At 43.7% G+C, this 71,199-nt stretch overlaps 4 protein-coding genes across 7 annotated transcripts; 2 read left to right on the forward strand and 2 right to left on the reverse strand.

Annotated features, from left to right (window-relative positions):
- Window positions 1–304: 304 nt before the first annotated feature.
- Window positions 305–7,417, forward strand: LOC113578529 (tubulin beta-4 chain-like). 2 transcript variants are annotated; one of them, XM_027011834.2, is made up of 6 exons: window positions 305–361; window positions 640–748; window positions 838–948; window positions 1,205–2,227; window positions 5,988–5,994; window positions 7,171–7,417. In XM_027011834.2, the coding sequence occupies exons 1-6, from the start codon at window positions 305–307 to the stop codon at window positions 7,205–7,207; spliced, it is 1,344 nt and encodes a 447-aa protein (XP_026867635.2). In that variant the 3' UTR covers window positions 7,208–7,417. The 2 variants fall into 2 exon arrangements, with proteins under 2 accessions (XP_026867635.2, XP_026867634.2); XM_027011833.2 differs by lacking the exons at window positions 5,988–5,994; window positions 7,171–7,417 and having other exon boundaries at window positions 1,205–2,262.
- prkag3b (protein kinase, AMP-activated, gamma 3b non-catalytic subunit) lies at window positions 3,604–9,290 on the reverse strand. Of its 3 annotated transcripts, none has more exons than XM_027011835.2 (13): window positions 9,156–9,290; window positions 8,472–8,514; window positions 8,110–8,222; window positions 7,745–7,826; window positions 6,466–6,524; window positions 6,274–6,319; window positions 6,127–6,181; window positions 5,911–6,037; window positions 5,640–5,805; window positions 5,500–5,537; window positions 5,211–5,357; window positions 4,819–4,912; window positions 3,604–4,740 (listed from the first exon to the last, which is right to left on the reverse strand). In XM_027011835.2, exons 1-13 carry the CDS (start codon window positions 9,171–9,173, stop codon window positions 4,691–4,693), a joined length of 1,038 nt encoding a protein of 345 aa, XP_026867636.1. In that variant the 5' UTR covers window positions 9,174–9,290; the 3' UTR covers window positions 3,604–4,690. The 3 variants fall into 3 exon arrangements, with proteins under 3 accessions (XP_026867636.1, XP_026867640.1, XP_026867638.1); XM_027011839.2 differs by having other exon boundaries at window positions 8,110–8,251; XM_027011837.2 differs by having other exon boundaries at window positions 8,110–8,254.
- A 284-nt stretch (window positions 9,291–9,574) lies between these two features.
- Window positions 9,575–20,760, reverse strand: ttll4 (tubulin tyrosine ligase-like family, member 4). The gene is made up of 19 exons (XM_027011872.2): window positions 20,573–20,760; window positions 18,028–19,540; window positions 17,638–17,720; window positions 17,452–17,503; window positions 16,209–16,327; window positions 15,820–15,930; window positions 15,563–15,639; window positions 15,138–15,332; window positions 14,949–15,031; window positions 14,607–14,735; window positions 14,351–14,473; window positions 14,060–14,158; window positions 13,169–13,303; window positions 12,400–12,537; window positions 12,072–12,174; window positions 11,699–11,909; window positions 11,465–11,535; window positions 11,292–11,371; window positions 9,575–11,133 (listed from the first exon to the last, which is right to left on the reverse strand). The coding sequence occupies exons 2-19, from the start codon at window positions 19,470–19,472 to the stop codon at window positions 10,947–10,949; spliced, it is 3,441 nt and encodes a 1,146-aa protein (XP_026867673.2). The 5' UTR covers window positions 19,473–19,540; window positions 20,573–20,760; the 3' UTR covers window positions 9,575–10,946.
- Window positions 20,761–23,485: 2,725 nt separating this feature from the next.
- si:ch211-67e16.11 lies at window positions 23,486–31,341 on the forward strand. Its single transcript, XM_027011898.2, has 7 exons — window positions 23,486–24,261; window positions 26,128–26,349; window positions 26,647–26,817; window positions 27,095–27,226; window positions 27,447–27,616; window positions 29,119–29,355; window positions 29,498–31,341. Exons 1-7 carry the CDS (start codon window positions 23,778–23,780, stop codon window positions 29,669–29,671), a joined length of 1,590 nt encoding a protein of 529 aa, XP_026867699.2. The 5' UTR covers window positions 23,486–23,777; the 3' UTR covers window positions 29,672–31,341.
- The last annotated feature ends 39,858 nt before the right edge of the window (window positions 31,342–71,199 follow it).

The following is a 71,199-nucleotide window of genomic DNA, read 5'->3' on the forward strand; positions in this document are numbered from 1 at the left end:
GACACTTGTGAAAGTGAAAAAAACTGCACAATGTGCTAGACCTTAATGACCTTAATTAAAGTTCTAACTCAGTGTTTTTGTTTATATATGTTTTCTATATGCCTGTCATATTCGAACAAATGTGGGTTTGGATATCCAATCAAAATACTTCAATTTGAATTTGGCGAACTTGGAGAGACGGTTAAATGCAAACTATCGGTTTCTCGTACAAGGCAGCAGTTGTAACTTCCTGAGAAGTTGAATTTAGACGTTAGGATCTTAAGGTCACTTGTCTAAGCTAATTTCGTCCTTTTCTGAGGTAAAAATGAGGGAGATAGTCCATCTGCAAGCAGGTCAATGTGGAAATCAGATCGGCGCAAAGGTTAGTTCTCGTTATCCATACGTAACTAGCTAACTTGGGTAGTAGCTACGCTAACGCTGTCTAGGTAAAATTAGATATCTGACGCTAAATAATTGGACTAAACCGTATAGGTTAACGAACTAACCCAAATTATTTCACATGTGGATTCAGATCATTTAAGAGCGTTGAAGTGTCATTTCTCAGTTTAAAGTAGACGTTTTGCCCTGTGTTAGCTTTTATGTTACCGTTAGCGAGCTAGGCTAGGCCCGCTGTATGCGTTACTCCGTGTGATTGTGCAGTTCTGGGAGGTGATAAGTGACGAGCACGCCATAGACCCAACTGGAGCATACCACGGAGACAGCGACCTTCAGCTTGAGAGAATAAGTGTGTATTACAACCAGGCAACGGGTAAGAAACGTTGTAGTCAAAATGTTTAAATTCATTAACGTTACCACCTAGGATGTCTGGCTACCTGCCTTTTTTTTTTATTAAATCAGGAGGAAAATATGTCCCTCGAGCCATTTTAGTGGATCTGGAGCCAGGAACAATGGATTCAGTGCGCTCTGGGCCATTTGGGCAGATCTTTCGGCCAGACAATTTTGTCTTTGGTAGGAAATGTTTATATAATATTATTATGACATTTGTAGTAATATGTTTTCTTTATAAGCATGTATTAGGTGTTTTGTTAGCACACAGAGGAAGGCCTAGCGAACTACACTAACCTCTGTGTGTGCAGATCACACTCCTCACTAAATTACCATTATAAATACTCATTAATAGTGTTGATATTTATTTTGTGAACTCTTTCCTAAAAATTAATTCTGTCAAATTAATGATTTGTGTTTGTTTGTTTTTTCTACACAGGACAGAGTGGTGCAGGAAACAACTGGGCAAAAGGTCACTACACTGAAGGTGCAGATCTGGTAGACTCTGTGTTAGATGTGGTGAGGAAAGAATCAGAAAGCTGTGACTGTTTACAGGGGTTTCAGGTCACTCACTCTCTGGGCGGGGGCACTGGATCTGGTATGGGAACCCTGCTGATCAGCAAAATCCGTGAAGAATATCCTGACAGAATTATGAACACCTTTAGTGTCGTTCCCTCCCCTAAAGTGTCAGACACTGTAGTAGAGCCATACAATGCCACTCTGTCTGTGCACCAGCTTGTCGAGAACACAGACGAGACCTACTGTATAGACAACGAGGCTCTGTATGATATTTGCTTCCGTACACTGAAGCTCACAATCCCTACTTATGATGATCTGAATCACTTGGTGTCTGTTACTATGAGTGGAGTTACAACCTGTTTACGGTTCCCAGGGCAACTTAACGCAGACTTGCGTAAGCTGGCTGTCAACATGGTTCCTTTCCCCAGGCTGCATTTTTTCATGCCAGGATTTGCCCCCCTCACAAGCCGTGGCAGCCAGCAATACCGCGCCCTCACGGTGACTGAGCTCACACAGCAGATGTTTGACGCAAAGAACATGATGGCTGCCTGTGACCCTCGACATGGACGCTACCTGACAGTAGCAGCCGTGTTTCGCGGGCGCATGTCCATGAAGGAGGTGGACGAGCAGATGCTGAACGTGCAGAACAAGAACAGTAGCTACTTCGTGGAATGGATTCCCAACAACGTCAAGACGGCTGTCTGCGACATTCCACCTCGTGGGCTGAAGATGGCAGCCACGTTTATTGGAAACAGTACAGCCATCCAGGAGCTGTTCAAGCGAATCTCTGAGCAGTTCACAGCCATGTTCAGGCGCAAGGCTTTCCTTCACTGGTATACGGGAGAGGGCATGGATGAGATGGAGTTCACTGAGGCAGAGAGCAACATGAATGACCTGGTATTTGAGTACCAGCAGTACCAGGATGCTACAGCAGAGGAGGATGGTGAGATGGAGGAGGGAGAGGAGGATATGGGCTGAAAGAGGTTATATTAAAGTCTGGTACAGTTTAAAGTTTCAGTTCACTGCCTTTTCTGTTGGCATAAAAGTTGAAAATATTTTGACATTTGTTTAAAGTAGTACACCAGAGGAGTTCAAATCTGTAAGTTGTAATACAACATTTTTCATTAAAGTGTTGTGATTTTTTTTTTTCCATAGCCAAGTACTGTTATGATTTTTACACTTACACTCATTGTCATTCAGATTTCTCATCTTTGGTTCACAGATGTTGTACGTTAATAGTATTAGCAATGTCATTGATTTTTGCATATATACATAATTATTTCTGCCAATATTCAAAACTGCAATTATAGTTTACCTTTAGGATCATATTCATTGGCCGATTGTTAACACACTCAAGGAATTTGGTTCCAGCCTTTGCTGATGCTTGCGCAGTATAGACTATACAGACAATAAACAACATAGAAGCAATATAGAGATTATATAAAAGAAACCACACAGTGCCAGTGTATGGTAGTCTTAATAATGCTTCACACAAATGAAATTGTACAAGTATTTTTACAAAACTATTTAGATGTGAAGTAGTAGCTATGGCATAGCAGTGAATACTGGTTGACTATGAGGGTGATGGCATGAAAGACAATTTAAAGTTTAACAATATATTAAATAGGTTGAAGATAGCTGAAATTGGACAACTTGGTAATTAAAATTAATTTTACTGGGTATTTAAAATAGCTTTGATAAGTTCTGTAGTTAAGGTACTTGACTTGTAATCAGAAGGTTGCCACTGTTGGGCCCCCGAGCAAGACCCTTTAATGTAAATGAATACAACTTGAGCAATTGAGGGTTAAGGCTCAGGGGCCCGGCCGTGGTACTTTAACCAATAGGCTTCCGTTGTCCCTTTAGTACTGAGAAATGTATTAATTCTCTGTCTAGTGAGGAAAATTTTTAAGCCTTCAAAGACCCTGATACATTTGAATATGTGAGGCTCAAGCATGGGATGGGTTTGTGATCTGAATGTCATTGAGCTCAACTTCCTAGTTTTATCATGGATAGCTATCAGAGAGGTGCTCTGTGCAGCTCTAAATGATACATTTCATCATTTACAAGAAAGTAATTTTAATAAGGTAGGTTAAAAACTGATCTGCCCTTTCTGTGCACAGTGATGTATCTACTATGAGAAACAGTACAGTGATGAATGAGGCTATATTGATGTGTCATAAAAATGAACTCTAATAGCATTTATAATCACTGAACTGCTAAGGTAGTGCAACAATTTAATAATGTGACACTAATATTGCTAATATCATCTAAACATGTTTTGGTAAAAACCCCTTTGCAGAAAGACAGGTCAGAAAAATCTTCAGAATGAAATTAAATGGCTTAATTTATTTCAAATACCAAGTATAAAGTAAATAAATAAATGTTAATAAAGCCAATAATCCAACTGTAATTCAGACTAATTTTAAAACGACTTGATTGTTGTCGCTAATGAAGTAACAAAACTATTGTCACTTGCATACCTCTATAAAAAAAGTATAAATGAAAAGTAACTGATTATATTTTGTAAATTACATTTCCTCTCCGAGTCAGTTTTTATACTGTCAGTCTTTGGATCTAATTAGTGGTTGGATGCACATTATTGTATAAGATTCTGAGTATGTACAAGTACACTACATTTTCTCAACTAATAATTCTGATTAATTGAAACAATACAAATATGAACAAAAATGAATACACAAAACTTCTATGCTGCATTATTTATAATATATACAGTTTAAGTCTTCATCCATGATCCATTGCATAGTTTCCTCAGTGTTCACAGTCTGCTTTGCAAGAAATTTCTGGAAAATTCATTAGAAACAACAAATTATATTGATTAGTGTAATATTAGTATAATACTCAATAAAATCCATTTCATTGATATGCTGTTACCTCTTTAATCCCCAATACATTTTAAATTGGGTGTCTTAAGAGACATTGAATCTTGAATCTCATTCAAGAGACATTCAAAGTTCAGCATATGTAAAGCCATCCCAAAGCCACTGTATTAGCAGAGCACCTCGGGATAGAGTACTCACACAAGAAATTATTCCCAACACTAACCTTGGCACTACTTCCTTGATATGCTATTATTAATAGCAGAAGAGAGCAAATCTACCAAACAAAGTGGTCTGACATGCAATGAGAAGTATAGGCATAAAGAAATCACTATTAAAAAAGAAACAATTGTCAGCAGGTCAGTTAACAAACAAGAACCCCATCTTAGATTCTTGGTCTGATCATTCCAAAGGCCATCGGTTGATCAGGTCAGACTGAGATCCTGAAATTAGCTCCCCAGAGTGGTCCAACAGTAGCCTAGCACTGCCCAGATAGGTGCTGCCCACTGACCTGAGCCAAAGAGGAGGGATGCGAATATACAGATGAGAAGAGCAGAAGCAGCAGAGTGCTAATGCAGCGTCTCGACTGGTTGGCCAGAAGAAACTACAGGCTGCCTACCTGGGACAGGGAAGGGTAGTGGCAAGATGGTGGGGAGATCTCTCTTCCACAGGGGCTAAGAGAAAAGAGCATCAATACCTGCAGGAGTAAGAACCAAGGCCTGCAGCAAGTCAGACAGCGAGATGATTCCCCTGACTACATCCTCTTTGTCCACTAGAACTAGACGATGAACCTAGAAAGGAGTTGACATTTCATAATGGGATCAGATGGTACACAAGTGAAACACTGATGTCTTCTGTGAAGAAGACCAAGGTTAGCTTTCAATTAAACATGTAGTCTATACTCATTATATTTAGATACAAAAGCATTGTTATAGCATGTTTATGTAGCTAATAATAGGTTTTTATTTATGTATTATGTAGCTAATAATAGGTTTTTATAATAGGTATTTTGTGTTCAGAAAACTGTTCCTTAGATTCCTAAAAAAATGTTTAAAAATCATTAGTTCCTAAAATTAGAATCTGGCTTACCTCTGCTTCAGCTATGCGATTAATTATGATCTCCAGGGTTTCATGTGGGTAACACTTTAGCACACCTTCAATGCAGCATGAGCGGCCCTCGATCGCTTCTTGCATTGTCATGTTCAGGTTATTGTAATTTTTCTGAGCAGCCAGGTTCTGCAGCCAACAAAATCATTCCTTTGGTCAGACATGGCGGTTTTATTAAAGGAATATATTCTACAGAAAGTCTAGGCTGCTGAATTATTTGTGGGTATTTTTCTATATTTTATATCTGCTGCACAAGTGTTGGTCCCCTTACAATGACATCAAACCGGGAGTAGAGCGCCACAACTTTTCCTGAAGACAAAACGGACACATTTCAAAACTCTATGCTTCAAAGTGGTTTTAACATACAAAGGTCTGTTGTCTCCTTTCTTGTGACATCTAAGCAGAAAATACCTTGTGCATTCACAACGGGCAAGGCTGATACTCGCCGCTCAACAAATATTGATAAAGCGTCATAAACCGTTGCCGTCTCCTGGACTGTGGCGATACTCTTAAAGGTCCCAATTTCCGCCTCCTCAATTCGCTTTTGTAAGAATCTTGGCTTTGGGATCATGGAACCCTGAGGAATGGCCAAAAAGCATTATTCATGTAATTCATATTATAATACCTTTGATGCTGATTTATGCAAATGAATTACTGTAGAAAGATTTTATAAGGCTCTTACAAAGATGTGAAGAAACTTCAGGATGCGTTTGTGGGTCAGTATGTGCAGAACATTCCCCGATTCTGGATCTATAACAGGCAGCCTGTGAATCTTATTCTTCAGTAAGGAGTAAATGGCATTGAAGAGGCTGACGGTGGGAAACACAACTCTCTGTCACTCTGGGACACTGGAAAGAAAGAAAAAAGAAACAAAAGACAGTTGCAGAAATAGCTTTACCTGGATTCAGGGGTGATGCTGATCAGAGAGGTTAGGGAGTACTGAAGATAGACCGCTGGAACAGGAGAGAAGACAGAGGAACTTAAAATAAAATAAGTCTAGTTTGATATAGGAGAATAAATATAAATATGAAGTATACACAATCACCCCTCCAGGTTTCAATCTTGTGCTCTTCCAACTCATAGATCTGAACCTAAAACGGCAAGGCAAAACAAGACCAAATAAAGCCATTCTTGTTTCCTCGATCCACTGGTAATGTGAGTACTAAAAGATTTCTTTTCAGCAAATAATAACTGAGAAACAGCCTCATTTTGGAACCATTAAACTAGAAATACTTACCATAGGTGATTTGTAATATCGGTGGAGAATGTTAATAAAATCTGTTATAGTAAGCATTCCTGTGAAGATACAAGTACAACATAGATAATAATTAATTACATGCACCAGTTAAACAGGGGCAAAGCAAATGCAAAGCTCACTCTGCTTCTGTTGGCATAGCGATAGCTTCTCATTCTCAAAATCTTTGTGGAGAGATGTCTCATGTAGTGACTATTAATATCCCTGGGAAAGGTTCTGGGTATTAGAGCACTGTCCCGCCATGTCCCATCAGCCATTGGACTCCAGAGGTCCCCAACTAAAGTTAGAACTTTGGGACCAGAGTGGCAGAGGGGATGAGTCTGCTAGATGAAAATAAACAGTCCAACAAGTGCTGAACTGTCGCCCTTGGCTTGCTCACTGGGGGCGTTGACTTGGACGTTTGTAAAGCTGCTTTGTGACAACATGTATTGTAAAAAGCGCTATCTAAATACATTTTGAACTGGCATTTTCAAGAGGCTTGGTCATCCAGTGATAGGTTGGAATTTTACAGGTGTTTCTTAACAGAGATACCCTGAGTATTTAGGTATAAGTGTAATAAAGTACATTAATACCTCTGGCAAATTGCTAAGCAAAGCCTATAATTAAGGACATATGTAGGATGGAGAAGCTTATAAGCTTATTGTGGTACTTTAAATATTTAATTAAAATACTTGCTTTCAAAAGAAGCAGGAAAATGAACAAAATGCATAAACAACAGTTATGATTCAGATCGACTCTTTATGAATTGCTATTATGAGTAACCTTGAATTCCAAAGAATACAAAATTGCTTGGATTGACAGAAGCACTGCTGTGAAAATTAGCCATCCATTTTGAATAAAGTTAACAATTTGTTTGACTTCTTTCCTCACAAGGGGGTATGATGCAGAAACGAAGTGGCTTCATAGAGGCTTGAGGGCTCCCCAGTGCACAAGTAGCTAGTAAGTAATGACACAACCACATTATGGGCTATGTTTAATCAAGCTTTGCCATTCCTTGCCTGTTGGAAGGTATATTAAGTATGTCTTGTTTGATCATTAATAGCTTTAAACAAAGGCACAAAAATCACTTTTATCTTGCCAACTTGATGAATTTAATATATACACATCTTCACTTTGTTGCTTTGAGAGCTTATCTGAGAGAAGGATTATCTGAGCAGTAGCAAAGTTTAGGCAAAACATCTGGCTTATAAGAAAGTGACAGAAGCCATATGGGATCTGACCAAATCACCACTGTATTCAATTCCAAACTTGACCCATGTACCTACGAAACACTGCTGTTTGTTGTCCCATAAAGGTGCAGCTCTGACTCCATTAGCAACTAATGCGAAGAACGCCTTCTTTACCTGCATTGACCAAAGAGAAATGTGCACAAAACTGAGAGCTAATATGTGTCTTAATATCAGTGTGATTAAATATGCACATATGTAAAGCTAATATGAAAAATAAAATGTAGTGTAAAACTAACAAACATAACTGTTGTGTTGCAAGTTTAGTTGACTTTTCCCTCCTCAAACTACAGTTAATATAGATGTCTTGAATATTTATTCTACATGTTCTGAATAGTAACGAATAGCAGCCAAGTCACTAGATTGCCTGTGGTATTGCCTGTGGTATAAATTAGTTCACCTGCAGTGTTGTATCAAAAATGACCAGTTTGGAGCTGGTTGGAATGGCATCGTAGCAGCAGTGGCTCATGAAGAACTTGGTGTAGGCGTCTGCATTGGGATCTCCAGCAGGTTCTGCAGGGAAGGGCAGTGGAAGAAAAACCCTGCTGCAAACTGGTCAGTCTGACTCTGCACAAACTACAGTATAGGCTAATACAAATGACAATCAACAAGCTCTGCTCAGCAGCACCTACACACAGCTCTTGGTTTAAGAGAATAATCATTTTCATAAGAAAACAATATAGAAACAAATGGACTATGAATGTGTGGAGTGCTTGTGAAATCTAGAAAAGATGCATGTGAAATTCAGCTCAGAGTAGATACCTGTCATCTTTACTGTAAGGCCCTCAGCATCCATAAAACTGACCTAAGAAGAAGGTAAAGAAATAAGCCACTGTACTACAAGTGGGAAAAACAGTCCACACAAGATGAAGACCAAAGTATTCTTTACTGCAGCCAGTGGGCCAACAATGTAATGCTCACATGACTGCTATAATGTATTGTATCTCTTTAAGTAGATAAACTGTCTATTCCAAAATAACCAATTTGAGTCATGTCAACATTTACTGTGACTGGTTGAACAAAACATATTTCATTCATGAGATACATCCATATACTTTTACCCAACACTCTGGCCCTGAAACAGGGGCCAAATGTCTCAACAGCATTCACCATGTCCAAGCAAAACTATTGTACATACAATACACCAAAAAGACTTTAACAGACTGGGGCAGTGAATTGTAACCCCACCTCAAAGCCTCTGTGATCTGTAGTCAGGGGATGTTGGTCAACAAACATTCATTGAACATAAAAGTAATTACAAAACGTCACACAGCACACTTACATTGCACCCATTTCTTGTTCTAGTACAATGTAACCCAGATATTCATGAAAGCTATGCACTAAAAACCAGTCTACTACCCATTTAAAGGAACCAGACTATAGCCAAAATATTGCACCTGTTGCTGGAACATGCCTCTTACACACACACACACACATTTATCTTACCTCAGGGATGTGGTCCATGTCTGAGGCCAGGGGCTTAAAGACTGGGTGAGGGGAATGGTGAAGGAGAGGTCTTTACTGCCTGCGCTACCACATACTAACCATGTTCCAACTGGTCCCCAGAGCAGCGCAGCAGGGTCTAAATCAGGAGACGACCCAGGCACTGAAGGGGCCCACTCTGCCCAGAGGGGGAGGGGAGCCACAGATGCTGAAGTTACTGACTGTGTGTACACAGCAAAGAGGGTGGGCCACAGGGCTCAAATTCCCAGTCAGGAACTGGTGCAGTAACTCTGGATATGAAAATGACGGTTATGGCCCACTTCTATGGTGCTTATGCAGGCAAATTTCACTACGTAGTTTACAGTGCCAAAAGAACTTAACTCACACAACAATCCCCAAAAATAAATGATATGGCATCCAGATTAAGATTTGAGCCATCTTGAAAGCTCATTCAAGCTTGACCTTTATTAACATGACACTGGTATTTAAGATATTTATGACAACTAAATTCATTTACAGTGCATGGAAATTAAGTAGGCAGTTAAAAAGTATGTTGTTAATATCAAAGGAAGCCTTAGAGAGACACTTAAAACAGCTGTTCAGGCTAAAAAAAAAACAACAAAAACAAAAAACAACAGCCTTGTTTAGTGCATTCTTTGCTTGAAAGGTTTCATACTCAGTTACTGGTAGCAGGAAAGCGTTTTAGAATTTCACTATGCCATTATAGAAGTGGCTATTTTTACCCCATGTGTCATGATGAGTTACATGGCTTTTTGCTTCTGGCATTCGCCTCACTAGCCATCTTTCAGCCTGGCCCAGCACTACAGACTCTGAGCACATTTACTAGACTAAACCAAGCATGAAATCTCAGTGCATTTTCAAGTGCCTGCTGTATACCATTATAGCAAATAAAAAACACACACAAAGTGGACAGCTAGATACTGATGAGTACAATGTAAAGCCATGTGTAGTGATCCTTTATGTCTAGCCACCCCCAAGGAACCAACTATTGTCAGCGCCACAGTACCAAAATACTGACCAGTTGTAAGAGTAGCGACATACTTAAAATAATCAGACCTAGGTATGTCAAAAATAATTACAGGAATTTTTTTTTTATTTCAAATCATTATTTAATTAGTATTATTTGTTGAATTTTTTTTGCTCTCACTAACAAAAAAAACACAAAAAATCCCCCCCACAACCACTAGTTACATTCATTCAAATACTTTTAATATGAAAATCCTAAACCAGAAGTTACTTTCCTTTAATTGAAATGCAAATCATTCATGACTCAATTCATTTCTATCATCATCATCATCATTATTATTATTATTATTATTATTATTATTATTATTATTATTAATAATAATAATAATAATAATAATAATAATAATACAACTTTTTTCCTCCAAAAATTCACCTGCCAGTTAGCAGAACTAGGTCCCCAAAAGTTAGGTGGACATAAAATGTAAACAACAGGAAAAGGTATCTGATTGGCTCATGCACACAGGCATGACTCTAGATTCACTCCCCTCAAGCGAATAAAAGCTTACATATATAAACTTATCAGAATGTGAACTCCAAAGACATCTACTAGTCTCCCCTTGAAACACACACCTGTGGTCTTGGAAAAGGCAACATCCATGAACAAACAAACTTGGGTCGGCCAGCAATTTCTAGTAGATTTTTCACATCCAGCCCCTCTCCTCCATCTTCCACCTTTGGACCTCAGATCCCCTCCATAAGCTGTGCTAGTGTGAGAGTTTTTGTGTTTTGTGGTGTTGGCTGAAAGCCCTACATGTCTGCTCTCCTGAATTTAGATGGCTGGCTGTCAGTGACTGAACTCAGGCTTGAGTTCATTGAACCCAGGAGACTCATGTCTGGAAGACTGGAGGTCAGTGACTGAACCTCAGGGTCAGACCAATCCTCCTCCTCCTCCTCCTCTTCCTCCTCGGGTCTTACATTCTGACTCACTGTAACACTGAGACACAGACAGAGAAAATGAAAGCAGAAGCAGATTTTGATGCACTTCAGCAAAACAAATGCAAAACAAATAAAAAGAAAAACAAATGTGAAAAGAAAGGATCTCAATAGGGATGTGTGTATGAATGTGTGTGTGTGTTTGTTTTTTATTCATACCTTGATTTGGTTAGTTCTGTTTTAGCAGATGTGACACTGTGAATGTCAGATCTGTATCCTTTATATGATTTTGAAGACCACTGTGAATCAAAAACACAATCATCAGTTTTGGCAGTTCAGATAAAACTTACTAAGTCCGACTGCAGTACAATAATCCATACTCGAATACTCACACGATGCTCATTGTCATCAAGGTTTCCCAAGTGCACTTGTTTCTGACACAGACTCCTCAACATTTCAATACCTAGACACCAATAAGCATGTGTCATTGATGGTTGACCATATATTCTCTCAGAAGGCATCAAAGCGCATTATGGTAAAAGCTACATGAAATGCTCAAACTTCATAAGACCCTATCCACACCCACAGATCAGCAGCAGATAGGACAGTAAAGGTCACTCCCACACCTTTGCTCCTGTCTTGGCAGTATTTCTGTTCCCACTGGTTGAGAAGGATGTTGAGGTAGCGTGTGTGCTCGAAGAATCTGAGGTAGCGGGACGAGGCGGGGGAGGGGAAGACGCGCTCAAACTCCCCCTGACGACTCAACTCATCTTCACTTTCAGCCAGCACACGCACGTCATTGGGGGTCAGCACATCCAGAACTGTGGAGCAGAAATCCTGCAAGCCCAGTGAAGAGAAACAGTGTCCACCATACACTTCACACAGCGAGCGCCACAGACGGAAGGGCTCCACACACCAACGACACATTTACGCACCATGCTCACGGCAATACAGCCCTGAATTATGAAACCATCTCCTGATCTTAAAAGCTGTGAGTACCTGGTCCCTGAGGCACTGGGTGAGATAGAAGGCTCTCTTCACTTTCTCGTCAGCGGACAGGTCTGATCTCGATCTCGATCTCTCTCGCATTGCTCCACACAAACTGAACACAGCAATGCAAGCAGATTTGATACTTAGTAGTAAAAATTAACAGGAATTATAGGTATAGACATAATTAACAAATTCTATACAAGCATTTGTTCAAATATCTAGTTTTGAATAATAAGAAATATTTCTAAAAATCAAGAATGCCACAACTATATGTTAAAGTAGGTTTAGTTTATGGTCAAAGACACCTAGTAAATGCTTATGCAATACCACTTCTAACCTGCTGGTGGAGCCACCGTCACTGCTGCTGGAGGGAAGGATGTCTTCTTTCTGAGGGAGCACAAAGCCAGCCAGGTTCAGCACATCCCGGATCATCTGGCCCTTAACACTCACATCCAGCGCACTGTTGGAGTGCAGGCTGTACAGTGAGAAAAGAGCTTGGTTGTAATGAAGACAAAATTTTCCCGAGCCTCACTCCGGGGGTGCTGCACATACAAACCAAGTCCCTGACAGGCCATTGTGCACTCTGAATAATACCAGGTATCCTTTGTACAATGTCAGAACAGACCGTGTCATTTTAAGATATTTTAGACGTAACTTTCAATTAAACATTTAAAAAAGAAATCTTGCAATTTGCATGCTGCAATCACCACATAATTGTTAAGTAATCTCAATCAGACTGGCTTAACTGGTTTCTGAGACTATGACATTTTGTTATCCATAGAAATGGCCCATATATAAAAAACAACAGTATCAGAAACAGTGTTCTTCTTAACATATCATTTGGCACCCCAAAATAATTCCAGAGATAAAAGACTGTGCGCGCGCACACACACACACACACACATTGGGACACCAAGGAGGTCTTGACTGACTACATCTTAGCAATATGACAATGAATTGACTGAAATGTTGAAGAAATAAAACACAAATCTAGTGCATGTGAAACTGGGGGGAGAGGCTTGGGCACTGTGTATGAGTGCACCTATATTCTCAGACATCAATCTGAAATATAGCACAAAAAGCTACGCTTTTGTCAAACCTTTTACCTGGGTGAAATGTTGACCTCCAGGACCCATGGCTTTAGGTTCTCATCCAGCATGATGTCAAAGCCAAACAGCTCATGACAGCTGTATGGAGAACGCACGTGCAACTTCACCAGTGTATTCACATATGGGTCTGACCTGGTAATGAAGGGAGGACGCCGTCACATTAAGGAAAGAAACAGCACTTCAATCTGTTTAGAATGGAGCAAACATGGTGGGTTTAAAAGACAGGCAGGCAACACATCAAAGTCAATTCGACACAGAGCTCACACACGGAGAGCTTTGTGTTCATGAGTAAAGCCGAGAACAGGAGGTTTGCACAGGGGAACACCTACACAATCTGCTGTATAAGGGTGTGAGATTAAGTGCTTTTATTTATTTATTTAGTTGTTTTTTTTTTTACCTAAACATTTTTTTTTTAATCTGAGTGTGTGGCTAGTAATGTGTTTTGTACTATCCAATCAAATCACTAGCCGTTTCCCTTTAAGGGGGATTTTATACCTCCCTAAAATCCCCTGTCTATAAAACAACAGTTTATGTAGAACCTGAAACATATGTAGATACAAAACTAGCTAGTAATCCAGTCAGCCATTCAACAATCACAAGAGGATTAAGAAAGAAACAGTTGAATACTTAAGATGAGTCAAAGTAAAATGAGTTATGGCTTCACCTGTTCTTGGCAATCACAATTATGTCAGTCATCTGTAAATCTGAAGTGTCAATTAAACATTTTTAGTTGTCTTCACACCCGTTTCCCATGAGCCTTAGCTCAATGTTCAGGAAAATATAGCTGTTCACAAAACAGCAGACTCCCTGTCTCACCAAACAGAAATTCGTTTACAAGGCTAGCACAAAGGCCAGGTGAAAGACACATGCGGCATCAGGCCCACTCACGCAATGATGGTTTTGATGACCATGTCCTTAATCTTCTCCCAGATAAGAGTGGTGTTGATTCCTCTGGAGCCCATGTAGTGCCACAACGCTTTCAGTGCCCTGCAGGCAACAGAGCTGCCATTTAACGATAATCCTAGATCATGATGGTCACTGCTAATAGCTAAAGTGAGGCTCTAGACAGGAGATCCTGATCTTATATCAGCATAACAAGCAAAATATCAGCCTGTAGGGTAAAACATGACACACTGAGAGCTCAAACTCCGAATAAAAAAAGGTTATTTTCTTAATTACCATTTGTGGCCCTGGCAGGCTTTATCATCACTGTTGGTCTGATACTCTGAGTTCTTTTTGTTCACACTGTAGTTTGTCAGGTGCATGAACTTGTTGCTAAGGGTTTTCATGGAAGAGGAGTATCTGAAGAAAAAGATAGTAAAAGGAAACAATACTTATATTCAATTAAACAAAATGTTCTTCAAATTAAGTGTTTTATAAGCTAAAGAAAACCGTATTATGATGTTCATGGATAATTTTCGCTTCATTTACTCACTTGCAACTTGCAAAACGGACAAGTCCATCATTAAAGATGTAAACACGAAGTGGGTCATAAGAGGTCACATAGACATAAACCCGCAGGTCAAATTTATTCCCACTGATGAGGTAGGGTTTGTGAAGGTATCTGTGAGGATAAAAAAGTGCTCAGAAACAGGAAGCCAAAGCAGCTCATTCAAGCTCAACTAAAACTCTATTAATCAACAGTAATGCTCTGCCCACTCAGCAGGTTTCCATCAGATGTTTTCTAATGAGTAAGCTGGCTAACTCATTATTTTAGAAAATACCCTGTCTGATAACTTTTGAAAAACATCTGAGCCTGCAAGCCACTAAAGCTCACTTTTGTACGAGAAGCGGCCTCTTGCGTGGCATTTGACTCCACTTGTGAATAACCTGTATGCCAATCCCTCTGGCTGATGCTGGCTGTGAAAACAGGGAAGCAGCAATTCACCAGTGAGGATGACTATGTGCAGAAATTAAGTGTAGAAAAGAGAAGCAGATTCCCAGAGGCCAGCGAGTCCTGTGGTACCGGTTTGATGATCCACTTTTGCCGGCCCCCTCCGTCCTCCCAGGCTTTCTTCAGAAGCTTCGTGTCCTGTGGGAGGACAAAGGACCGTGGGAAGAAGCCAAACTCCAGCTTGCCAAAGTGCGCCTGCATCTTGGACAGGTTCCGCCACAGACGATCCTTTCGTCCGATCTGAAAGGACCCTGGAAAATGGTTCAACTTCCAGGAAGAAACAGACAGATTTGTAAACTCACATTAAAGAAATGAGTACAGTGCAGTTTGTAAGTAAATGGACAATAGGGCTCATCTTAACTTTAACCTCCTAGTCATTGTGTCATTTCAAATTCAGTGTGCTACACAGCCAAAACAACAAAAGTTCAATGATGTCTACTGGTGGTTTATGTTAGTGGCGGTTAATATAAAACCTAGTCTGATTTCTGAACCATTACCTTCTGATACTTTCGTATGGTCTTGAACCCAGGTGACTTCATATGGTGACCCCAGCAGCCCAGCCAGTCATAACACTCTGGAACAAAGTGCCTTTAAATGAGTCTCTACAAACTCAGGACAAAGACAGTGAAAGGCTGATGTGTGTAGTGGTAAAGGCAATCTGGTATACCTGCACTGTCCGATATAAACTTAAAAATTACATTTCTGTGACAAAGTTGAGTCCATGAAAAATAAGAAAAAATGAATACTGAATTACTCTTGGTAACTTTAAAGTGTGACCTCGCGACAGTGTGCTTGACTATATTAGGTGTGACACTGCTCATCTTCCACTTCAGGAGTTTCCTCTGTTGCAGAGGCAGCAGTTCCACTGCAGGGCACACAGACACACAGCATGGGTAATAATTTAACATTACCACAAAAAAACAGTAGCCCTCGATTTGATTTAAGAGCCATTCTAACCACATCTTGATTTATAATGCACAAATACAATGGAAAAATACACCTGGTAAAAACTGATAGCAGGATTGGGGGGGGGGGGGGGGGGGGGGGGGGGGGGGGGGGGGGGGGGGGGGGGGGGGGGGGGGGGGGGGGGGGGGGGGGGCGGACAATGTAGAGGGTGAATGAGATGGGTGTGTGTGTGCTCACCCTTCTCACTGGCAGTACTGAAGTACAGGGTTGGGGGCATGAAGGGGAACAGGCTGGGCACCAGTGCTGGCTTCACCACCCGTTCATCCTCTGGCTCAGAGCTCATCGGCTCCTCAGTACTGCAAAACACACCCACACAGACTTTACTGCTATTACACAGAGAAACTAAGATGACTAACAAACAAGTTTCATAAACATTAATTACACACAGCATCAAACTTAAAGCTCCATTGATCATTAAACACTTCAAAACAAAACAAACAAAAAAACAATAAAAGCAATATGTTAGCTTTATTCTCAAGCCATGTGCCTAAGCCAAAGTCAAAACAAATACCAATCCATTCTCTAGAACCAGGCATGGTCGACCAAAATCTAATTTCAAAGCAACTGTTTATTAGAGAACAGTCAGCAGCACACAGACCACCACCTATGGGGAAAAACCCCTGAAATGTAACTCATATGATAGTCATGTAGAAAGAAGTTGCCTGCTCTGGCTCAGGATTTAAAATGATCAGTACTGACAGACCATAGCTGACAGTTTGAGGACTTTGAGAAGGAAGAAAAAAAAAACCCCACAAACTAACTCCAACTATAACTAAGCCAGCCTATCAGATGGGACATCTCATGACAAGTCCCACAACATCTAGCACAATTGACCTACAAGCTCATTTTCTCATTACATAGACACACTTCCCACTTTCATTACCAATTTACAATTGTGAGAAGTTTCTACTGGCCCCTGTGTTTTCTAGCTTTTCATGCACAGCAAACACCAGAACAACAACAAAAAGTCAAACAGTCCTTGGTGTTTACCATCACCATGGTAATGTAAGAGACTTAACAGAGAAGCATGGGAGAGGCAGCACTGTTGCAATGTATTCTAGTTTAAATAATGAGTTTTACTGTATGGAATCAAGTACATAAACTTTCTTTGACGTTAACTCAAAAACAAACCAGGGAGACAACCAAATACATTAGTATTGTTTTTTTAAAAATTAATGTAAAAATTTAAATAAATAAATAAATAAAATAAAATAAAAAAAGAGCAGGGTAAACATGCAGGACTAATCTAAAATTTTAAGTACTGAGTATCACATATATTTAAAACACAGTAAGCAGAAGCAAAATACCAATCACATAAATTCTTTAATATCACACAACAGCAGAAACAACAGAGTAATGGCAGATGCAGCAATATATCTTTGAGCATGGGAACTTCAGCCAAGAAAAGTGGATAATTTACTTTGTTGAGGCTGCCATAGATGTCGCTGAGAAGGCATCACAATCAGATCCATCTAGGGAATAAAAATAATGATTCTCTTTCACGTAATGCTGCAGGAACAATGACAAGGCTGAACAAAACCAGCCACACACTACATCAAGCGTGAGGCTAAATGAACACGAGCGTGTGTCTGGTGGGAGTCCTTACCATCGTCATTGCCGCTGCAGTCATTCTCCAACTCATCTGGAAAATCCTCCTCTCCAATCTTTAGAAGGGCAACACGCTCCTGACTGAGAGACAGCACACAGTATTAATTAATTCAATACCTTAACTCATCACATAGGTCATGTTAACAACCGTTGTAAAATTACAATCATGCTTATTGAAATAAACCAAACCAGATTTAAATGATTGAAAATGTATGCTCATTTTCAAACCATTAGTTAGAAAGAAGGGAATTACATTCCATTACATCAGACTGGCAACACATTTCCCTCTGCTGAAACCCACTGAACATTGTGAGAAAAGGCCCATGAGCAATAATATATGCACACAGACCAAACAGAACAGAACAAATTCATTTATACGCATACTCACCCATTGACCGCACGAGCATGTTCTTTGTCTTGGATCATAGGGCAAAGGTTCAGGTTCTCTTCCAAGATGTACTGAGACCTCCCCTTTGTGAGGTGTATGGAGGATATCTGATTTGTAACTGAGTAAACAGTGGGAGAGTGTAGGGGGTCTACTTTATGGCTGATCTCAGGAATGGCATGAGTACTGCACTGAGGCACTCCATCACTGAGAGAACTAGAGGGGTATTTTTCAGTTCTGGCGTCTGGACAAATGGCACTGGAAGTCACACTAGACTCTCCGTTGCCGTTAATAAGGCAAGAGGTTGAGGATTTCGTTGAAAAAGTGGCACCTGCGGCTGTTCCTGTTCCTGTCCTGGCTGTGCTAGGACTGCTGTGAGGACCAACGCTGGTCCTGAGGGGTGCACTCAGACCATTTATCATCCTGTTTCGCCCGTGTGCCATGCTTTTCGGGAGGTTTGGGATGGCTGCAGTGAACTCTACCTCAGAGCTGACCTTTCTCATTCTCAGAGGTGCTTCACTGGTGCCATGGCCCACACAACATTCCACCACATGTGCATTCTCTTTAGTGTCCTCAGCCACAATCTTCTCATACTGAGGCCATTCACGAGCGCCAAAGATATGGTTCAGAGGCACATCTGGGCATTTGTCCTCCAAATACGTGGACTTAGCTGTACCTCCTATGCCATCTCCCTTGTCTCCACTATTACAGTGAGAGGCAGACAGTATAGTGCTTTGCTTCTCCAAGTCCTTTGCTTCTCCAAGTCCCTCTAGTCTGACATTCATAGGCACTTTGGCAGTGGATGGTTGAATAACCCCTTTGCTGCTACTTTTAAGCTTGCTGTCCGTCCATGGATAAGACTGGTTTGTGGGCATGATCTTCTCGACTATGACAGATGCCCTGTGAGAGGAGGACTTGGGTGGAGAGGGACAAGTCAGATAAATAGAGAGCTGGGGTGAAAAGGACCTTTTCCCTAAAAGTTTTGACCTTAACCCGAGTGGGTTCAAGTGCCAGTGTGACTGATAGCTTGAGACAGATGCCTCCCGGCAGCAGGGGCTATGGCAAGCTGTAGAGGGGCAACATATATAAACTGAGCTCTTTGAGACCACGTTGGCAGCTCTTGTATCAATATTACCAAGACCGTTAGGAGGACGAGCAACTGCACTCCTGTCATGCACGACCCGTGTTACAGTGGTAGGTGCTGCAGGCACTGACGGATAGGCACACTGTGAAGAGATCCCTGAGGTTCGAAGAGGCTGGTAATACGCCACTGTCACATTGGGCCGCGATACAGAGTCACCGGGGGCTGCAGGGTGATGCCGTTCCTTCTCAGTGAGGCTGGAAGACACACGAGCATTGAATGAATGCACAACTGCAGACTTAGCTTGAACGACGAGGGCTGACCGAGATGCCCCACTCCTCAAATCTTCAGCTCCACTGGAGGCCATGAACTGCCATCGTACACTCCCCTGGTATGGATTCTGATACTCAAAGTGAAGGAGAAGTGTTCCTATTACTGAGACAAAGAGGAAGTCAAATCACAAAATGTTATCATATTAGATGTCTAAATAACACTGAGCAAACCCATAAAGCTGTGCTATCAATCACATAAATGGAATTCTCCTGAAATTAGTTTTTCAGCTCAATTGTCAGTTAAATTCCTTAACAGTATAAAAAAAAGCTAAATGATGCCAGGCAGTTGTTAAAAAATACTCATTTTATATGGCTATTTAAGATAGATTAAACTGCCTTGATCCGATAACCAGCTTCATTCTCATCTAAAAGTTCAAACGAACTTCACACGTTGTGCCAACTAGCTACTGTTCTAGCTACACCGTAAGCTTCTTAGCAAACTTACTCAAGCCATTAGCTAAATAGCTCCTCTATGTGCAAAAATTAATTGCTAGACTCGATTAAACATTAATACGTAGCCAGCTAATTTCAGGGCTTGACAGCGCTCACTTCTCTTCGACATGGGACTAAAGCCCCGTAGGCACTGGCCATGTGGTACTAACCTAGCTGTATGCAGGTAGCCCAACTAGCTAGCTAGCGCTACGCAAGCGGACCTAGCTAGGTTATCTTATCTTATCTTAGCTAGCGCACACGGACTGTACATTGTATCTGCCCTCACTAATCCGCAGAGCCCATTCACTGGGTTACACCGGCAGGCCTTTTTGGGCTTGAGTGAAACTATCATGGCTCAAACAGCCTAGCCAGATAGGTTAGCCAGCTAACGCTAGCTATCGTAGCTTTCTGAATGCTACCGATACCAGAACCCCCCCCCCCCCCCGAAAGGTTAGGGAAAGGCAGAACTGGGAAAACACTTAACGCTAGCCATCTTAGCTAGCCTAACAGTTAGCTAGTTGTAATTCGGTATTGTGTGACTGACCGCTAAACACTCGCTTGTAGAGTTAGCTAGCGCTAGCTAACCAACCCAGGCCCTGTGCTGTGAAGCGAGGCTAAGCTAGCTAGCTATCTAACATTGTTTTTCTAAAACTCTTAACTTTACCAAAGCGAAGGCACAGCGGTTCGTACGATACCTGCTTACCTCAGAAAAACGACTAAATGTGTGTCTCCATTACGGAGAAGGGGCTAGACGTGCTGCCTTTACATAGCAACATCTTGTTCACGAAAGCCGCTTCCTTTTTTTTGTCGTCGCAGGCTTCTGTCCGCCTCCTAGCAACCACACACCAACACCAACCATACACCCACCATACACTAACCCTACACCAACCGCACACCAACTGCACATCAACTACACACCCACAGAACACGGCAGGCAATTCACAGCAGTGTTTTCCGCAATATTATGTAGCTACTACCTAATGCGCACTTATTTTAAATATTTGTATTTAATAACATAATTAATGGTGCAGTGGTAATGTCCAAAATGCTTTGCCTTGTGAATGTAAAGAGGGAAAAAAAATCTTCAGTTAAAGGATTATAACACGAAAAAGTCTTACATAGGTTAAGTTTGCAGACAGCTAACTAAACAGCAACAACAAGGCTACTAAAACTCGTTAAACAAAGAACACTGGAGTCTGTATGGCAACTTTAAACAAATGACCTAGCTAGATGTCTGGAGAGCTGAATTTGTTAAACAGAGTTCAATGGCCAAAACCTTTCAATTAGATGCCTAAGAAAGAGTTTTCTTTCTAAATAACCAAGTGCTATGAATAGTCACCCCTTGAGCAGAGTTCATACTGCCAGGTGCTCTGGTAATTAGTTGAACGTCCCTGCTGCAAACTCAACAAAGTCGATGTCCTTGTTACAGAACCTTTACTTTAAACTGAAGTAACCCAGTCCTACAACGTCTCATGCAATAAGAATGAAATATGCATAGTGGCAAAGGACCTGCGGTTCAAACTGTGTGGGGGTCATGCCACGACATTAACAACTGGCAATTAAATAAAAATAGTTGCCTGCTCTCCCACCTCTGAATGTATATCTGAACCACCGTATATTCTTTTCAAATAAGTCCATAAAACACACTCTCACAGGCCTGTATGGATTTGCTTAAATAAATAACATGTGATTGCTCAGAGAACATGAATGGACTGAAGCAATGTGTTTTCAGTTGACATGGGATACTAACTGGATAGGGTTACTTTTCAATTGCTGTACACATACTGTGGTTACACTGCCATGGAAAGTTGCCAGAGGGTTGCACACCCTCCAAAGTCGGACAGAAACAAGGGTAGCTTGAGAAGAGCTGATCTTGTCATGCTGTGTGAAGAATAAAGCGAGCTGACTTGTCACATATCTGACATAGTTACAACGATACTAAAGATTACAAAGCAGGCGTTCCAGAGGCAGCTTTTCACCTCTTTGATTTGGAGCTTCGATTATGTTGTATGAAACATACAAAAACTAACCACAAAGTCTTTTGGAGGTCATAGGATAGCATGATATTTGCCCTATTAACTCTGATTGGGTTATTTAATAAAGTTTCATTAATGATGCAGAACTGGGCAATCATATGAGACAACGACTCTGCTCTTACTTATACACACATGCAAAGAGGATGTTATAATTATTACCAAAATCCCTTGCTAATATTGAACTTCATCCTTATTGAATGAGAATGTGAGAACTGTCATTAGCTCAGAATGGTTTCTCTACATTATGTAGCAGTGGGAACATTTTGGGCCAGCAATAAAAGCTTGTTTTTCTTTTTTACTACACAGCAATAAAAGCTTCTTTACTTTTTTTACTACTGCTCAAAAACTATTAGACTACAGACAATCATTTGTTCATATAAGAAAACATTATTGAACATTATAAGGAAATCTTTTTTTATTCAAACATCCATGTTACAGTCGATCGGAAAATATGTATGTAGCACGAAACAATACACACACACACACTATATATATATATATATATATATATATATATATATATATATATATATATATATATATATATATATATATATCGGCTCCTACACAATTAGGGTTTCAGCGTTTTTATTCGTTTTTTAAATGATTCATTATATTCCTGGCTTTCATAGGTTTTAAATTGTATTCTCCTCAGTTCGTGTCTGTCTGGGACACTCTGCCGCTCTGTTCGGGCCGAAATGAACTCAGGACTTTCCGCGTCGCTCGGGTAGTATGTGTGAATCAGGCGTTATGTCAGATTTAGAGGATTTACAAAACCCGCCACGGAATCTGCTCCATAAAAACACGAATTAACTTATTTGCCTATCATGAACACAGCAACATATAAAATAATAGAAATTAAATATTTTAAGTGTCGTATTTTGCTATTTGTTTGAACACGTCTGCAACAACTGTGCTTATAAATGATTTAGTTAAACATTACATTGAACCGGTGCATAGTCCACCCCAATTCCACTATTATTGCGCCCTCTGCTGGCCCCGGTCAGAAAATGCCGGTCGTATGTCAAATAAAGGCTTTCCTTCGGTTTGAATGGAGTGTAGTCAGACCCAGAGAGGAGAAAAGTCAGTTTAGTTCCACAGGTTGTGGTAAGATTAAAAGTCGATTTGACATTTCTTTTACATAATATGTTTTCTTTCACATAAATAGTAAATTGCATTACTTATTTAAAACTATTTATAATTCCCAATGATAGGAAGTGAATGAATGTGAAATGTCATGTTAAAGTTTCTACAGACATAGAAACCATTTCATCAGTGTCATTTTTAAATGGACCTATTTTATTATTTTTATTGCATTTACTATCTACTTATCTATTGCCTAATCGGAGTTCCCTCGTTCTCTACAACGTCGCCCAGTTTTAATGCTGACTCCAGAAAATCAATTGCCCCGCTCTGGCTTTTTTGCTCAGCGCACACGGATCTAAAAAAACACCGAGTAAAGGCCACTTGGAGTGTCTGATGGCATCTGAGTGACAGGTAGGATCATCGCCGTGGTGTCCTCCCACCGCGCCAACTCCCCAACTCCCCAACTCCCTCCTTCCCCTGTTTACCGGCATGTCAGCGCCTGTGGGATGGAGTTACTGTTGCAGATTACTTTCCATCTGGATGCGGCTCTGACCCCTTTGATGTCCCATTTAATGAAGAAGGCTGCATCTATCCAACTTAATAACACAGTCTATAACCGTCGACACTGTGTCCAGCACAGTTATTTCCTCATCCGACACCAACTCCAGAAGTTGAATATTCAGGCTGCCTATTTTTAAAAAGTTGGTTCCTCTAAACAGACAGCAACCCGGCAAGTCGAAAGTCGAACGGGCGTAGAGGTTATCGTCGTCTTAAGCTGCCAAAAGCATGAAGGTGCAGAGCGTGTACTTTTGCTTTGCGATTTTTGCGCTGCTTGTCGGAGGATACCACGGAACCCAAGTAAAGTTCGGACAAGTGGAGCGCTGGGTGAAAGCTGGCTTCCAGTACCTGAAGCTCAACCTGTGCCGGAGGGTGTCTTTATCGGAGAGCGAGTGTAAAAGACTCTCGCACCTCTACCTGAGTGGGGTAGTAGTTTACGTTTCTGAAACAAACTCGGGAAAAGTCCTCGCCATCCTGCCGGATTCCTACACAACCGGGATGGCGGCATCAAAGCAAACTAGTTATGCGGTAGGTACGGTTATGGATGAGAGCAAGATTAACCAAGAATATTTCCCCGGGACAAGTGCGCACGACGCAGTGCTTGTACTGGACCCCAGCCCGGAGGAGAGCTTTGGACACCCGGTGGTTCTGTTCTATGTAGACTTCAACGTGACCAAGAAAAAATGTGGCCACATGGATGGAATTTATTTAGGTAAGTGCTCCGTATAGAATCCGTATAGTTTTAAAAAGAGAAAATCTTAGGGGAAAATGATAATATGGGCAGTAACTTATATATAAGTTATACAGTAAGTTTTATGCATGTCACTTTATAAATAAATAAATAAATAAATAAATATATGTATGTATAATTACTGCTGATATGGCTGACAGAAAATGAAAATGAAGTGAGATAATGTTTCTAAATAGATGAGGAAATGTAGATAAGGCTTTTATGAAGAACTCACAGTGGCAGGCAAAGTTACCAGATGTATAAGAACATGCATGAGCGGAAAGATCTCTATTACTACATTTTGTTTAGAACTGGTTACTTTCGTCCTTTGCTTGCATTTCAATTTGCCTTATTTATGTTCCTGTTAAGTGTTGTTTATAATATCTGTTTATCATTTGGGACATAGAAGGTTTCGTAACCTTTGGAAGAACTGAAGACAAGTTGGTTGGATTTGTGAAAGTGAGAAAGAGGGTAATAAATACTGGTACCAAGTACACAGACTGCTTAAGAATTTTTTTTAGTGCAATCATCAGACGCATAAGCGCCGGTAACTACGCCGTAAGAGGAGAATGGCACAGACGGCGTATGTCTGCAGGCCATGCTCCCCCTGGTGGTGGGGAGACTGAGCTAAGGTTCATGCAATAGCAGTAGGAACTGTCTATAATTCAACACGTGTCCTCTGCCGTCAGATTCAGTGCCAAACTCACCCTGCTCATTACCCAAAGTCAACTCCAATCAAGGCTTCAAGTTTGACCCTCTGAGATGCTAAGCAACATGCTATCCATCAAAGTGGACAGCCTGTTATTTGTGTTTTCTCAGTCACATTTTAGACATTAGCCTGTAAAAAGCGCTGCAATCAGTTTTTCAAGTTTTAATTAAGAGCTGACAGCCTGATAAACTATCAAATAACTGTAAACTGTGATTGAGTGAGGGCAGCTTCTGGGTCATTGTTCTAGGGCTTTATGTCAGAAGTCATTTGTCACATTCGGTCCTCAGAAAGGCAATGTTTTCAGTATAAAGAACTTTAAGAATAGGAAGGAAAAGCAGTTTGAGGACGTCTAATAATTACTGAATGTGACAGAAATAACCAAGACAAAGGAAAAAGCTCAAGAATAAACTCCAGAAGAAAAAGCCTATTATGTGGCTTGTGTTTCATTCAGCGTAGCCTGAATCTGGAAACATTTTTGGGTTTGAATCTGTCCGAGCTTGACCATCTAATCTGAAGATGCGTGGCCGAGAGGAAAGAAGACAGCAATTTGCTTTGACCACATTTGAAATCCTCCCAGGTCTCTTTGTGTGATTGTAATGGGAGCAGAGAAAATATGTGACTACACAAAAGAGGAGAGAGACAGGGAGAGAGACGTTACTGCTTTTAACGCTGCCCTAGCATGCCCAGGAAACATTTAATTGTGGCAAGGGCAATTTTACTAGTTATCTGGAATTACGTTAAGTAGATTTATAATGGCTTCTGATTAGTCAATCTACTGGCACTGCCTGGTCCAAATTCCAGTCTCAGTTACCTGAAATAGAAGGAGGCTGCATGGCTGCTGTAGCCCTGCAATCTTCTCTAAACTACTGTGTGTCTGGTAATCATCCAGAAGCAAAGAACTGGATAAATGGTAGACTTATAGCAGATGGTGAAAGCAATATATCCATAGATAGATTAGAACAACTCTTTGCACGAATAGTACTGCGTATACGCCCTTTCTGTCCTAGATTTTTGATTAATACAAGTTATGTATCATGTACTACTTTCAGAATCCTCAGACCCACTTTGTCTGTGAACCAGAACAGACGACTGTAATACAGTGTACGGTTAGAGGCCATTGTCTTACTGTTGTTGTGCAGGAGAAGAGTGTCTAACACTGGCCCTGAAGACTCGCTGTCAGAACCAGCTGAAACGCAGGCGGAGCCGCAGCGAGCGAATGACAGGCCGGGCGCGAGTCCGCCGGAGCGCCACGTCCAGAGCGGGTCGCGTGGAGCGCAGCGGGGGCCTCTGCGAGATCCATTTTCTGCCGCTAGTGGTGGGAGTGAGGGACAGCAACCGGACCCAGCGCCTGCGCTGCGTGGGTGGGTCGATGACTGAGTGAGACAGATTTCCAAACACGGGCCAGGACTGTGTGTCCTTTGGCTAAGTAACACTGCCAATGGGAAATTTTCACTGAAAAACCCCAGACGTAATTGGTATTCGTAACACTGAGCCTAGAAATTGCTTTTTACTGTGGCTGACTGTGTCCGGCTCTAGGTTGAGACGTTTCAATATGTTGTCAGTCTGCCTAATAATTTTCAGCGAATGAGGGAGGGAACGCTAAATAAATAATCAAGCCTTGATCATGAACGGTTGCGCGCTGTCACTTCCATGAACAGATCGTCCCGAGTTTGCCAGATGCGCACAGCTCTTGCCTTCTACCAGTCCCAGCATGCCCGTCTCCAGCTGTGAGCTCAATAAAAACACACGCCGGTGCCACCACCAGCCCCTTGCCACACATCTCTCCTGCCGCCTTTACCAGACCTGTGACCACGCAGTTCTGCTCTCAGGTAAAACAAACAACAACAAAAAACACAAAGGGAAAAAAAAAAAACACCTCATCTTTTGTATTTCTGAACTAGTCTGCTTTGTAGCACATATCGTTTCGGGTCAGTGTGGACAGGAGAAAAACCCGTCGGTTATACAGTGTATATTTGGTTAGCACGGACGGTCTGTTTATTACCTGACAGAAGCCAGACCGGTTGCCAGAGTCACGCTGGAAGCACTCTGTGGTGAGGCCGTTCTGCCTGAGCCCTCTCTGTCTCTGCTGGTTACTTTCGTGTCCAGGTGGCTGGCAGGAGCAGATCACATACCAGCGGCATGCACAGAACCTGCTGCTCTTCTACCAGATGCTGAGGAGCAACGGCTTCCATAAGGACCACATCAAAACATTCTTTGCTGGAAATGGACAGGTAGCAGGTGAGAACTCAGAGCCAGAGTGCACATATCTGAGATATGCTAGAGAGCGATGGAAATTAATAACTACACTACTTTCCGGGGACCTTGCTTGGTTTAAAAACGCCAATCGACTTCCTTCCATTAATCTGTATTTTGAGACTTGCACAAGCTGTTTTTGTAAGATATGAAACAAAACAGCGCAGGAAAAAAATGTATTTCACAATCCATGCTTCACTTGTAGCTAAAGAGGCCGAAGGGATGTACCCAGCCACAGAGAAGGAGGTGATCAGGAACCACATCTCCTACATCTGCCGCAAGCAGCACTGCGCTGACTCACTCGTCCTGTACCTGAACAGCCCCACGCGCAACGATGGGACCATGCTGCTCTGGGACCGCAACAACAACGGCATCGTGAGTGTGTGGGACCCCCAACACCCCCACCCGCCCCACCCGCCCCCAGCACCAACAGGACTGTAAAAAGGGGCTGCCCGATGTTGAAAGTATTTATGTTCAACAGTTCTGCATCTCTTATCGGCAGAGGAAGAGACCTATCAAAAAAAAAGACTTCTCCTAAGAGCACATCTGCCTAACGTATATGGCAGATGCTGTTAAAGAACTGCTCAGTGGCGCTACGAAAGTACGTGTGCTGCAGCAGGAGGTCCAAGCAGGAGATCGAGAGGCAGATGTCAGGAATGCAAGAATGATCATCCTTTATCTTCCTGTTAATGAACCCAGTGCGACCCCCCCCCCTTTATAAATCAGCACAGCCAAACACTTCAAAGTGCCTGTTGCCCAATCAAAGAAGCACAGAAACACAGTAAATGTCTCCTTATGGTCCCCCTCTCTCTCCTTATTCCCTTTCTGGAGTAGAAAAAGAAGGGGCCGGAATGATGCCCCATCTCTGGTGTTTGGGAGCTTATCTCCTTGCCCTCGTATTTGTGCTTGTTCTCTGTGCCACAGGTGATTAGACGACACGCTTACATTAGAAGCGTGTGATGTGCTACATCGTCCACTCAGCTAATACCCACAGAGAAAACACAGGGCCTGGTCAGCATCATTCTTTAGGCTGAGTTCCTTAGAGTTACTCACGGTGAAACAGTGAGATAAGAAAGATTATATTAGATGGCAGAGAAATATGGTGAGAGTCACTTTAAGCTTGAAAGCTTATTAAGCTTCAGGCAGACATATCTTAGTCCACGACAGATCTGCTATCCTTCACTTGTTAAAAAAAAAAAAAACCCTCTCTTTCATCCATCACTAATGATCTCATTTCTGAAAGCACGAACACATTTCATTGTATTGCCTTTTAAAAGTACACTTAACTGACCCCAGTGAAATCCCACCTTCCCTTGCTCAAGGTGGTCGGTAATCCCGGCCATATGCTCGCTGGGCAGGCGGAAGGGCCCAGACTGCATGGTAAAGCCCTTCCTTCTATAACAATAGGCACAGACTCTCTGGGGATAAATGTAACAACCTGATCCCCAGACAGCGATGGCAGTGACAAAGGGGTGGGGGGGTTTGAGAGACAAGGACCACACAGGATCAGGGCCAACAGATGCTCTGCTCCCCATGAGAAAGCAGCTCCTCTGGCTTTGAGGGGCCCTTCCTCGGGATAGCTGGTCTTATCAAATCAAATGGCATTTCCACTTAAGCTAAGTCAACTCTGATCTTAACACAAATCCTCTCCGCTATAATTCTACTGTAAACCCCCCCCCCCCCAAAAAAAAGCTTTAGATTAGCCATTGGGTTTAGGAATGGCCATTCTCCATTACATTTGGTACGTGAGGAGAATTGCTCTAAATTAGCATACAAAAGGTAGGTTTTCACTTACATATTCTGTACACACAGCTTAATTTTCTGCTTTCTGGACTGTCCAGCCCTGCAGCTCAAATGAGCTTTGTCTCTGTGTGCAGGCAGACCTGAAGGAGCGCTACTCGGTAGGGGAGTTGCTGGCTGATCTGGCTGGCTGCCGGGCCAGTCGAGTGCTCCTCTTCGTGGAGCAGAGTTACACCGGCGTCCTCAGCAAGCGGCTAAGAGGCTCCCCAAAACATCTTAACGTGGTGATGCTCAATGGCCTGCACTGGGCGCAAGCGTCCCAGGCCTGGGCCTCTCTGCACCCGTCCCACTGCCTCATCGACCACCTCAGTAAGGTACGGGCACGCATGCCACGGTCCTGGCCGTCCCTCCGCTGACCGATTCGCTGTATTTAAAGAAATGACACCTCCACCGGGTGGGAGTGAATCAAACACAACTCTTTTCCTTTCCGCACGCCTCTTTTCTGACCTTCACCAGAGTGCCATGACGCACGAGGCGAGCTTGCTGAACGTGACGCTGGCCGGTGCTCCCTGCAACTCCACCCCACCACTCACAGAGGCCGAGGTGAGGAAGGAGTATATGGGCTGCCAGAACCTGCCCACAGCCCTGTGGCACCAGGGCCGCCTCAAGTCCCACGACAGTGAGAACTGAGAGAGACCGCATGCCTTCCTCCTGTACACCCCTCCCCCAGTCCGGCACTCCACTACCAGTACGTCAGATTCGCACTGGAGAATACAGACCAGCCATGGCTTTTGGGTGATCTTGGTTCTTAGTTCTCCTCTGTGGCACTTCATCTTTAGCTGTAATCCTAGTTTCAGAAGGTTGCTTTAGAAAGCCAATAGGCAAGAATAGGAAGAAATAGGCATATAAATGACATGTTTCTCATGTGCAATTCAAAATGTCATTTAAACAGCTGCAATTAATGTTACAGCACCTGATCATTTCTGCCAGTCTTAGCCACCGGACTTCAACCTCTCCCTTTAATCCTTTGCCCTCCATCCAAATCTTTCACCAAGGCCCCTCCCTCCAAAGATATGCATGCTTAGTGCTTAGCCTACTCTTCAATGTGCTGCATGCACATACAAAAATAACTGACAGGCAGAAAGGACCGTCTCTTTGTAAAGGAGTTTTCTGGTTGGCTAAAACAGCTGCACTGTGTTCAAAGTTTGAGCTGCTGATTTCAGAGCCCAAGGTATTCACAGAGGCTTTTATTTTATTTTATTTTTTTTTTGCACAGCAACTATTTTAGTGATCAGCTATCAGCATGTAAACACAGTTTGGCTGATACTTTGTTAAATAAAATTGCTTACAGTAGCTTTAACTGGATTTGGTCCAGCCAGCTCAGTGCATGGACCAGGGTACAATACGAGCAAATAGAGACCCAGATCTGTAGTGAATAAGGAGAATGCGAGAACAGTAGGAAAAAAGTTAAGAAAGTGGATGCTGTCCTCATTCTGAACACCAGCTCTCTTGCAGCGCATCCCAGAGTCTTTGATCTTTTCGGTGCCTGCTATGGGGATTCAGCAGGCGGGCAGGCGGGCAGCCCCCCCCCCATTCAGAGTGCCCTGCCTTGGGTCAGTGCATGGGGCACGTTTGGCCGATGAACACCGGTGGCAATGCCACCCCGCCACACACCTCATGCCTCACGGCCACATTTCAGGAGAAATCTACGTCCCCCCAGTCTGGCTCGTTGAAAGAGCAGAGGCTTGGCCATGATTTCGTAACAGGGAATGTTTCATCAGTGGGCCTGTCCATCACAGGGCCCCTTCACAGCTCTCTCCTGCGCAGATGGGCTCTTACTGACCACTCTGAGGCCCTCACCCACACCACTGGCACGCTGGAGGAGAACAAATTGGAACTTGAGTTAAGGTAGCTGTGCCACTGCTGACTGCTGGGACACCAGTACAAACTTTTAAACATTCAGAAAAGCCAGTGTAGGTTCAAACTTATGAGTCGATATTAGGGTTTCGACTCCTGAAGCTTACAGCTGTGTACAAAACCAAGTTGGCTGCTGCTCATCACATGCCTGTCTTTTTGTTCTCCTTATAAGAAATCCCATTAAACCATGTTCTCGGTGCATTACCACTAAAATAGTTTTAAAGGCGATATCTAAGTCTGAAAACCAGTTAAGTGAACAAATGCTCTTTCTTGTATAGACCAGAAATGTGTTTTATTTTGTAAATATCTGTTGTGCTCTGCTAAAAAAAAAGTTTGTTTTAATGTCAAAAAAGGAAATAAATATCCAAATTTCTGTTGTTTGTTAAACCATAGCATGTGTTAATTGATGTAAATACTCAAAAATAAATTAACTTTTGTACATATAGTTTATGACCAATGAATATTTTCAGAAATACCATGGCAAACAAACAAACAAACAAAAAAAACCCCATCAGCATTACATATGAACATTCTATTTTTGTTAGTTAGGTATCAGCTGTGCGTTTTGTTATTTATGTTTAGTACATAGTCGTACATGTGATAATACATACTTATCCTTTGCTTTATTATAACAGTCAACAACATATGCCCATCACCTAGTCAATGATTTCAGTGAGATGATCAAAGGCATTCTGTCAAAATGCACAGATCAGCTAAAACACAAAGGGATACAGTATCACGTCCCTTGGGAATGTCTTCAGGTTAATTACCAGAAAGTAACAGCTTGGGAAAATAACTGCTACGCACGACTTACTGCACCTTCTTCACTAAGTTCCTGTGCATCACTCCAGACACCCAACTCATCAGTGTTATCGTGGACTGCGGTCAGCTCTCCTCTGTGGTGGATCAGGTGAGGCTCTCAGCCTCATCATGGTCAGCGGTTGTGCGTGCCTGCAACATCAACACAGAGCCTTCATGGGGGGCAAACTTCATGGGTCATGGGTCAAACTTCCTCCTAGTTTTCAGAGCTCACTTAAGGGCGGTTCTCAGGGGTCGTCACGTCTTTCTCTGAGATTTGTTCATACAGAGTCTCAATTAGGATGGTCACGTCAGGGTCAGATCTGCTGTGGTGGCGATTAATCTGTGGAGAAGGGCGGGGGGGGGGGGGGGCAGAATACTCTCCTCATTATGGATTCTCACCCCAGGAGGTATTGGAAATGAGCCTCAAGAGGGATGTGAGATAGATTTGGCTGCCGTAACACACTCTCAACTTTGATGAGTCTCAAATACAGGGTACGAATTAATAACTCCCCCGTGGTGTTCCGACATAACCTTCATTTCATTCCACTTCCTGGACTGTCTTGTTTTTGGAATGGCTACTTGTTCCTGCAGATGAGACCCAGTCTGTGGATCAGAGAAGGTGTTTCAATTAACTTCTCTTTTCTAAAAACATTAACCCTTCACCTCCCACCTCTCTTCCTGTGTGTGTGTGTGTGTGTGTGTGTGTGAGGGAGAGATAGAGAGACATTGACTGAATGAGTGTGTGTGTGTATTCTGATATTTAGTTCCCATGGCTTAAAAGCCTGTGTGTGTTTACATCACAGTGTCACCCAGGGATAAATGTGTGTAGGGTGTGGGGTTACATCCATATTGCCTGTGGCAGTGTGCATGGGAGTGTGTATGAGGATGTGTGTGAGTTTGAGGGAACTCGTATATCAAAGGGCAGTGGGACAGAACTTTGTCCGTGGCATTTGCACTGCGGCTGCCTGGGAAAAGTCAATGAAAAAGGCCATTAGCAAAGAAGTGTGCGTGGGTGTGTGTGTTTGTAGGGTGCTTAGTGTTATCAGTTGATCAGCCTTAACCTGAGGGCTGTCTGAGTCCATGCTCATCTTCTCAGAGACAGGATGTGGTCTCTCAGTGGCTGAGCAGGCTACACCCTGCTTATTTTGTGGCCCTGCCTCACTACAGCTATCACCCCCAGGGTGCAACACACACAGACACTCACACACACACACACACACACACATACACACACACACACACACACACACACACACACACAGACACACACACACACAGACACACAGACACACACACACAGACACACACACTCTTTCTGATGTAAGAAGGAGGCAGTCCTGCCTTTCTCTCTTTATAGTGACGCCAGCACCACAAACTCCACTGCACTGCACCAAAACAGACAGAAACACATGAACTTGCGCATCACTATGACTGAACACTTAGCTAAACGCGGCTATCCATACCAACCGCGCACGCGTACAAACACGCACACGCCTTTTAATTTTGCGACCCACCCTTCCACAGGTCATCTTCTCACACAGTCACCCTTCATCTTCAAACAAAAGCACTGAGACTTCTTTATTGATTGCCACCCCTACACCACCCGCCCCTCCACACAACCACCACCCCAAAACAGATCAAAGTGGCACCGCAGTCTCAGAGGCTGGACAGGATCAAAGCACGCAGACTCTCATCGTGATGTGTTTACAATTTTCTGAGGGAAGAAGAAATGAGAGAGAGAGAGAGAGAGAGAGAGAGAGAGAGAGAGAGAGACGGACAAGTACTGTGAAGATGAAAAAGAACACAGGAGAGGCTGATTGAAAAGATTGTAAGGAAGAGAGAACGAGCAGAGAGAAGAGGACAGACAGCTGGGGAGAGAGCGTGCTTGTGGGGTGTGGAGAGGGAGGAAGAATGTTGCAGTCAGGGAGGCAGAGACGAGAGAGATTTGGGAAGAGAGGAAGTGAGAAGCAGCAGTGCTGGTGTCAAACGTGCTTGATCATCTGATCATCTGAAATCGATCATTTAGAAAGATGAAAGATTATCCATCTTTGCTTCCTAACACTGCAGGTACTAGATACTGTCTCGCTGTGTTTCACCTCTCGGATGGGGGCAGTACACTCCACGGACCTTTCATTTATCCACAAATTCCCAGGAGAAGTGACGTCATTTCGAGGGCAGCAAGTTTAAGGACAAAACAGATCGATTCAATTAGCAAGATCTTCGCTGGATTGCCATGTTGAATCTCAGCAATACACGATTGTATCTGAAGGATAATGCTGTAGATTTAGAGCTGTTGATGGAATAATTTCTTCTAGTTGTATGACTGGGGTTACAACTAGCCTTGGTCACATCAAAACGCATCTTAATGCTGCTCACCTGTGCTCTGAGCACTCCAGGATCCAATGGTCATTGCTGCGAGAATGCTTACCTGGGTTCCACTAAGATATGGGTCCTGTTGGCTGTGGGTCCAGTGTTGCAATGTAATATTCTGTCTGTGTCAAATGCAAAAGCTATGATGTAATGAGCAGGTCTTCTTCTGGGAGCTAGGAAATTTTACATGTTATAATTGCTCTCATTTATCAACAGAGGCAAATGATGTAAGCCCCAACCTTTCCTAAGACAGCAGTGCTGTGTTTTTAGCATGGTGCAAGCAATGGTCAACCTCTGCTTCTCACATTCGCTCAGCTTCACACCCTATTCCCTACCTGCATGTCAAATCCTGGGATAGAAGCCCAGACAACTGTTCCTCACACACATAACAGCGAACATCCCTGCTCCCCTAAATCTCCCGGTCACTGCTTGGCTCTGAAATCCCTCCTTCACAATCTTCATAAGAGTATGTAGGTTTAAAATGGCCAGCATTTGGGAGTGAAACATTTCAACAGATAACTGCGGCCAGTGATTGGCTGACAGTAGCAGTGCATCGTTTGGTTTTCACAGGATTTTATGATGCAGCATCCTGGTCACTGGTGCTGAACGGCCCATAGTGTGTGTTCTCTCAGATGCTGGTGTTGACCATGATGCATAATATCTTCCCTACACACAACTGTAGTGAGTAGCGCATGGACAAAGCGACTCAAGTTTGGGTTATTTCGAGATATTCTCCAACAAATGTTCAAGTACCATAAACATGTGTAGCTCAAAGCTGTGTAGCCTTTTAGCATCATTTAGGCATCTACAAATGTCTTTAATGAGAGGTAGAGGCCTGACAAGCACAATGTAGAGTCCAAGAGAGATAATCTATAGCGTTGTGGTCTATTTTTCTAGTAAACAATGATGTCTACAGTAACCCCAAACAAGTTGAGCAGTTAAAACACTGACAGGAGTGTCTCAAACTTTTGAACGGTTTCGGGGGCGGGGCGGTGCAATCTCCGTGGCCTTTGAAAGGTAAGCAGCCAGGTGCTGCGCTGCGGAGGGCTCTTTGGTTCTGAAGATCTGAAAACCCAATTATAAAGCAGGGTGACAATCTCCCCGTGCGGGCCTGTGGTTGGGAGGGGCACTGGTAGGAGATAGCCCCCTGCCGAGATCCAACGCCTGCCAGACGCTGTGAGCTAGTGCCAGCTGACATCAAGGGGCCCCGAGTGGCAAGGAGTGGAGGAGAGGAGCAGAGAGGGAAGATGAGGGTGGAGATGGGCACATGGGTGGAGATGGGCACATGGGTGGAGATGGGTACAGTGTGGAGAGAAAAGCATGTGTGGATGGTTCTGCTTTCTCCAAGATCTACAGTACAGCCTAACCTTAACCCCACACAGTTCAACCTAACTTTAGCCCCACACAGTACAACCTAACACAGTCGAAAAAGGGTCATTTGACAGCAGTTTTGACAGCGGTCCATAAACTCCAGAGAAACCTTGTAATTTTTGTTTGTTTGTTTGAAAAGTTTTTGTTTGAGGTCATAATGCTGTTGGGTATAAAGTGTAGGAGTCATGAGGCCCTGAACTTGACCTCAGCCCCTGAAGGAAATGTGCATCAAAACATTTGAAAAAATTGGATTAGGAGTTTAGAGTTTATTCCTGTAGTTTCTAGTACCATTTCTAGTAACCATTTATCATATCACATGTTCCTAAATTTAGATATTAGGCCGAGCTATTTATAATTCAGATTAAACCACAGAGATTTCATTTTCCTGAGGAATGGGCACAGTCTATTGCTCCAAATTGTCACCAATCACAAACAGACTTTGAATTGCATAATAGCTCAAAATGGAAAGAAAATTTTAAAAATGAATACAGTGATCAAAATTATTTAAAAATCTAAATAATACATAATTTATAAAACAAAAGGTACACAATCATATCATACAATTTAGGTTTTAATACCAATACACACACACACACACACACACACACACACACAAATCATAAATGAATTAAGGGCAGTTGCAGAGTACCATCTTACGTGGAGACTAGACACAACAGAAAGCACAAGATTCCCAAAATCAATATTCAATTAAAGCAGATTAGCACTGTGATTCCAGTTCAAGATAACCGAGGAGGTGACAGCACAAAAAAGATGAGTCTGGATGACAGAATCTAAACTCAAATCTATATTATTCCCTGGACCTAATCTGGGCCCTCCTTTGTTCGCGTGATTATCATCCCATTGGTAAATCCACTTGACACAAAAAAACCCAAGTACATTTTCACCGAATGTGATTTTTCATTGTCGTGCGAGAATGTCCGTGCCTTTCAGGTGGGCATGCGCCGGGTCTGCTCAATTACCTGGCCAGTGATGGAAAATATGACTTTACTCCCACTGCGGTGCAAAGAAGGCCCAACGCCTGCACGATAACTGCATCGCAAATCAAGCGTTGCCCCGCTTAAAACGGGTGCTTTAACAAATCCTTCTCGTCACATGGCTGTGTGTGCTCTAAGAAGCTGCAAACATCCACACTGGACGGCCCCTGACTAACACCGAACCAGCAGTGTGGTATCTGACATAGGCGCACACTGATCTCAATGAACAAAACAGATCTGCCAAAATAGATCTTATTTGGGGGGGGGAGCTTTTTTTGCTCAAAAACACACAGCACTACAACTAACCATGGCCACTAAAAGAAGTTCAGTGGAACCTGGTCTCAGATCAGTGGAGGAGCAGCAGTATCACGGCCACGGTCCCGGGGGGCAGGGGGTGCCGGCCACTCCACCCGTCCCTACCACCATTAATCCATGTGGCGTGTGGAAGCAGCCTCAGCCTCTCACTTCAAACGCCAGCTGAATTAGATCCCCTTTTGAAGTCCCCTTTACCCCTCTTGTTTATTTTTTGCCTCTTTCCCCAAATGCTCTTAATTCAACATCCTTTCCATTCATCTTGCTTGCAAAAAAAAAAAAAGTCAATGTCTTTAATTTATGAGCTAATTAACATCAGACTGAGCTGGGTGAGAGGCTTACTGCAGCCATGTGAGACACAAATGGCTTCCCAGGTTTTTTATTCGGGAGAGGCATCTGTCCCCTTACAATGGCACTTTTATCCTCAGAAACATTAGTTTCACTGCAGTTACCCCTACAATACCCCCGCTGATGTTAAGCAGACAGACTCTTCTTGAAAAGCTATCACATGCTTTTTAAATATTTAACAAATGATTGTGTGAACATGATATCACATTTAGAAAACTGGTCAGAAATATAAGATGCTTATGTTAATCGTTGTGTTTGGAAAGTCCGCACGCACTTTTAGGAGTGCCCTAGCCTGTAGGAAAGCATGCTGAGTTTTTGGCTTCGAGTCCCTTTGCACTCCCAAGCTCTCAGAGGCAAATCGATATTGTTCAGATATGTTATCTACTGTTTTCTTGAACTCTAATTACATTTTGATTGCGCTCGGGTGTTTTGCGCCGCTTTTCTCGGTCATAACCGGTACCATCTGGTTCAGGCAGTGCAGACGGGGAACCAGCCAGGATCACGCACTAGAAGCGCCAGATCCCACTCCTGCCCTGGCCGGCTGGCTTGCGGTCTCTCTCCCTTTCACTGTCTATATGTCTGTGTCTCAGCTTCTTTCAGAATGATTAGCACACAGAGGCCTCCTCACAGATGAAACACTTTAGCAATAAATAAAAAAAACTAGCCTTTTTAATGTTAGCATCCTTAAAGTCTTAAAAAGTACAGGGGCAAAGTAAATGGCAGAGTAACATTTGGGAATTCACGGATAACTTTAACTTAATTTGTAAGCTCGCTTTCCTCCATTGAGAGTTCCTTTACTAGAGGCTACATGGTGACCCACATACTAAAGATCTTTTAAAATCACACAGGCCATTTGCAGTACTACAGTACTACGGTGTGGTGTAGAAGGAGCATGTACATTTCACATATGAATTCAGGAGAGCCCATTTTATAAGCGTATTTATATAAGATCTGTGTACAACAAATGCAGTCACATTATAGTGAAAGAATCAAAAAGTTAGTGACGTGTATGAAAAGATATTACTGTATATGAAATCATGGGAAATGATAATAATGATAATCAACATATATAAAGTTAGAATCATATATGATTTTCAGACCGTTGGTATACGGAGGATTTAATTATATGGGGGCCATTTGAAAGTTCAGTTGAAATTTCACAGATAATTTCTTAACTGGTTCAACAAAAGACATTAAGTCTATTAAGAAGTAAGTAAATGAATCAATACAAGAATAAATAACTTAAGAATCTGTCACTTTTAGTGATGGTGAGGTCGAACGATGGCATAAAATATACATATGTGTATTTTCTACCTCAACAACTTTGACTGCCTATGCTGGCTATTTCATCTCTAAGGGGATGAGTCATGTTTTTGAAGCCTACCTGAATACGTTCACATGTGTACACTATAGAGATATGCAATCCCAAATCATAACTGACTGTGTCAGATTCTTGCAAATCAGGGGTGGAAAACAGAAAAAAAATGGCATAACTGATATGCTAAACATAACATGCTAAAAAAACGTAAAATAGGACCCACTTGGCTGGATCCCTGCTTGGGTTGCCACATAGTTCTGCCTTTATGAGCAGATGTGAGCATCCGCAAGGGCTGGAACAGTTTAATTCTTCAGGCACAAAATGGCTGACATGGAACTTCCCATGTGTGCCCAACCTGGACCAAACGTACGGAAAGCATCATGCTAACACAAACCTCCACACACGGCTCTGGTTAACACTTCTCAGGCAGTACTGCAGACTCCAGTCTCTTCTGACCAGCTCTTGTTGAGGGACTCTATAATGAAGCGCAGCACCACCAACGCTGGAATTTAGAAGTATTTTTGCTCCTCTCCTCTCTCTCCTGCCCTCTGTCTCCATTTCTCTACCCCGCTGGTCCGACACACCTCAGTTGCTGTCTTTAAACTTTCTCTTATTCTAAAAACCAGAGCCATGTCGCCGGCGGAGACCTCCAGACCAGCGATTCTCCAGTGACTGCCCGCATCTGTCCCAGAACAACTGCCTGAAGTCATTAAATGCTTTTATGAAGTGTTCCATAAACTGGAATATGATGAACAGGCTTCAGGGTCTCAGCATGCCTGGTCATAAAAGCAGAAATCCTGCAGTGGCTTAAATGGGAGCCAGGGAGCTGCACTGACAGCGAAACTGTTGGCATTCTCTGGACGAAACAGTTTTCCACACATGGATTAAGACTAGGCAGTGGGCATTCCCAAGGGGAATACTGCCTTTCTCGGTCCATAAATAGGATAAATCCATGTCGAGAACTGGCATATTTCTTCGAGACACTTTGCATGTTTCCTATGTACTGGGCATGCTATGAAGAAATGCACACTCAGCCATCTCCTTTGCACCGGATCAGCGCTGTGGACACTTCCAGCAAATCCTCAGCCCCAAAGAAGCAAACAGCCAAAAAGATGAATGAGGGACCAATCACATCATGGGGTGTGTATGTCTGTGTGTGTGCATGTCTGCGTGTGTAAGGGGAAGCGGAACCCATCAGCTGTCTACGTGGCGGCTGTGGCCCACTGTGCTCCCTGCTCTTCCAACACATTGGACAACTTTGTTTACCATCAAAAGCCCCCAATAGTTCCTCTTAAAAAGAGCATTTACAAGTGTCCAAGGCTTCTTGTATGAAAATGTTAAATATTTCACACTGCTTTCATCTCGTAAAGTGTTCCATCTTTCCCTTCAGCCACAGCCTCTGGGTCTCCCTACTTTGCTCTTCTGAAATCAGGAAGTTTGTTTTGTAGCCGGCATGTGTGCCCCCCCCCCGGATCTCCAGCTCCTAGCGTTTTCACACTCGGTTCTGGTGTAGAGTTACACACAAGGCCTGTCAGCGAGTGCAGACAAGCGGGCGTCATCCGCACGCCGAGAAGGCTGGACCGGCAAACTCCGCCAGGAGGAAAAGAGCCTGGAGCTGCCCACATCATCAAAAGCCCTGGGAATTAACATGCAGATCCATTATTTCCGAGTAGGCTCTTCCCTGAGAAATGAGCCAAGGGAATAGCCAACAGATGTTTCCCGCTCAAAGGTGCTGGAAGGTGCGTGGGGAACACGGTGGTGAGGGAACAAGCTTGTGCCTGACAGCAGTTGGAATCAAGCATGGCTTGCATTGGGGGAATAGGGTCAGAATTGGGGGAATAGGGTCATGACAACTTCCTCTCTATGTCACTTAATCTTTAAAGTAAAGAAAGGATCTGGGAACAGTGGGAACAATGCATCATTTACTGTAATCCCACACAGGACACAGGCAGAGTAGGACAAGTTGCCCAACCTATAAGACCTCCCTCTTTGGGAGGTACCCTCCAAAACGGAAGCTGGCGTTCAAATACACGATTAAAGCTATCCTATGTGTTTATCGTCTACTCATATATTAAACGATCTGATCAGGCATTACTAACTAACAGCGTTATAAAATGCAGTGGGGTGCAGTATGTGCTTGGAGCACTATGATGCCCCAGTGTGTTGAACTGGACTGTTCAGGATGAGCGGCTGAAACGATGACAGCCGCTCCGCTGCAGCGACGTGTTCTCATGTCTGCTCTGCGAGAAAGGCCCCTCCTCGGGCTGCGTGCGCTGGCACGGCGAGTCCACCTCGCACGTCCTACTGGGCTCTGTGCGCACATTAACACACCAGGAATGTGTGACTCGCTCAGGCCACTGGCGCACATGCGGACCGCAGAGTTCTCATGGCCTCAGCACAACAGGGCGGGGACGACAGTGGAAGAGAAAATGGAAAGGAAGAAAGACTGGGTAGCGAGTGGGTCGAGGAAGGAGGGCCGCACTTTCTAATTCCACAAGCATCCGCCCGACTATTTTATCTGAAGCGCAGGCTGCCGCCTCCCTCGCAGCTTCCCTGAGCAGTCAGGCCTCACTGTCTCCTACCAGAGTCCTGACTGTCTCCCCGTCTTTCCCGAGGGGAAAAGCCAGAGGGATTACAGTGCAGGACTGAATACTCAAAGGCACTGCCGTAAGATTAGGAAAACTGCCACTTTGCTTGTGGGCCCGCATCAAGCGAGCAGGACAATTAAACAGTTTTACCCCTGACATAATTACAGCATGGTTCTACTCTCACGCCGATAGGTGTGTTCTGCTGTAAACAGTCATTTCGGTTCATTTGTAAACAGCTTTAAGGAACTTGGTGAGCCAAGCTAACACCAATTACGTGAGGAAGGGCAGATGTGAGGCAGAGGTAACTTAGTGTGTTTGGGTTGGGGGGGAGGGGGAGGGGAAGGGGGATCAGAGAGAGAGACAGAAAAAAAGAATCAAATGAGAGAAGGGAGAGAGAGAGAGAGAGAGAGTGGGAGAGGGAGAGGAAGAGAGAGAGAGAGAGAGAGAGAGAGAGAGAGAGAGAGAGAGAGAGAGAGAGAGAGAGAGCAAGAATCCAGCCAGTAGCAGCACAGTAGCTGAACTGAGCAGCTGTCAGCAGACAACAGAAAATTGCACAGCTGGGCCAACCCTCCCTCCACCTGGTGGAATAAACGCTGCTAAAGTTATATATTCATTATTTACCAGCACCACACTCTGTTAGAAACAGGAAAAAGGTCCGTTTGGGTATGAAGGAGACACTAAAGAAACCATTTGCTGTCTGCGATGATTCTAAAAACTGCTGTAATTACAAGTCTTGAACATTACAAAATGTAAAGCTTTGCGGTTTGGTGTAACATCACTTCAAAAAGACATAATTGAGGACTTTTACTTTGTTACTGAACACAGGCAGTCAGCAGAGTGGGACAAAACCACAAAGTTGCTCCGAAAATCAAAGGCAACCCTATTCTGTCTGCTAAAACCACTTATTCTGCCATTCAGACGTTGAGAAAAAAGGTAAGTTGTGCCACACGCTGTTGGTTTTAGAAGTCGGCACAATTACTTAATTTAAACTATTCAAAGTGTTCAAAGGCTTGCAGATTTCACATCATTCATTATTGTAAGCATGTCCTATGCAGATTAATTAAAGTTCCCGTTAGGAATCATTATAACTAGCTGTGCAGTTTCGGTTAGACAGAGGCTTTTTAACAGCAACCATGCAGGACCTCAGAGCTGCTGCTGGTTTGGTTCTATAATGCTAGTTCGGAAAGCGTTGATGGAAGCTTTAACTCCTTTAAGACCCAAGATCCCTCTTGTTACAAGAACCATTAATAAAAGATATATTACATGTAAAACAGTCATTTCAAAGTTCAACAATGGTCTGGTTAATCTTTGGTAAATATGCAACGGATGGTAAAGGAAACGTTACTGTCTTCGGTTGAGAATGACAAGTTTCCTATCCTGGAGTTTAAGGTGGACTTTCTGAATCGGTATGCAGTGTCATTACTACTAAATGAAAGCCACTTTTCAGCACTTCTGCTTCACAATGAAAGCTGACTCTGTCCTTCCTGGCCCCTGGAGGCAACACCACTCCCTCAGCTAAAACTCTAAATCCCTAAAAACATTTTGCCATGGCTGAGCAAACATAAAGAAAAAAAAATACTGCCCAAATGTTTTCGCTCTGAAACAAAATACTCTGGTTTAAATTATTTAGTTTGAAATATCATGATAAAAAACTTACAGTGGCAATGTACTAAATTGCAGCTAATACCAAACCCAAACTTTGATTATTCCAATAGCTGCTCCTTTATTACCATTAACAATTTGTTTTTTCCACAATTTGATATTGCAAAATTTGTTAGACATCTACACCCCAGAAACCTTCTCATAGCCCTAAGATATTCCTCTTATGTAAAAACATACACTGATAACGGCTAAAAAGATCAGATCTGTGCTAAAGAGGTGGACATTAGAAACCCTTTGAAGAACACCTCTCCTGTGTATTCAAGAAGAACCTGACACTTGTGAACGGACATGATTGAAACACAAATATAACTAAAGCGCGTCTAGATCAGCTTCAAAGTGAACCGATGAGGTCTGGTCTGAAGGGGACAGGTCACACAACTCCAGTAGGTCACTGAGCCCCAGGGCAGTAGAGACGTGCCTACTGAGACTGCTCACCTGTGTTCAACCATGCAGTGCACCCCCCCACACCAATACGGAGGCAGTCCTGTTCATCATAAAAACTGAACAGTAGACGGATGTTGGTGCTTTTGCCTGTCCCTGGCTGGCTGACCTGGGGCAAGATTCAGTAAGACTCAATTTTCAACATTTTTTTCCTGTTTCTGAGGTCTGGCTAATCTTTTCCCCTGCAAACTTACCAGTACTGCTGTCTCACCAGACACCACCATGTAACTCAACTGCAGACATTCAGAATAATGCTTTAAGGAACAAATATTTATTCCCCTAATCTTAACATTTTCTACAATATTTGCATATTTTTGACCTACATTTACATGGAAAAAAGCCACAGGAAACGGAAAACTACGGGAACTATGGGAGAGAAAATTCCTTTATACCAAAGTAGTCACAGCTGCAGTGTTGCTAAATGGGCGGGGGGGGGGGGGGGGGGGGGTTGGCAGAGGTTTCTGAATCCCACTCTCCCTTCAGGACAGCTCAGATCTGCTGCCTTTGCCTGGCCTTTCACCTGGCAGTGAGAGGATCCCAAGATATGAGAACCAGGCACATGACTGCACATGAACAGCCCACAGGAGCAGGGCAGGAGACACGGAACTGTCAGAACACAGTCACCGTCCACAGGACAAAGGCCATACTACCTGGGGCGGGAAGCGTGCGAAAGGAAAGGAGGCGATCTTTTTGGAAAATAAGGGGGATTTAGGCCCTTCCTGAGTGGAAATGTAAGAGTTAACCATAACTCAACAGTTACAGCTCAGTCAAACATCTACAAAGGAATCTGAATATCCAGTAAGGCCTTTGTTTCGATTCCATCATTACCATATCAATGAGATCTAAAGAGGCTTTCAGTGTTAAGCAGTCTTGCCGGGTGTTGGTTGCGTGTTTTTGTGGAGAGGTTTCCCACTGGGGGGGCTAAATCCTGACCAGCATATTACATGCACACGCACACACATACGCACGCACACCCACACCCACACCCACCTACACACCCACACACACACACGCGCACACGCGCACACACACACACACACACACACACACACACACACACACACACAGACACACACACACAGACACACACACACACACACACACACACACACACACACACACACACACACACACACAGCTATATAGAACCTACTCACTATCTATCTCAAGCTTTGGATTTAAAATTTTTCCTCAACCCACTCAACAATCTGAGGTCAGGAAGTGAAGGACTCTTTGAATCTTTGAATGTCAGAAGGCTGTACTCTTACATTTACACTCTTCACATTTACACAAAGTCCTTACACTCATACTCTTCTTGTGACATAGCCTCAACCTTTATTACTCAGCAAGATAGCCTTCTGTATGGAAAATTGTTTGCTGAAAGCTTCTCTATGGTACAAAATATCCATGTATTATAATAATAATAATAAAAATTATCATCGTAGTCATCGTCATCATCATCATCATCATCATCATCAGAAAACATTACATCTCTTATCACTTTCTCCTGTGTTAACAGCTGAAACATGTTACCCATGTATGCTTCAAGAGGAAACAATAACTGACTTATGAATATCCAATTTCTTGCATCTTTTCATTAAACTTTTTGTAAGTTGTTCTTTCATCCTGAACCAGAGTAAATGGTCAAATGGTAAGATGAAATGTTCCTTCATCTACAGTATATGCCAAAGCAGTTTAGTGGAGCATAGAGCTCGATAATATAGATCCTAAAGAGAACATAAGTCTACAACCTAGAGGTCAGCAGTCACCCACTTATAAAATATTTACAACCCTATATAAACATGCATACAAATTAAGCATAAAGCAGTAAAACTCTCCAGTTCTCTCCAGCCCACAAATTGTGAGACTTACAGTTGTGTGTGTGTGTGTGTTTGTGTGTGTGTGTGTATGTGTGTGTGTGTGTGTGTGTGGGTGTGTGTGTGCGTGCTTGTGTGCGTGCGTGCGTGTGCGTGTATGTTGGTAAAGGGTATTAACTCAGGGGAGTAAGAGTGAGAATAATGTATGAAGCACCTGGAACAGGTCCACTGTGACTATGTACAGAGCAGAGCTCCTGATCAGGCCCTGGGTTTCATTCAGCAGGGCCAGAGAGGCCGTGCTCCTCCGCTCTGAGCCCTGTGAGCCAAATCACAACCAGAAACAACACACTCGCATGTCACTGCTGTCTGATCATTCTGTCACATACTGTTTATATTTATCAACATACGAATGCTTTTTTTCATGACTAGACAACTTGCCACTCGCAACACATTTTTTAAATACAGGACTTGCCTAAATGACACAAATCTTCTTAGAATGCTGGACATTCATGACAACTAAAAAAAAAAAAAAAAACTTTAGCAAAACCCTCTGAGAAAGGGACTGAGACTTAAAGACCCAATTTACACTTTGACATTTCCGGAGTCTTGAGCATCCGGATTACATCCGGATAGGGAATATCTGCACTAAATGCAGACAAAATGCTTTTCAAATGGATTTAAATTCAATCAACAAACCATGGGAGGTTGCCTGAGAAGCCTTTAAGCCAGTCTTTTGAAACTGTAAGTAATGAATGTTGACCAAACAACTCCCTAAAGTGATTTCCGTCATTACTTGCATCAGATAAATACAAACCCTAAGCCAGGGTACCATGTTCACTTTGAAGGAGAAGTACAATAAGTGTGAGAACTGAAAGGTCAGGTGCTTTGACGATGACATCGCAGACCCAGATTACACTCGATTGTTTCATGTACCAACACCCTTTTTCTCATATCTATACGTACATTGTGATTTTTGATAGTGTTTTTAGTTCTCCCGAAGTTAGACCAAAGTTTCCCACTTCGGTTTTCTCACTTTGAGGTAGTCACATTGTATGACGAGATTAAAGGGGGATAGGCTTTTGTTGTTAATGTGGCTCTGGGAGACGGCTGTGTTTACACTTGTATAACGTCTGTCTTAAAGGCTTCTCAGACCAACTCCCGAAGTGGTTTGAATGATTGGATTTAAATCTGTTTTTAAAGCGTCTTAGGTGCTTTTACACTGCCTTGGACATAGCTTCGCTGGCATCTCATTCCTGTATTTTGTTGTCCACTTAAGAATGATGATTGTCAGAACTGGAAACACATCATAAAATTAACCCAACACCACAAGAACCTACCAAGACAAACCACAAGAACCTACCATTCTGTAACCTCTATTTACAATAATAATAATAGAGCAATGGTTTTCTTTGGGCCATTAGATCTCTGTACTGAGCTCAATGCAGCAGAGAACTGTGCAGATGAAGAGGCCTAACCAAGTGTTGAAATAAGACACAAAGTAGTCAAAGGTGATCGCGACCGTCACCTACTGATGGCAAGAAGGCAAAACAGTCTAGTTGTGGGAAAAGGTACAAAATTTATCATGGTTCGATCTTTCTAGGGCAATCTATGGCAGACAATTTGATACAGGTGACTAGTTTCATCAAATCAAGGACCCGAGAAGCATCTTATACATAAAGTTGGCACAGAGATGAGCAGCTGGAGACCTGAGGACAGTGTGCGCACCTTAACCTGCAGGCCTCAGCGGCGGTGGCGTGGTTGATGCGCTGCGAGACGGCGCTCGTTCTGTGGTGCCAACGCAGCAAGAGGCCGTACAAGCACTCAAACAGACGCAGATGCCCCGCCTGGCCAAAACCGTTTTCATGGGAACATGTTCCTGTTAAATACAAGGGAGCAAAGCTCTCCTTTCTTTGCTGACAGGTTTTAAATACAACAGAGGTTCTTTCAAATAAATAAGTAAATCAAATCAAATTGCAAATGACAACTTCATACGCTTCCATTACTAAAATCACTGAATTATACACCATTGTCAGCTTACAGTATATTCTGTACTGAATCTCAAAAATAAAATCTGACTTCATCAGTTTTTTTACTCCTATTTCTATCATATTATTTTTTATAGTTACAAAAACAAACTAATCCACATAAAAGTGTACAGTTTAGGAATGCTCAAAGTGCAATTACGAATAATTAATGAGCAATGTTTACTGTTAGACGGAATCAAACTATATTAGTGTAGACACGAGAAGCCCAAGAGAAGGGCAGTCAAATATATAATGTAATATCTATTTATTAAGGCTCATGATTACGAACAAAGCTCATACTACTCTTAGTATAAAAATGTGGTACCGTTTTACAATAGTTGTACCACTGATTTGAACTCTACATTGATCTTCACAGGATAGTATCCAAAAAAACCCAAAACAAAACAAAAAAAAACAAACATTAGCCTCTTGAGGGCTCATGTGCGTGGTGTGTGGTATGTGTTTGGATTGTGTGTGGAGTGTATGGTCACTTTAAAGGCTTTGGCTCCACGCTGGTTCCCCCAGCCAGGCGGTACACTGCCAGACTTATTTCATATGCCGAACCATCTGTACCCTCCTGTGTGTCAGCGCCGGCGTATACTCCAACTGTGCCCTCGGTGCCTGAGGGTCTGACAAAGGCACGCGCTTGTTTGTGCTTCTTCACCAGAGCATCTATAGTGTCCCGGAGACCTGCTGGCGTCTTGTTCTTGCTGTGCTTTCACATAATTGATATGTAGTTTAAGAACATTGTGTAATTTTTATGAGGGGCCAGAGGAGAAAAGCACCTTCCAGATACATCTGATGAGAACCAACCAGTCACAGTAAAAACAAGAGCTTTTTTAAAAACTCCAGCTGAGCAATTTCACATCTTAATGGCCCAGGCCTGGTACAACTAAATACAATCCTGGAGTAAACCTAAACTGAATCTTTCTAAAGGGAACAAAATGTACATAGCCTAAACTGGACTGCACTTAAAATGATTACTCCAATCGTTAGAGTTGCAAAAAGATTTTGTACAAAAACGACATGACTTGACTGGTGTAGTAGGACACGTTTACCTACCTCCCCTGACCACTATTTATTTGTTGGTTCAAAGGAGATTTTTTTCGCAGCCTGAAACATGGTGTCCCACAATACTCTCCTTTAGGCCTCTTAAGGTTTTACCTTTATATGAAGCCAATTGGCTGTAACGTGCAAATATAATGGTGACTTTCATTTGAACATTGGTGATTGTTATACTTATTATACTTATCCAGCAACACAGTTTAACAAAACACATTAAGCTTCATCTTTTAGTTTTATACTTTGTCGTATTTGGATATTTGGGATATTTTTTATTTACTTTAATGGCTAATCTTTCTTATGGGAAGCATAACACACACACACACACACACCAGACAACAAGAAACCATTAAATGATGTTGTATGTCCTACAACAAGCAAACCAGCAAGAAAATCATTATAGAAAATAAGATGAATCGAGGCCATAAAGACTTATTTTCTATAGCATAGTGATTTTAGTTGACCAAAGCTAAGGAACAAATGTCTAGACTATATTAAAGGGATGCATCACTACTCTAGATATGTGTCTAAATATGGTAGCTCAAAGTGGATTCAATTATTTATCATCAGAAGTAGTGACATTTAGACTTTGCAGGAAACGTGATAAATTCAGAATCAGGATAGCAGATGCAGGCCACGGGTGCACATACCAGACATCTTAGTCTTAATTCTTCACCAACCACAGCAGCATGGCAAGGCTGTTCTCCAACAGGACGAGGTTTGCACTGTGGGAGATTATCAGCAAAGGTCATCACTAAGATCAAATCCCAAAAACCCATTAAAACCAAGCATAGACGGATCCTAAAACTCTCACTATTAGATTTGGTGTAAAGTGCATGTACCAGGAGCCCTAGACGGGAACACTGGATGGCCACATCGTTTACATTAAATAGCCAAGACTGTACTCTGATTTCTGAGTAAAGAAACAGATACAACAACATCAAAGCCCATCATATGTGAGACTGAGGTAAGGACCTTGGTTGAAGACTCCCCAGTTCAACTCCGTGCCCTTTTCTCACTGACTTATGCATGAGCACAGAGGAGCCGCACTAAGGATGATGCATCAAAGAGGGAGGGCTCTGGTCTCGCCTGAGAGAGAACGCGACCCTCTCCATTCATTTACATTCATGACCAATTTGATTGTGCGCTCAGAACCAAAAAAGGGGCAAGAGACGGTGAAGGAATGAAGAAAGCATGAAAAAACTAAAACCTACGAAGAGGAATTTCCCCACAGTGAGAGCAAACACTTTTCCTCTCTCTTTCAGTCAGGATGGCGCGAGAGCTGATTTTCAGCCTTGGCATGGGGCAGAGGGGGCCACAGACAAAAAGCCCCTTGTACCAGCGTGTTAACTCTGCTAAAGGCCCTTAATGCCCTCTAATCGTGACTGGCAGGGTTGGTGACCTCCCCTATCACCCCCACCAACCTCACTTTGCCTCACAAAAGGTCGCTTCTCTTGCCGCAGTGCTTTCATCTGACGCCAAGCGCAAAGCCACTGTGCCCCTCTGACCGCTGAGTGGACTGGGGAGCACGTCGCCGCTGTTAACCTGGATCTGTCTCGGAGGGCGGGGGGGTGGGGGAGATACGACACACGCTCGGTAGAGGCAGAGGCCTAATTAGTGATGATACTGGCAACGAGGCACGGGGGAGTGAGGAAGAAATTATATTCAGAGAGAGGGGAAAGAGGGAGGTGTGTTGGAAGGAGGGAGAGAAATAGGGCAGAGAGAAACAGGCGAGCAAAAGCAAAAGAGAAAAAAAGGGTGAAACGGCGCCTTGAGCCATGGAAAGGTTTAGCATAGCCGGGATTTGGGCCGCGTTTCCTTTGTAAGAGTCAGATGCTTTTCGGCCTGGGAGAACGGAGGGCTTTGACTTCGCGGAGGGGTTTTGGGGGGCCGGTCTCCCATCCAGCTGGCCCAAAACAAGGGGCTGGGAACGCTGGACAGGGAGGGGCAAGGAAAATACCCTGCGAGTACCCCAACACACACACACACACACACAAAACTGCTTCCATGTATGTGTCGCAAGACAATCTTTTGGTTCATTCACCTTCTTGTTCTTCTAGTGTACACCTATAAATCACTGATATTTTTTTATTATTTAAGCAAACTGATGCATAGAGCTTTCAAGCCTTATTACAATTCTGCTATCGGCATCATGCGATTTACAGGCTTTTCCTCACCTACACTGTAATTGCATTTATTAGTGGGCTGGCCAATGCTCACCAAGCGTTATAACATACCAACATGTGACATACTCACAGCGTGACCTAAACTCATAAGTCTGCTGACAAGCTCACTGTATCACTCTGACCTCTGTGAATTTGCCACTGGGTCTTAGAATGCTGCTTTCATCTCTACATGCCATGCAACAACGCCTTGGTTTAAAATTGTGTGCTTCAGTGCTAGTGCAGTGCCATTTCTCTGCAAAACAAATATTAAATAAATCTCTCAGCCATAAAATTACACAACCAGTCACATGCACATACCTGAGGAAAACTGATGGCATCAAGACTTCCTACCTTAATTTATTCTTCTTCCCAAAGAAAGGTCCAAGAACCCAAAACAACAACTGCCTCTATACAGAATTGGAACCACCAACTGAAACGTTGGAATGCCCTGCCACCTAGTGTTTAATTGCATTAGCACAGAATGAAGTGCCAGTTTGAATGTGCTCTATGTAGCCTGCACTGTTAAACAACGCTCTGCATTCTCTAGCAGTGCCATTGCAGGGCTGAAATAAAGAAAACTGCTACAAAATAGGCAAAGACGTAGACTATTTGGCCAAAAATAAATCACACTCCTAATTATTGAACACAGGTGTTTCAGCCACACCCATTGCAAACAGGTCTATAAAAAGCATATAGCCATTGCAACCTCTGCAGATGGACATTGGAGGTAGAATGGGTTGTACATTGACTTTAAACATGACAATGCCATAGGGCGCCATCACTGCTAAAAGTCCTTTTGTGAAACTATTGTTCTGCTAGATCTGCCTAACAGCACAGTAATGACAAGTGCTAATATTTAGAAATGGAAGTGTCTATGAGCAACAACTATTCAGCAATGAAGTGGTAGACCATAAGAGCTGATAGAGCAGAGACAACTGCTGAAGTGCATAATAAGTAAATGTCGCCTATCCTGTTTCATCACTCACTAGAGTTTCAAACTGCCTCCGAAAGCAACATTAGCACAAGAACTGTGCGTAGGAGGCTTCATGAAATATTCCCATCGCTGTGTAGCAGCACACAAGCCTAAAACCCCTATGTACGATGCAAAGCATCTGCTGGAGTGCTGTAAAGCATGCAGCCACTGAACTCTGGAGCAGTGGAAACGCATCCTGTGCAATGATGAATCACGCTTCGCTATCTGGCAGCCTGACGGATGAGTTTGCGTTTAGCGGATGCCAGAAGAACACTACCTACCACTAATGCACAGTGCCCATAGTGTAGTTTGGTGCAGGAACATTTATGGTTTGGGATGGTTTGGGCCAGGTGTCCTGGTTTCAGTGAAAGGGAATGATAATGCATACAAAGACATTGTAGACATTTCTATGCTTTCAATTTTGTGGCCATGGTTTAGGGAAGGCCATTTCTGGTTCCAGCTTAGCTGTGTCCAAACAACAAGGTCTATAGACATGGTTTGATGAGTTAGGTATGGAGGAGCACAGACCTCAACTCCACTGAATACCTTTGTTATGAACTGAAATGTCAGTGGCTAAACTGGCCTTCTTGTCAAACATTAGTTCCTGACCTCACATACACCCCTTTGATTGAATGGCCTCGGTTTCCCACTGACAAACCTCAAATTCATACTGGAAAAGCTTTCCAGAAAAGTGTAGGCTATTATAGTGGCGAGGGGGGTTGGGAGTCAAGCGGTTTGGGGATGTCCAACAACCTCATATAGGTGTGACGGTCACGTGTCAACATACTTTTTACTTATCGGTCAAACCATTTCTGTCTAGGCGACTGATCAAACCACAAACTCTGTTTACTGAACAGCTTAAACAATATAGGGAAGGGGTAAAATCACTCAAAGTTGACAAATGTATGCATTCTTCTGACAGGTTGTTTTACACAAGCGGGAAACCGCAGTGTAACTCAAACGCGTGTCATCTTAAGTCCACCAATAATGATAATTGCTATTGTTGATGAGGTAGGGACGGACGTACATTTAAAGTTGCGCCTCTTCTTTCCTGCCATTTCTGTAACATTTGCTTGCCATTTTTGAGCACTGCGCAATATAGCAGTGTCTAAACATATCTATTTTGGGTCATCGGTGCCACAGCCAGTCAAAGAAATCCCAGATTTCCCGAACATGTCTATCTTCTAGTCTGAGCGGTAGGAGTGAGCTAGCTATTCTGTTCTTACGTGTTCGGGTACGTTTTTTTAAATATAGAATAAAATCTTACAAAACGGATGGTGAAAAGTGAAATAGATATAGATGAAAATATATGAAATATCATACAGCGCAGTGTCAGGGGTTGGACAAAATAACCTCTGACCGCTGCAGCTACTATCTTACAGCCTAACGGCCAACAACGCGACCCTCCTGTTTCAGTGACGTCAGCACAGCAGTCTGTATGGGATGCCAAAAGGTAAAAAGCTCGTTAGCCGTTTTAAATGTTTAAACATCTAGCGCAATTCGCGTACATGTAGACAAGAAAAAATGTTATTTATTCAGGATGGAGTTTTACAAAAAAATGTTTTACAAATGTATAATATAAATATATATTAAATTATGATTGTTTATAAATATATAATAAACAATTCATAACAATATATAATACAAATATAAATAAACAAAAAATATTTATGTTCCGGGCACACAAGAATATGGAGGGGGATAATGTATGCAAAGATGGAGGTGTAGATGGTGTTGAGACACTTGAGGATAGTGTTAGGCAGGTCGGGGTTGGGTGGGGTAGGGTGGTGTTAAGGACATAAAGGATGGGTGGGGATGGTGGTAAGGATGTTGGAGAAGGGTGGTGTGGGGACAGAATTTTTTCTAGTCACAGTTCTTCATAATTATGCATGTACGTAGAAGAGAAGAGAATAAAGTGTCTTGTTACAATTTTGCTGATGTCCTACACCAGTGTTTCTTAACCCATGCTTTGGGGCACACTTGACAGTTCCATAGTTTTGCTTTACCCAAGTTCCCAAAATATCAGGTTAGAGCAAAAATGTGGAACTGTCTGGAGGACTTTGAGGACTGGGATAGGAAAGTTAACTTTACAATATAGCAAACATTAGCAAACATGCTGGTAGTATACACAGGCCCAGAAAATATGTAAATTGTCATTGTAATTGTGACTTTTATTTTCAAGGGTATTATGAAATCTAAATGTCTGCATATATGCATAATCATTGTGTAAGGATAAAAAAGGATTAATGTTTTGACACACAACACACACACTATCTTGAGAACAGATTTAGCTGTTAAAGAAATGGGATCAACGGTGGATAAAAGGAACAAATCTCCACTTCCGTGGCCAATGTGCATGCACATCTTCGCAACGTCATCTTTGTTTGCAAACTTTGACAGAGATTTCACATCCCTCGTTTACATTTAGCGTTTATATTTAATATTTACATTTATCATTTATAATTGTAATTTAAAAAAAATGTTTTAAACGTACAGTGAATAGTAATAGTGTTTTTTTCATGAGCTAAATGTAAAAATAAATAAATAAATAAATAAATAAACAAACAAACTATAACTAACCTTTTACATTTGGCACCCCACAATAGTAAGCTATGTTATTGTAAGGCTACCTAGGCTACAATCGCACACGTTTTACGTGGTCGTTTGGCCGCTGTGCCAAAGATGGCTGCAGAGAGCTGGATTTTATATCTCGCTTCCAAACCTTAACAAAACGGAGTCAAAACAGAACGGTGTAAGCGAAGCAAAGGAAAAGTAGCAGATAGCGATAGATACTGTGTGAGTTTGTGTGAAGGTCGGGAAAGAAGGTCCAAGCGCGCGGTGAGATGGGAAATGTTAGCCTCTCTGGCTCACAATTGGCAGGTTTCTGTGACGGGGCAGTTACAGATCTGTCGGATCTCCTCCTTGCTTGTGTGTGTATGTGGTAATGGCCGTCCGATCTCCTCCGCGCTTGTGTGTGTGTGTGTGTCATTACGGGGCCTTTTGTCCCCCCGTGAGAATCCGCGCTGTCCATCACGCAGCTCATCTCGCACCCTCTTTGTTGTGCGCGCCCGTTCTTATTGCCATGCCCAGTGGGGACGCACAAAACCGCTGGAGACTCTCCATTCAGCCGCGCTGATTTACTCTCTTTGTAATCCATCCGAAACGGCAAAATGCAATTTAAGAAAGAAGGGAAAGGCGAAAAATATGAGGTAAAAAATCAATTTAATCCTCCCGGAGACTGGTCCTCTGGGGAAAATGAGTTGAGCCGTTTGGAGAGATGATTGGTATTTTCGATTCGGCGCAAGACACAAAAAGGGGATGGGGTTTATTCGATCTCAATCGCACTGTCCATTCTGGAGTATTTTTCCCCCTTACCCTGACACCCATACAGTACATTATCTGTGAGCTTTCACAGCAGTTTTTACATCACCGCGTGGGGGAACAGCACTCGCAGCACGGTGCTTCATTCTGATGCTCTCAACAGCCCGCGAAGCACCTGTTGCTGACTCGCACGACACCGGACTGACTGCAGGAACAGACCGCTCACGAATAGGTGGCAGGAAAACATTAAACAGTGAAACCATATGACTGCGAGCGTGCGTGCATGTTCGCTACCCTCCACCTAAGAGTCACGACATGAAAGGACAGGTTATAACAAATTTAGGTGCATCTTTAAGAATCTGCGAGGTAGGGGTCTCTTTGAAGGAGTGGTAGTTTGTGCTCCACCTAGAAGAAGACCTCTGTCCCTGACAGTGTGGAGGTTTGACTTTTAGAATGTATGTGCTCAAGTGCACAAGTAATGTGTGTGTGTGTGTGCATCCAGGGCCTATTTCTAGGGTTCCTGCTGGAGTATTAGCAGCTGGCAATACGGAGGCACTTTCACTGAAGACACGCAGCCAAGAGCAGTGCTCTCCACATGGAGCCCCGAGACGCCGTACTCTGCTTGGTGCCCGGTGATCAATAAGCACACACTGAAAGTGTGGAGAGAATGAAAGGCCTCCTAGATGCACTGTTCCCTATTTTCCCCACAACCCTTTGTGCTTCAGTGACGGCTGAGCGGTACATGGAGGCCGGCAAGATCAAATCTTTCCTCCATTTGAGAGGAACAATGCGCTCTCGGTGCGTGTCCGCACACGCACACGCACACTTACTAACACATACATTTTATCTGCTGCTGCTGACCCACTCCGCAGCATAGAAAGCAGAAGAGAGCAGGTTATCTCTGATAAGCAACATCACATGCTCCTGACATGCAGTCGGTGGGTGCTAGGTAGAGTACAGTGTTTGCTGGTGCAGGATAAGATCTCATTCTAACCACAATGAGCCTCTTCTTTAGAGTCCATGACCTGTCCTACAGTCTGCTGTGCAGTGCTTATGGAAGTAGATAACATCAGGGACTGTGTTTATTAACACATCCGACACATCTGCGAGAGTGGAATTTATCCGCACTCACTCTGCGCACCTATTTCAGTGAAACAGCCAGCGAGCTGTGATTGCAACAGTACATCCACCTCATACGGCCATGTCATGTCAAGACGGGGCAAGCACAGTTGTCTGACCTCAGATCACATTAGCTGATAAAAGAAGAGATCTTCAAAGACATTTCCATTCTCTTTTGTAAGATTATTTCTTTGGCTTGATTGCAGAGGAAGTATTGTGTCACGGTTGAATTCGGACCGCGCTGGGGGAAAAAAAGTCACCTCCGTGGGGGTGTTTTTGTGAATTACAGACCTGTGTAGTGGAGCGCTGGTGTATTTATGGAGCTACCAATCACTGCTGGTTGATAACATCAGGAGGCTGATTGCAGAGCTTGTCTTCAAATTGGCACAGTATCAGGTATCAGTCAGAAGGGAAAGTTTGTGGAGGAAACCTAGTCCACTAGGGGGCAGTCTAATTCTACTGATGCAAGGAGAGACGGCTGTCATTGCTTTCTTTAGCCATACGAGTGACCCTGCGGAAATCCGGACAAAGAAGTCACAAAGGCCAGGCTGTGTATCAGCTATTGTCTCTAAAGGCATCCTCTCCCTGTGCTGAGCCGGATATCCGTATAGATTTGATAGAAAAATCCAGTTATCTCTGAGGCAGCACTGGTTATGCAAAGAATTATTTTTTCTCAGAAAAAAACAACTAAGCATCAACACTATCAATAAGTCAAAGACTTCTCAGAGGAGACAGAAACAGAAGTCTGCTTGTGATAATTAGTGTAAAGGATCCAAATGAGCTTTTTCCTCAATTTACAACGGATGTGTGCTTGATCCCTGTTGACTCATTCTTCTCCCTCTTGGTCTCTGCTGAAGTAAAGGACAGAAACTTTTGTGGAGAACAGTGTCGGAACAAATGGCCGGGCATCTGGAGAGGGGAGATGGAAGCGGTGATGCTGTTTGTTTATCTGCTCGGGAATTTCATTTTAATTAATGATCTGTTTTCTGCCTGGTTTAATTAGCTACAAACAGAAACACATTCCCATCGAACCCGTCAGTCGCGCTGTCTATGTGGCCTCCTACCCTCTCACGTCAGCCCCATTCGCGCTGCTACTTCGGCACTCCACAACTGAGGCTGTTTCTTCACTTATCGAATCGGCATTGTGAAGCAGACAGCAAGTGTACGTCTTCAGAAGCTCTGCCCCAAGAAGACATAAAGGACGATCATTTGGGGAGATATTGCACCAGTGGCTGAATGGGACCGCACAGCTCAGATGAACATTCATTGTAGCATAAAATTATTAATTTGTGGTCAGACATTCTTTTTGGTTGGGCCCATTGTCACTGATCTCTTGGGAGCAGCACCAAGGCGTGTAATATGAAGCACAAACCGAATGCGTCCTTCGACGCGGGGACAGAGAGAGTTGTCTGCGCTCACGTGCTAACCGGCCACGTTATTCACAGCTGAGGTAACACGTCCTGGCAGAAAGCAGCTTCGTGATTCATTTTCATATGAAGTGCTCACCGATTCCCTTGGGATGGCCTTTTGGAAACCCATCCATTCATTTGCGTCGCCGGTCTGTCAGGTTTGGCCACCGTCAGACCTCGGAGGAGGCGCACGCCGCCATCCGAGTGCCGCCGCCAACCTCCAGCTGCTGCCACGGCAACCCAGACCAGCTCGCTGCCTGTCTGAGTGAGTGACGGCCGCTCCCCCAGTGCACGGCTGATTGAGGGCACTGGCGTGGGCGATGCTGATAAAGGAGGCGGGCCGGCGCGCACATCAGAGGCACACGCCCTCGCGCTCCGGGCCTGTCATCCTGTCTGCTAAATAACGGCACCACAGAAGTCAATGCGTAAACGTCAACAATGCAATACGCGGAGTGCCCACTCATCGGTATATTGCCTTATTTTTTTGTTTATTCAACCGGTGACACTTTTGACACGATGGACTGTTTTGAAAAGACCATAGTGACATTTGAGGAGCACATTTCAATATGCCAATACAAGTTTGCTGTGACAACCCATTGATGGATTGGCCTTATGTGCATTGTGTCAATCTTCATAACTGTCTTCATAATGAATATTCGCAAGAAACAGACCCTGAGCGGGGAGGGGACGGAGGAAGTGTTTGCACGTGTATTGAAGGTAGGGGTGTGTGTGTGTGTGTGTTTGTGAATAAGACAGCAGGGGTTCCAGGCCTTCCTGTTCCAAAAGGCTGGATGCTGTGTTCGGGACGCGACACGGGGTTCTGCACTCCAGCACTTGGCTTGGCTTTATGGCAAATATGTTGCCATGCCTCCTTGCATGCAGGACTTTCTTGAATCAAAGCACTTTCTGCTTCAATCAGCAGCGTGCTGCAGTGACAATGGTCCAATGAACGATGGCCTCTCTTACAGTGGGCTGCAGTGGGAGATGGACATAGATGTCACAACATGCTCCCAGCATGTAATACCCAAAACACACACACCTGTATACGCTCTCCACTTACTCGAGTCAACACACCTTGTAGGTGTGTATATATATTTATAGACTAAAGCCGGATTGTTGCCATGCGGCTGGCGATAGCTATCTGCCATTCCAAACACAGGACTGCTGTTGGCTGGGTGTTTCTGGGTGGCAAACCACTCAACCCCACAGTGACACTCACATGTGTAAAACCTTCAGCAGTACTGCTCTGCCCGATGCACTTATACCAGTGCAAGAGCCACTACCATGCCACTGTGCTGTCAGTGTGGCGCGTGTGTTCAGAATGCTCCACCATCCACATTATTGCTGGTCAACAGCGGTCCGGTGGTTAGAAACTAACTAGAGATGAATTGGTGAAGAGCGGCTGACAGAGTGTGCATGTCAGCAGATGGACTGCGGCCTGGAATTGTACATCCTGAAATTGCACGTATAAGATAAGGTGCACCCGATATAGTGACCAGGGAGCGCAGGTCCAAGGTAAGTATTACTAACAAAGTGGCTGGTGAGCACGTGCAATACTGCAATTTATTTCTGAATGGCTTTCTGTCAGCAGTGGGATTGAACTGGTTAGATTACAGAGCTTTGGCTCATATTTGACACGTGTAGGCTATGATACGGGAGTCCCATATGCATGTCAGTTCCTATAATAGCCCAGTAGCAGCTTTGGGAATACACAGGTAGACTGACAGTAAACAGGCTCCAAATGAGACTGGGTTTCATTCAGACTCAGTGCATGTGCTCAGAGTGCCATAGGCTGCTAACTGCAGGGGTGATGGAAACGATGATGGGATGCTATTGTGGCTCAAATAGTTCACAGCAGGCTGTTGCCTCTGCAAGCTGCATAAGGCATAATGGGAATACAATCATATCTGGCCATCATTCGGTACCTGTGTTGAGCACAGCGCCACCTAGCCTCTTTCGGAAGGAGATGATTTAACAACGACAATCCGGTCTGCGTTGCAGCTTGGCGGCTATTTGCATACATCCAAGCCATTAAACCTTAACCCTGAAAAATATCAAACACAAAATGCGACCTCAGATCCCTGTAAAATGGAAAGTCCTGCTCACATTATGCTTTCTCCTATCTGACCAGCGAGTCATATCCCCCAAAATACAGCATGCTCTCCATTTGTGACAAAGTGGCTATCAGCTTCTGTTTCCATAACAACCATTGCTAGGTGTCAATTACTTAAAAGAGAGAAACATGAAAAGAGCTTTTATAGAACAGGCTGTTTGATGCTATGATGGATGTGACAATTGAAGAGTTTTGTGGAGGACAGAGCTAATGCCATGTAGAGATCTAACATCCCCTACAATGCATCAAAATTGAAGTAAACTCAGCTATGGAAGCTTTTTATTTCGATTCTGTGAAAAGGTCATTGTCACACCATCTCACACGTACATTTCATGGCCGCAATGACAGTATTTGACAAAAGCAAACTTCGAAAAGAGAGCGAGTCTGGAAGTTTGTCATCGCTTTGGCTGGCTTTGAGCTGTGTGGTGCAGACCGTGCCATGCGGGGGGGCTTTCTGCAAGAACTCGGAGTGCAGCCCCGGCCCCAGCTCAGATGAGATTTAAGGGGACTGATAATGAAAGGGGGCTTGGAGTGATAAGACAGACAGAAAGAAATCCTGCTTGCCTGCCTCCCCTCAGGCCAGGATCAGGCGGTTCTAACGATACCCTTCCCCTCTTCACAAAGACACCTGACGGAAGTGAGGAACGGCCCTCTCCGACCCGCAGTCCGTCTCGCTAATGACGCTTCTCCTCAGGTGCATGCCGTCGCATAATCCAAAACCATGATGAAGTTTAAATTAGCTGAGCTCCCCGAAGGAGTATATATTGACCTTTCCTGTTCAGAGACGCCCGAAATGGTCCCGATAATTGATTTGGAAATGAAAAACAACGGTTTCACATTGGCAACAGAAGCAGAGTAATGCCTCCCTAAGATAAGGATGGGGGGTAGCGTCGGAGCATGCGTGGGCCTTTCAGAGGAGGGGGACGTGTCTACATTACGCCGTAATAATCCCCACTTCTCTCATGGGCTAGGGAAGAGAAAAAAATGCTTGACTAGCTAAGAGGAAACAAGTCTGTCCGTCTAACTGCCTCTCTCGTTAGCATAATGACATATGATTTATTAACGCCCCTCGGTGAGTCACGCCGAAAGAATGATGCATGAAAAGGATGGGACATTACTTCAGCAGATCCGGTTTGTTTGTTGTTCTTGGTCCCCAGTGATTGTTTACAGAGGAGCCAGACTTCGTGTTTGATGCTGAATGCAGCTGTTGGAGGACGCGTGGAAATTCGCCTTTCTTTCAGGAGCTGTTCGGGGATCCCTGCTGAATGCAGGATAAAGCACCTAGGAGTGTCATGCCATGTCCACCATCCAGACTGTCAGCCCCGTCACATGCGAGGGGCCTGGGCCTACGAACCTGGATGACATCCTGTTTTTAGGGATTTTTATTTTTAGAGATTTTCTAAAGAGTCTAATAGTTATAAATCTTTTTAAGGTTGCTCGCTTTCAGGGGAGGGGTAGATGGTGAAGTCAAGACAGAAGAAAATACTGCATGTGTTACGTGTTGGTGTGTGATTATCCAGTAGCGTCTGATAAAGCCACTGAGAAAGTCAGACAGTGTGTGCTACATTAAACACCGAGTTTGTCTGCCTCGTGCTGGAGCCCTGGTGCTCCGGGCCTGCTGTTCGCCTGAGGTAAACGCCCGCAGCCTGTGGGTCCCCATCTGTGTCTGCGATTGAAATAACTCCATCAGATCATCCCGTCCAACCGGGAGAGCGAAGGCCCTCTAAAATCTCCGGTCTTATAGCCAATCTGGTGCATAGCGGAGCGAGTGCAGCCAAACAGAGCACAGAGCGAGAGAGCGCTTTAAAGCTCCTGGCTCGCCGCTGCCTGGCCATGGCCGAAGAGGAGGAGACGTGCTGGACTTAGCAATTCTTCACGGGAAACAAATGACGTCAAAATCACAAACATGGCTGCTGGCGCTCTGAGCCATGGAGATCCGCCTGTAGGGGCTTTCAGTAGGACTGCAGCTCAAAGCCCGAGACACATGGAGGATCTCCAAAGAGCCGCCGCATAATCTGACGCTTTGGTGGGAGCAAGGTTCCTTTTGGAACGGGCCCGTTAATCACACAGAATGGCGGTTCGCGGGCAGGGACGGGGCAGGTGCATTGGCAGGCTGAGAGGGAGCAAGAAAGAGACAGAGAGAAAGAGACGGAGGGAGAGAGAGAAAGAGGAGCCGGGGTCTGACTCTCGCTCATGCCTTGTATGGGGAGGCGTGTCTGTGAAGCGGCCAGGCCAGGCCGTGCCGAACAAAGCAAACATCAAAAAGCCCGTATGTCCTCTTGTCTGTCTGTCTAAAGGGACTGGAGACGTGTCTCGTCTAAAGGAATGGCGTGCCCGCCCCGTTTTGTTCCAGGAAGTCGGCAGCGGTGCTGCCATAAGCATAATGATCCCTTTGAGAGAGGGAGCTCCAGATAAGGAGTGAGGAGAAAGAGGGGCGGGCGCGCCGGATGGGCCCGTGCGGGAAGCCGACACGCCGGAACGCTGAATTATTCCTGCCATCCTGATCAGCCTGAGAAATGTCTGCTCTTTTCTTTACCCCGTCTGTTTTCTGTCTTTGTCTTCCTCTATTTCCTTGCTCTCTTCTCCCCGCTCTGTCTCATATGTATGCCAACCTTCCTTTGGCTGTAGGTATAAATATTTAAAAAGCAATGCCGTGCTCTCATCAGTCCGGCAGTCAGTTGCAATTACTGCGGACGACGTCCTGATTTCCACCTGCTAATGGATACCGAAACTGGTGTGAGGGCCTTCTTTCCATCACAGTTCTTCACAAACACACACACAGACACACAGACACACGCACCCACCCACTCATACAGACATTCACACTGAAGGAGCATAAAAATTGTGTGCTCTCCAATTAAGACTTGTGGCTCCATTGCTGTTAATCCACCCCCCCGGTGCCGAATGGTGCCATCCGGCAGCACAGACCTTAATAAACGTGCCGACGGCAGACTGCAGTGAAATGTAGAGCTCATAAGACACAGAAGAGGTGAACAAGCCAGACGGCATGTGAATTTACTGCAGAGCAGACCGAGCAACAGGCAAGAGATGCCACATATCAGAACCGCTGAACAAATCCTCCACAAACCCAGGAAGAAAGAGAGAGAGAGAGAGAGAGAGAGAGAGAGAGAGAGAGAGAGAGAGAGAGAGTCAGGGATACTGGGAAACGCTGAATAGGTGATAAAAAGTCTTACTGAATATAAAATTACATAGAGCATGTAGGTATATAAATGCATAATGTGTCCTGACAAATATTTGAGTGTGACAGTCTTCATGTCTTGGTACATGTAAAGGATAGTGCTTGCTCTGAGCATAAAACGGGACTGGCAATATTAAAGTCTGCAGTGAAACAGTGCCACTCTGAATGGGAATTAGCCCCACAACTCATGTTTAACTGAGATCAATAAAGGGACAGACTGTAGATTTGTACTCGTTGCTCCGGGCGGGAAGGTTAATGCTGGTTCATAAGACTGTCAATACTGAGTCTTGTGACACCCAGACGCCATTACAGTTAATATACATATATGCAGCCATAGTTCACATGACCACCCACTGACAGCAGGCCTTTAGGTGACAGGCTCTCATCATTTTCAGTGAACTTCAGAAGGCCCCTTCCATGCCCTGGAGTCATAAGCATTTGTAAACCTTGATAATACATGTCCAGGAGGTCTCTCAAAAGCGCGTGGAGGAGTGTGGGAGGTGTCTCGCTCACGCGAGTGTCAACTTTCACCTCCACCTCCTTCCTCTCCTCCTCCTCATCATCATCACAAAAACCTTAAGGGCATTCCTTAGTGTCTGCAGCCACTCCCCAGGGCTGCGGTGTGAGGTGAGCAGACGTGGAGGAGCTGGGAGATGGGGGTGGGGGGTTTGGCTCCACAGCCACCTGCTCTGGCTCGCACGGCTGCCGCACACATGTCCGATAACTCGTCATGGAACGGGAGATGCGAGGACGAGAACACTTTATCCATCATGTCCTCACACCACCTTTCATCTTCTGTAGAGGTTTTAGGAACCCTGCATTGTGAGGTGGGTATGTACCGACTTACCCTGGATGTGTGTGTGTGTGTGTGTGTGTTTGGTTCTCACAGGTGTGTCACTGTTGCTGAGTACATGGCTTTATCTAGAGGCTTGCCCACTTACTCAGACTCCCTGGAAAGCCCCCCTGACACCAGGTTCCATAAAAATACGACTCCTGTGAGAATTCTCCCCTGATGCATATTTCATCACAACCAAACTTTTGGCGCCCTGGAAAAGGGAAATCACTTATTGATTTTTTTTTAAAAAGGAACACCCGAGTTATTCCCAGAACGACTTAGTGGAGGCTAACGACGTTCGAATGTAAATGTGGCTGTCATGCAGCTCTTCTCTGGCCTGAAGGGAGGTCACCACGTTGAACTTTCAGCAGCAAAACACAGCCCTGTTTATATTTTAATATCCCTCTTATAATTCTAAATGCTTGACTCACCTCTAGCAGGAGGCTGGCGAGGGACTGCAGCCCACGGCTGGAGCCCCGACCGCAATCCCAATTAGCTTCTGCTCCTGCTCTCACACACGTCCAGCGGCCTGCCTCTGTGGCTAACGTGCTAACCATCGAGCGCTCGGGGAATCCAGTGTGAGTGAAAGAACTGACCGACGGCATCTGTCCGACCTGTTCTGGAGAGAGCGGACAGGGGTCGACAAGGTCCGCCTCACGTCGGACGAGCAGGTACGGAGGCGAAAAGGGCCGCGTGAGCACGGAGGCGTGCTCGCAAACGTCTTCTGCCTTCCTCTCGTGCCCCTGACACCCAGCCTGAGCCGTGGGGAGCAGTCGGAGGGGAACGATGGTGGGTGTGCTGAGGATGGGAACAGGTTAGCTCTGCCGGAGGCTTCACACCGGGCTGCCACTGTTTATTAGATGCATTGCCATTTACGCTCAGACAGTTTAATGGAGCCCCCTGCAGACAGTTCTGACTCATCACCGCAGCAGTCTAACGAGACACTCTTAGCTATGCTTACTGCACTAATGTTACATCGTATTACGGTGCACACTTAGGGCAACCTCGGTTGGAGGGTCCAGTGTCAGAATGATTCTATTAAATCACTTTAACATAATAGGCATTTTTCTAGGGATTTAATAAATGCATTTGTAAGGTACCACTGAGTGGAGATCACAACAACAACAGCAAACATTAAATCAATAAAAACAACAAATAATTCAATTACTGGTGTTGTGCTGCTGATTTTCACTGTGGCTTTGATGACAGGACTGCGTCTGTCTTTAGGTTGGGTGCGCAGAGTTCACGTTTGATACGGCAGTTGTTGCAACTCTGGGGGGGATTTCAATCTCGGCCTCATTATGGCAGAGCAGATTGGTCAGGGCATGATCTTCGCGTCTGGCTGTCTGGGTCACTTGAATAGTCAGGACTTGAGAAATAAAATCTATTCCTGTGATCGGGTGCCTTGTAGGGTTTGACCTGTGCCAAACTTGGTGTGATGTGGCTGACCTGTCACTATCTTATTATAGCAAGATTAAACCCAAGGCCATGTTCTCTGATAAGTGCTTATCTTAAATGAGCTAACTTCTCATTAATGGAACCTGGACCTCCTCAGGTAAATAGAAAAATGGATCTCTCTGCTCAGGGTGCCCCAGCAAAAAGATTGGTGCAATTGTATCAGATCTTTTCACCACTAGGCTTCTATAAGCAAATTAACAGAATTTAGTAACAGAATAATTCAATACTGGTCTCAGGTCAGATGATGGGTACTCCCTGTGTGACCCCTTAAACAAGCTGCTCCTTGGAACTGCTCTACTGTCAGTTTGATGTGTCACTGTTTTCTCAATTGAGAAAAAAGTAAAAGTCTCGCCTGATTCTGGCCAGGCCACAGATTCGAGCGCCCTCTCTCGTCAGCCACGAGGGGCGCATTGGTCGGCGTGACCCCGACCGGGCACATGGGTCTGCCCCGCTCCCCTTCAGACTTCTCCTGCTGGTCCCACGTCAGCCCTCCTGGTTGCACCTTGGTCGTGGGCTAAAAGCCCGAGCCTGCTGGGTCTGCCGTGTCACTTGCTTGTGCGGGCTTGTGTGGGAGGCCCACGGGGCTGAAGGCAGCTGAGGGTGTCTCTCGCAGGCTGTCAGCCTGGCTCAGCCATGGCAGAGGCCCCCGCTCCGCCCGTGCTCAATACCCTGGAGTCTAATTAGTGCTGTAGCCACCTGGATGTCTCGGTGGGCCGTGCATCCGCCCGCACCGCCTCCCGAAAGAAAACAGCACATTTACCAAAAACAACCTGCTAGTGCCTGCCAGGATCATCACACCGGAAAACAGGGAAAGAAAGCAAGACAGTGCACATCTGCTAGCGTTTAATAGTAGCTACGCTTAACCGTGCAATTTCATCAGTAACTGTATATCCAGGTCCCACAACACACAGATACGCACACACTCACACACACACACACTCACACACACACTGATTTACCTCCCCTACTGACGTTATGTCGTTAATACACACTGGGCAATTAATGTACACAGTAACAACAGGTCCATAAGGGATGAGATCAGGTAGGTCAGTGACACAGGGAAGGGTAAATCTGTGTGTGTGTGTGTGTGTATTAGTGTGTTTGTGTGTTTGTTTTTGTGTGTGTGTGTGAGTGTGTGTGTGTGTGTGTGTGTGTGATGGCGTTGTAGAAAAGGAAAACACAGCTGCGAAGGGAGAGTGTAGAGGTGTAAAGGGGAGGCGAAGATAATTGTGTGTGTTGCTGGGCTGCACTCTATAAAGCCACAGGGAAGCCCAGACCATTCAACCAATGAATGCTGGAGGCCTATATATTTCTCACCATGTGGAAGGCATCAAAAATACACTCACTTAAACACACACAGACACACACATGCACATGCACACACACACTCTGACAGCTACTGTAATAGCCAAAGAGGAGAAATGAGACAGTTCCTGCCTTGTGTTTCAAAAGGGCACTTTTCCCACCACAGGGTATTTAATCTTCCATTTTTGCTTAGTCTACTGATCTCCTTCTCTCTCTCTCTCTCTCTCTCTCTCTCTCTCTCTCTCTCTCTCTCTCTCTCTCTCTCTCTCTCTCTCTCTCTCTCTCTCTCTCTCTCTTCTTCAGACAGGTCTTACACAGCATGTGTGAAATCACCTCTCTGTCTCTCTCATCTCTGATATGTGTGAGGTGTGTGAACTCACCTGTGAATTCCTTGAGCAGCAGTCCCCAAGGCTGAGCACTTGAGTCTCAACATTGTTGCAGAGTCCTGTGGGCCATACGTTTGTATAAAATGTGTACATTTGAAAAGGTAACTGTGCAACTATGTATATCTAATATCTTCATGAGCAAGTGTGTTATATTTAAGGTTAATGTACTGTGTGTGTGTGTGTGTGTGTGTGTGTGTGTGTGTGTGTGTGTGTGTGTGTGTGTGGTTGTGTTTGTGTGCATGTATAGGGCATGAAATATGTGCCATATGTAGAGAATCTGTGTGTACTTAGTATGTGTATGTACTGCAGGGCCAAACAGCTGGGGTAGTAATAAATCCCCTCTTGGGGGGGCAGTTATCCTGCGGTTTATAGGACTGACTAGAGCTCCCCACCCTGTCTGTCATACCAGAGTAAACCACACAACACCTAAGCACCGCCACAGAGTATCAACACACACACACACACACACACACACACACACACACACACACACACACACACACACACACACACACACAGAACTGGCTTTGTCTAAGCCAGTTCATCACCCTGTGCCCAGAGGGAGAAAACATACACTCTCTCATGTACGTACATGCACACACACATATAGGCATGCATACATACAAAGACACCCACCTACACACACACACACACACCCCACCCCCACCCCCCCACACACACACTCCTTAGTGGGGGTGGATCTTTTGGTGCAGAGCAGCAAATCTAGCAGACTGTGATTGATAAAACATGTCATGAAGTTTAGGGAAGAGAACCACAGAGAATTATGGTACAGGGTAAGACTCCCCTGCCTGTGGAACAAATCCCCCTCAGCTTTACTGACACAGCACAATGTTCAGAACCAGCCTGTTAAACGGTATGGAAAGTGTTGAAGTGAAAAAGAGTAGTGTGTGCGCGTGTGTGTGTGTGTGTGTGTGTGTGTGTTTTGTTTACAATCTGTGGTGTTCTGCAGCTGCTGTCTGTGGCTATGGATGCGCAAACAGGGCTCTTAAGATGCCACACTTAAGGCTTTATTAGTCCACAGACCGGTGCAGGAAATGTCTGGAAACAGACTGTGAACACGAGCAAGAAGAGAGAAGAGCTGCCAAAGGTCCTGAGTGTGAGTGAGTGTGACTGTGTGGGTGGGTGTGGATGTGTGTGTGTGTGTGTGTGTGTGTGCACGCACGAGTTTAAGGGTTCAGTGCCAATGCATCTGCCCAGTGTATCCGATCTCACCATCTGTTCATCTTTGCCAAAAAAGCTCCCCTACCATTCAGATCAAAGCTTCGGCTCTTTCAAACACACCCCACCACACATGCATACTTTCTGAGTTTCTTTTGACTTTTTTTTTGCCATTGCTGTTGTTGCGTATGGTAACAGTAGGACCTACTGAGATAGACAATCGGGAGCGGCTGGAGTCCAAATTGACTGAAGAGTCACAGCATGGGCCATATGCTATTGAAGGGTACATCCATCAAACGAATTAAAAATAATTGCAGCACACCCTTGCTGAAACCTTTAGGGCCTTTTCTGCTCAGAGTTTGGCTCATAAATACCATCAAAAGTAACACCACCTGAGATTGTGTTGAATGCTTGTTTCAATGCCAGTCCTAACCCGAATCAGAAAAATGATTGTCAGGTCTCCTGACAAGTCAGAACCCTACACTTTGCTGAATTTGCTGACCTAAGCTACTACCAGAAAGGCTGCATCTGATGCTAAATTTGTGCATCATGGTGACTCATCTCAGAGGAATTTGGACACAATAGCTAACCTCATAAAACTGGAATTAGAGCGAGCAACTCAAAAATTAATTCATTCAAAAACAAACAAATAATATAAGTGAATTAAATAATATGCAAATGAGTAGGTTAAGTGTAATAAATACACTGTTTAATTTTACAGTGTTACTTTATGAGGTAGTTTAGCTATTCATCCCCTCATAGATTTCCTACTGAGAGAAAATAAAGCACTAAAATGGCTGGGAAAGTTGTGAGAGAGTTACAGACAGAGAGATGAAACTCACACTGAACTGAGAAAATAATCATTTCCAGAATGGCTGTCCAAATGTCATATAGAGAATTCTGAGATTTCACTCTAGGGCAACTGTAATGCAGACCACAAGTCACTTCTCCCCACAAATATGAGTCCCATTTCTCTCTCTGATCTGTTCATACCTTCCATGCTTCTTTCTCTCTCTCTCTCTCTCTCTCTCTCTCTCTCTCTCTCTCTGGGGTAAGAAAAGGGTAAAAGCAATGAATGTGATGTCTAATTCAATCATCCCAAAGTAACACTAACGGAGAATAAAATGATGCATTATTTATATTGCAATTAAGCTCCCCTTCTAAAAATTCACTTCTATCCCTCACTAGCACTCGCTCCTCTTTTTCTCTCTCCCTCTTTCACTTTCTCTCATTCTCTCGCACACAGTTATTTTCATTACTTTTTAAGATCTGAATTTGATTATCTTCTGAATAAATAATCAGCAGAAAAGATCATTTATAATGCAATAATAAAAGAAGACAGTTTTACAGTTTCAATATAACAACTGTTTTCTTTTTATGAATGTCTCGAAAAATATATTTCCAAAAGCACAAATCTCTACAAAAATAAACAAAACCCCTTCACCACAATGGAAAACAAAAAGTATATAAACATCTAGAATAATTATTTTCAAAGGATCCTAGCAGAAATGAAGAGAAAGGCATGCGTGCACTGTGCCAAAGCTGGTAGAGTCAGAGGCTTTTGGGAAGAAAAGAGTATTCAGCGAAAGAAAAGAGTACAGATTGGATGAAAAAAGGAAGACTAATTTCCAAATTTGCCATTGTTTGAGAACCATAACTCACTTTTCCCATTATTCTTTCCCACCCACATTTACATATAGAACAATGGCCAATCAACAGCCGCATAAGGGAGGCAGTGTGCCGTGGCCGAAAATCTGGGTTCGGAAAGTAGTGTTGTAATGAGAACTGTATTACACAGCTCCTTTAGGGGACTGATGTGGTAAGAATAATGCATGGTTGGATCTCTTTTCCAGATGCTTTGGATCAATCATGGAGACCTGGCTCAAGCACAAGATCTAAACAACACGGAAAACTCAAACAAGCCCATCACAGTGTTTACACAACGTCGATGGCAAAAGACAACATCGCTTTTCCTTATAATGAACAGCGACGACTACAGATGACCATAGATGACCACAAGCTTGTGCGTGCTGCCTTCCAGCTTTGCACCTCCAAACTTTCCATCATCCCTTGTCCCGAATGGTGGAGAGCACATCACCTGTCTCCACCAGTCGGCTACCACTGGCATCCTCGAACTTCTGAATGTTTCCACCTGTTGTCAATTTGTATTTATTTCCTTCTTGCTCATGTATACCCTGCCTTCTCTATACTGTGTTTTTTGGATCTGACCTTTGAACCTCCATCTGTGTACCTACTCTTCTGGACTGTTTATTCTTCGCATGTTCTCCTGGCTGTTTGATCACTTTTTTTGGTATTGACCTCTGTCTGTGTTTTGACTATGTATTTGGTCTGCCCTTACACAAGTAAAACACTCAATTATTTCTTTCTTTTCCACCATCTGACACGCAGGTCTCAAGATGTATCTCAGCATGCTTGACTGATATCGCGTCATGGAGGACAGCCCACCACTTGAAGCTCAACCCCAGCTTCTGGTCATCCCAGGTACTCCCAACCCTTACCATGACCTCACAGTTTCCTTCAAGAATTCTCTGGTATCACCATCTGAAGCTGCCCATTGCCTGGGCAGAACTCTGGACAACCAGCTGTTGTTCTCAACTCATGTTTCTAATCTAACCTGGTCTTGCAGATTTCTCCTTTGTAACATACGAAGGATTCGACCCTTTCTCTCGCAGGAAGATGCCCAGGTGCTTGTGCAGTCTCTTGTGATCTCAAAGCTAGACTACTGCCACTTGCTACTTGCTGGTCTTCCTCTAAGAGCCATCAAACCTCTACAATTTGTCCAGAATGCAGCAGCACAACTGGTTCACACGTTGTTCCACTGCTGCGCTCCCTTCATTGGCTCCCAGTAGCTGCACGTATCAGATTTAAAACCTTGATGCTTGACTACAAAGCCAAAAATGGACCAGCCCCTTCATACATGAGGTCAGTGGTCAAAGCCCAATCCGTACCTCGAGTACTTCGAACCTCAACTACGGCTCGGCTTGAAATACTTTGCTTCAGGACTCATGGACGACAAGCATCAAGACTATTTTCTGTCCTGGCTCCAAGAGGGTGGAATGAACTTCCACTTGCTGTTTGGACAGCAGAGTCCCTTGCAGTCTTCAAACGCATCTATTTGCAGAATATTTAAAGGACAATTGACACTGCTCCCATATTGACTGACAAATTTAGTACTTATTGCAGGGTATTGTTTATGTTGTTTAACAAACTCTAGCACTTATTGTTTATTGCACTTATCATTTTTTAAAATAGACCTTATGTATTTTGTACTTCTAGGTATCAGCATTGATTCCTGCATTCTAGTTCACTGGTATGTGGGACTCTACCCTACTGTACTGTACTAGGATATTCTATGAGTAAATGACAAAACACTTTTGTAAGTCGCTCTGGATAAGAGCATCTGCTAAATGCCGTAAATGTAAATGTAAAATGTTGTTTGATTTCATACACAAGCGTCTGCCTGATTCTGTCATGTTACACATGCGGCAAAAGGCATCTCCATTTATTCTGCCCACTGGAAATAATGACTGTGTATCTGTTATGGCCTGCCAATTTTCTGTGGGTTGTGGTTAAAAACACAAAAAAAAGAAAAAACCCCCAGGAAATTTAATTCAATAGAACAGTGCTCTCAATCAGAAAGAAAGAAGTTTACGTTTCTTTTTTTTTACCTCAAATGGTAAAACAGAGTATCCTTCTGGAACATTCCGGA

The sequence above is a fragment of the Electrophorus electricus genome, chromosome 2 (assembly GCF_013358815.1).
Source record: "Electrophorus electricus isolate fEleEle1 chromosome 2, fEleEle1.pri, whole genome shotgun sequence".
NCBI lineage: Eukaryota > Metazoa > Chordata > Actinopteri > Gymnotiformes > Gymnotidae > Electrophorus > Electrophorus electricus.

Coding starts and splice junctions, on each gene's coding strand:
- LOC113578529 (XM_027011834.2), top strand. CDS start 305: ATGAGGGAGATAGTCCATCTGCAAGCAGGTCAATGTGGAAATCAGATC. Junction 362..639: donor GAAATCAGATCGGCGCAAAG/GTTAGTTCTCGT, acceptor GTGATTGTGCAG/TTCTGGGAGGTGATAAGTGA. Junction 749..837: donor GTATTACAACCAGGCAACGG/GTAAGAAACGTT, acceptor TTATTAAATCAG/GAGGAAAATATGTCCCTCGA.
- prkag3b (XM_027011835.2), bottom strand. Junction 8,223..8,471: donor CCTTACAGTAAAGATGACAG/GTATCTACTCTG, acceptor CCTTCCCTGCAG/AACCTGCTGGAGATCCCAAT. Junction 5,358..5,499: donor ACTCCCGGTTTGATGTCATT/GTAAGGGGACCA, acceptor TGTTGGCTGCAG/AACCTGGCTGCTCAGAAAAA.
- ttll4 (XM_027011872.2), bottom strand. CDS start 19,472: ATGGCCTCCAGTGGAGCTGAAGATTTGAGGAGTGGGGCATCTCGGTCA. Junction 15,640..15,819: donor ACACTTTAAAGTTACCAAGA/GTAATTCAGTAT, acceptor ACTTTGTTCCAG/AGTGTTATGACTGGCTGGGC. Junction 12,538..13,168: donor GAGGTCAACATTTCACCCAG/GTAAAAGGTTTG, acceptor CTCACTGTACAG/CCTGCACTCCAACAGTGCGC.
- si:ch211-67e16.11 (XM_027011898.2), top strand. CDS start 23,778: ATGAAGGTGCAGAGCGTGTACTTTTGCTTTGCGATTTTTGCGCTGCTT. Junction 26,350..26,646: donor CCAGCGCCTGCGCTGCGTGG/GTGGGTCGATGA, acceptor TTCCATGAACAG/ATCGTCCCGAGTTTGCCAGA. Junction 27,227..27,446: donor TGGAAATGGACAGGTAGCAG/GTGAGAACTCAG, acceptor CTTCACTTGTAG/CTAAAGAGGCCGAAGGGATG.